General features: G+C 42.4%; 1 protein-coding gene across 1 annotated transcript; it reads right to left on the reverse strand.

Moving 5' to 3' along the window:
• Window positions 1–7,178: 7,178 nt before the first annotated feature.
• Window positions 7,179–51,466, reverse strand: STMN2 (stathmin 2). The gene is made up of 5 exons (XM_066378838.1): window positions 51,303–51,466; window positions 29,429–29,524; window positions 25,429–25,601; window positions 11,495–11,686; window positions 7,179–8,559 (listed from the first exon to the last, which is right to left on the reverse strand). The coding sequence occupies exons 1-5, from the start codon at window positions 51,319–51,321 to the stop codon at window positions 8,500–8,502; spliced, it is 540 nt and encodes a 179-aa protein (XP_066234935.1). The 5' UTR covers window positions 51,322–51,466; the 3' UTR covers window positions 7,179–8,499.
• Window positions 51,467–72,089: the final 20,623 nt, after the last annotated feature.

Here is a 72,089-nt window from a genome sequence, read left to right on the forward strand (position 1 = left end):
GCTCAGCGAGCCAACAGGAGGATAGGGGAGGAGATATTAGAAGTTCGAGGAGGTTTAAGAGAGTCTAAGAAGGAAACTAGAGAAATAAAGCATGGTTTCCGGGAAATGGGAAGGGTTCACTTGAAGTTCAGGTTCATGAATTTAAAGGAAGACCATCAGAATAGCTGAGTGATGTCTACAGCTGATTTCGTCTGTCTGGGAACAGGCATGGACTACATGGAGAACTACTGCAGTTTGGGTTATGGGTTTGGCTAACTGAGAACAACAGACTAAGGGAGAGAGTTATAAGGACACAGAAGAGAGAGAAGGCAGTGATATTCATGCAAAATAAACTAGTGAGGAGGGAAATGACAATTGTGGGGCAATGACAATAAAAAGGGAGTCCCAGTGTGGTTGAAAGATATGTATCCAAGTACTGAAGTTGTTTGGCTAGAAAGACAGGAGGTGAAATGGGGGTCAAAGAGGTGGGGTTCATGGCATGGAGATGGCAGGGGTATTGTGATTATTGATGATGATAAGGTCTAGGGCAGGGGTTGGGAACCTATGGCTTGCGAGCCAGATGTGGCTCTTTTGATGGCTGCATCTGGCTCACAGACAAATCTTTAATAAAAAATAATGTTAAAAATATAAAACATTCTCATGTATTATAATCCATTCATTTCCTACTGTTCATGTTCATGGTTGCCGGTGGCTGGAGCCAATCACAGCTGTCCTCCGGGACAACACCAAATTTTTATTGGATAATGCGTAATGTACATGGGTTGGGTCGTTGTATGGCTCTCACAGAATTACATTTTAAAATATGTGACGTTCACGGCTCTCTCAGCCAAAAAGGTTCCTGACCCCTGGTCTAGGGGATCACCATGAGGTAGAGTGACTTAGAGAAAGCAGAGGAACAAGATCACTGGAGGAGGGAGGTGAAGGAACCCAGAGCAGAACGGGACCACCAGCAGTGTGGATACTGAAATGGCTGTCATTAGGACAAGAATGGAGCTGAAGAGAGTAGCAGTGTGGGGCACTAAGGTCACAGGGAAGAGAGGGGACATGCCCTGAGGGCTGCTTGTGAACACCAACAATGAAGAGAAGAGGTTGAATAGTCTGCCTACCTGAGATCCAGAAAGAGGAGGTAGAATGATCTGTAAATGGCCGCCCAGAGCAAGGCGGAGACTTAGGCTACCTCCCTTTGAAGCCTGCAGGGGAAGAGCTGTCCTCAGGGATTTCCGCTGGGAAAGACATTGTTCAAGGCAGGAATTGAAGGCTTAAAGCAGATGATATACACATGGTGTTTAGGACAGAAAGGCCAGGGATTTCTTTGTCACCACCCTAGGAACTGTGCTGGTGCCATACTGTCCCATTTTTAAAGGTAGTTCAGGAGGCTTTGCGACTTGGGTCCAGCAGTGTTTGATAGTGTGCTGCCAAAAGTGTGGTCTTACACTTCTTTCTCATGAGCGAGTTGCCCCCAAGTGACTCGATTCTGTTTTTCTTTATGGTTAGATGTGAGCAAGTTTTCCAATTTCTGATCACCTAAAATGGTTATAAAGGTGAATTTCAAGCTCTAGTAATATAAAGCCAAAAGACACTATCAGACTGCAAGAAGAAAAAAATATGATAGAAACTAATATTTATTAAGTGCCTACATATGCCAAGCATTGCACTACATATTTTTCTTGTTTGAACTCATTAATTCATTTTGCTCATTTATTCAAGTGTATGTGTGTGTGTGTGTGTGTGTGTGTATTGAACACTTGCTGAATACTAGGTATTCAACAATAAAGTACAGACTGCTGTAGAAGAGGTAATGGTTCAAGGAGAGAAACAGCCGGGGGGACAGAAATAATTGTATCTAGTGAAATATGTTAATCATGAATAATTATTGACTTTTTCCTGTGTGCCAGGTGCCTTGTGGAGATATTTTTTATCAGCTGCTCTTGTCTCAGCAGTCTTCTCCGATGTTACTGACATTAATCATCTCATCACGATGCTGGGTCTACGCCCTTCTAAGCCTTGGTGGCTCAGGACAGCAAATATTTACTTTTTCTGCAGGCGTCCTTCTCTGTGTCAGGCCGTCAGTCAGCCGCGCGTGGCTCCAGGCTTTTGGGTGGGCTCAGGTCACTCGCATGCCTCTGCATTCGCCTGTTCCAGCATGACACGTCCTAGTGACACGTCCTCATGACAGAATAAGAGTGGCAGCTGGCACACCTCTGCACATTGACAGTCTTTACTTATGTCAAATCTATTGTTGTCCCAAGGGTCAAAGTATAGCGTGTAGCCAAACCCAGCATCAACTAGCTCTTCTCTTGGGAGGTACTATAGGGTCACATGGCAAAGGACAAGGGGATAAGGAGAGAGTGAGAGCTGAGAACAATGAGTCCATCAACCACCCCTAACTTACAGGTGAGGAAATTTAAGGAGGATAAACAAGGTGCCCAGGGTCTTAGAGCCAGGACCCTTAACCCCTGAGCCCAAGCCCTTGACCACTACAGTATTTGGGCAGGGTGCTTTGTGAGCACATCAGAGAGGTGGGTGGCTCACCAGCTTAGTGGAGCGGGGAGGGTTCAAGGAGGGCTGTTGGGGCAGGTGGGACATGGAGCTGACCTGAGTAGCATTGCCAGACTAAGGGTTTCTTATTTAGCGTGGCAGCCAAGAGGCCGTTGCTGGTAGGAGTAGTTTCAATGGAGATGGACAGCAGAAGATGGACAGTGGCAGGTGAAGGGGTGCATGGGAGGGGAAGGAAGAGAAACAGCTTCCAGAAGCTTGACTGAGATGGGTAGGAAGAATGTGGCAGTAGGGTTAGAATAGGATAGAGCAGGGGTCCCCAAACTTTTTACACAGGGGGCCAGTTCACTGTCCCTCAGACTGCTGGAGAGCTGGACTATAAAAAAACTATGAACAAATCCCTATGCACACTGCACATATCTTATTTTAAAATAAAAAAAAACAAAATGGGAACATACAATATTAAAAATAAAGAACAAGTAAATTTAAATAAAAAAACTGACCAGTATTTCAATGGGAACTATGGGCCTGCTTTTGGCTAATAAGACGGTCAATGTCCAGTTCCATATTTGCCAGTGCTAGCCGTAACAAGTGATATGGCGTGCTTCCGGAGCAGTGACGCATGCATCCCACGTCACCAGAAGTAGTACTGTACGTGAGCAATGCCGGGCTTTGCGCAGATACGTCCTGTGCTCCTCTCACTGACCACCAATGAAAGAGATGTCCCTTCCAGAAGTGCGGCAGGGGCTGGATAAATGGCCTCAGGGGGCCGCATGCGGCCTACGGGCCGTAGTTTGGGGACCCCTGGGATAGAGCATCGCATTTATTTTTCTCTAAAGATCTGAGTGCTTTCTGCTAACCTGGAAGTCAGTAGAGACCCCTGTAGTTGGATTTAGAGGTAGTGTCTAAAATACCCATCACATCCTTGTCCCTTGGTACAGGATGGACCCCATTGGATTATGGGAATGAGGGATAAGGAAGAGTTGCTTATGACTCAAAAAGAGGGAGAGGGGATCATTTCAGAGACTGTGTGTACCCTCGCCCACTGAGGTGGTCTGGCTTCCTACCACACAGCTCATCGAACTGAATTGATACATTTATTTAATTGGTATGTAGGATGTGAGGTACCAAATTTGTTGCAACTAGATTTGAAGAAACTTTTGGGAGGGGGGTCCCCATGGATTTAGATGAAATGTTAGTAAACCCTGCTCCTACCTTTAATTCACAAAAGGGTCTGTTGAAGCCTCCGCCACAGCGCTTGGTGTGTTAGGAATTGTTACATTCAGAGGTGGTTGACAGAGTATGCATGAGAAGCATTTGTATGCTAGTTTTGTATTTTAGCTTCTTGTTCTCTTACCCTCTAAAATAATGCCTGTGACAATAGCTACCACCAAAGTAAGCAAAATGAAGAAACGCATTTTGCCTTTTAGTATCTGAGATAAGTAGTTCTGTTGGTAAGATCAGGCCTCCCTCCCAATATTATGGCTTTAACTGGTTTCTTTGGCATTTGGGGCTTAAATGGATTGGAAATATGTAACTACCTGAAAGCTTAAAACATTCAATTTCAGGCTGGGGATGAGGTGACTGGCAGAGAGACCTGTGTGATGGTGAAAAGAGTTTCTATTCATTAATGTTTATTAAGGAATAACAAACAACTCCTAAATTCAGGGGCTTATCTGCAAAGAGCACGTCTTACGCAGGCTACCTGTCGCTCACAGATGGGGGCTGTGCTCTATTTTATCTTTATTCCAGGTCCCAGAAGGAACACAGCCTGGTGAACAGCGAATTTACTCTTAAACGACTACTGAAGTGGCGCATGTTACATCGGCTCACAGGTCCCTAACCAAAGCCTGGGGCTGTGTCCATGGTGACTCATGCTGGACATGTGGAGCAGGAGCTGGAAACGGACCTCGTGGTTTTCTTACACTGAGATTTTGTGGGTTTCCTCACTGCCTGATTGCTGCCATGGTGAGGACCATCCTAGAGAGAGGCCAGCATGTGCAGGGCAGGGGGCAGACATTTCATGTCCAAGAGAGGAGCCTGTTGTCCAAGGAGAGTGATGTGTTTGAAAGAAGACAGGGATGGTGGGGCATGTTGAAGCCATGGGGAAGAGTGAGATTTTATCCTGTTCATAAAGACAAGGGGAGACATGGTCACAGTGTAGAGGAGGCTGCAGATGGCGACAAAGGAAACTTGTTGGTTGTTGTAAGAGTCGAATAGGACCCAGATGAGGACAGTGTTTATGGGAGTAGAAAAGCAGCAAAGAATGAGGGACAGGAGGGGGGACAAAGTGATGCTACTTGATGAGCCACTGGGAATGGGTGATGGGGGTGGTGAGGACTCCCGGATGACTCTGGTCATATTTGGGGAGGAACTTGGGAATCTTGGTTTTGCTCTGGGCTCTGTGTTTGCCTTAGCAATTTTTTAGTGAATTACTTGTCTAGAAAGAAGTCAAGGCTTGTCTGGTCTAGGGCTGGGAATGCAATGAGTGGTTGAGGATGTGGTTGCCAAAGCCAGGGGTGCCACATCTGTCCCTTCTCAGTGTCTCCCTCCGTGGGAGGGGTGGATGTGGTGGCTCCCAGTACATTTTTACCTTCATTTTCTCCTCTGAAGTGTTGTCAAGGCGGGGCCTGCCTCCAGGGAAGAGAACACTGTTGACACACGACTGTGCTATACATTTTCTCTAGTGTGAAAGTGATGGGAGGGGTGGGCGGATCTTCAAACCGATGGGATTATGTGAATTTTCTTCACAGAAGATTGAGAAGCCGTAGACACAATTTTAACATGGTTTTGCAGAAAGCAGTGGCGAGGTCACAGAATGGCATCATGTCTGAAGACAGCTCTCAGCTCATCTTTTAAAGGATCAGGATCATCTTCAGATGACTTCAGCCCTACTGAAAGAATACGTTTCCCGAGAGAAGCGATGTCATTGGGTCCCTGTCCTCCCCGATCTCAGCCCCGGTGCTTTCTGTTATCCTGCCAGGCGCACTGGTAATTCTTTTCTCTTGGATTCCTCTGCATTCCACTCTCACTTTTTTGAAAAAGATTGCATCAGTTTCTTTTCACGTCCCACCACCAATGCAGCATATTATGAGCATCATAGAGACCCTCGGGAGGCTGTCACCAAGGACCCCCATACCTGTGTTGATTTCATGGCTTGTACTGAGCCTTCCTCAGTGAGTCTGCTGACAAGATGTACACATTCTCAGGCTTCCACGCCGGCCTCAGGAATCAGACACATCAGTGCTGGTGGGGCTCAGCGACCTGTTTATAATGAGTCCTCAAATGGCTGAGACACGCTGACATTGGAGGACCTCAGGTCAAGGAAAGCTTCTTAGGCATAACTCATCCCCATCAGATTGGTGAGATTAGGGGATGGTATCTCTGATGAGCTACTAACAAGGACAGAAATGGTGAAAAGTGGGTGTTGTGACCTGCAGCAAAGTCTTGTGTCCCTCTCTGGACCTCAGTGTCTTCACCTTCAAGATAGAAAGTTGTACTGGTCAGCAGTTCTGACTTAGGGACCCACCCACAAAGTCGTATGAGAAATACTACCCATAACATGGTGAGAAATAGTTGTTAGCTATTTCCAGTATTTGAGAAAGCTGCCTGGAAACTATATGTTTCCCTTCAATATGCTGTAAGGACTGGCCATAAGATCCTGTTTGCTAGTCTGAGCCAGAGTAAGCAACTAGACTGTGAGCTTCTCATAGTCATCTATTTAACTGTTTCCAGGGCTTAATCACAGGGTATGGCCCAGTGGAAGCCCTTTGAGTAAAGTGTTTTGAATTAAGTTCTATAAAAACCAGTGTGCAAATACAGCTTATTTTTATTTTATGCCAATCATAAGCTCTGATTGACTTTCCAAAAAAAAAAAAGTTATGGCGCTCATATTTTAAAGCATGTGTGTGTATCCATTATTGCATGTTCGAGTCCCACAAAGGATATTCAAGATGGAGACCAGGTGGCCTCAACCCTCAGCTTGGCTTGGTAGCACCACTGTGGACCAGAGCCCAGATTACTTATTCATAAATCCATGTGGCTTCAATTATTTATGGCTTCCTGCTAGAGCTGGACGTGGTTCCTTTGGTCCTATAGGACCATCTGGGTCGCAGACAGGACCCTGCTGTGCCCATGTGTGCACTGTGTTGATTGGCAGTATGAAATTTAGCAGGATGGCAGGAAGTTCTCACTTTAACAGGCTGGGGGAGGTGGTCTGCAGCCACAGGGGAGACCGCGAGGTGGTGCTGGGAACCTTCCAAGTGCTTTGAAAGGGGCTCTCTTCCTCCAAATGATAGTCTGAACCTGTGGTGGTGTCTCCGACCCCCCTGAAGGTTTTTAAGGGGAACAGATTGAAGACACCTCCCACCGTGTTGGCCTGACAGAGGGACAGAGCTAAAGAAAAGGCCGCCTGCTGCTCCAGAGGGAAGTGGACCAGCTGGATGCTGGTTTCCTCCAAGCTCTGAGTACTGTCTCTTTGCTTGTTTATCTGTTGGCTTGCTTATTTTAGATATTTTTTTGTGTGTGTGTGAGCTTGTTTGAGCGAAACTGACAATCTACACCACGGGGCAAGATCTCAAATGCTCCAGTGTCTCTTTGCTTATGAGATGGCTAATACCCTGGCCATTGAAACCTGAGCTCCGGGGTCAGACCCGTGATGGGGCCAGAGAACAGACCAAACCTTTGTTAGTTCACAGAACTCCAATTCTTTATTAATCACAGCTTGCTCACAATGACATACAGGAAAATAGCACTAATGAAGAGTAAATATGCAGGCAGCAACCTTCAGGAGTTGGGAGTTGGGGGGAGAAACAACTTCAAAACTGTGACAGGTACGGTGGGTATCTGATGGTTTTCTTAGTTGGCACAATGCCCCGCCTACCCCCTCCACTGCATCAGCCCTCACAGGTGGAGTAATTTTGTTTGTTTAAATGGGCAGGATTGCCTCACACTAGGGAAGAAAGACCAGCTTGAGTGGAAGTCCGCAGTGTTTCTGACTCTGTGTGTGTGTGTGTGTGTGTGTGTGTGTGTGTGTGTTTCAATGCAACAACCAGCTCACAGTTTCCAAGTGGAAAATATTCAGTAGCATCATGTACTTGTACTATAGGCAAGAGCCTAACACGAACATCCTCAATCATTGCATCCACAAATAAGCCACCCGACACATTAATTCATTCCATCAAAAGAACTTAAGCTAGAGAATCAAGCTCATTTCATGAAGAGCGATTTCATGGCTGCTTGGAACCATGGAAAACATAGCACTTTAAAGGTTTGGTCTTCTTTTTTTTCTTTTTTTGCTTCTACCCAGATTGATCTCAGGTGTCTGTCTTCTCATCCACCCCTTTCTAAAACCAGAGCATGTTGGCAGCATATAATCCAGTAGAAGCCAATGTCAATGCTATGGTTGGTGGCTATTCTTAGCCTGGTTTTATCATTTCTAGGCAGTAAGTAGGTTATGAGCAAACACGTGGAGAGTCTGGTGTGGAGTCATAACCCGTATGGTCTAGGGATGGCCTTAGTCAAGTTCAGAGATGACAGCTGTCTAGGTCATTAGGCAATGGTGGATTTCTAGCACCATAGACTGTCTATTGACCTCATTTTTCTGTTAGAATGAAAAGGGCAGGGAAGGTAGTCAGATGTGGGGAGCTTCGAAAAGAACAGACCTAGCAAATTCATTTGAGTGGAAAGACACAACATCAAAAGCCTGTTACAGGACATGTAAGATTATGAAATAACTTGCATAATGCAATACTTGTATTTTTTAACAAAAATGTAAGTATTTACAAAATAAGATCCAAGGTAATTTTTTTTTTAAACATCAAGCAAAACATTCTGCAAAGAGACCGCATTGATTTTTTTATTTTGATTCTGTTTTTTGTTTTTCTTTTTATAGTGAGTTCATTTTAAACCATTTCAAACATTTCCCATACTGATACCGCATGACCCATTGTGATAGAGGCAGGGGGCGTTCCAAGCGGCGGGGCGTGCCAGACCGCTGCTGCCTCAGCCAGACAGCTCCACCTGCAGCTCTTTGTTCCTGCGCACCTCCGCGGCGTGCCTCTCCTAAACAACAAGGGAAGAGCAATGTCACCAAGCCTGCTGACTGCCCCACACAGGACCAGGAGGACCCGCCCACTCTTTTGTATGTTTTGTGCTGGACTGGAAGTAACCCAGTGTGACATCTACCTTTAGGACATTTTCCTCGTTTCCCAAGAAAGGAAAACCTAGGACCTAAGACATGTCACATGGCAGAAGATCTGACAAGACTTAACAGCATCTTTACCAAAAACAACCCCTGTCTTCAGTCGAAACATTGACCAAAAGATACTTTTTAATATTATGGCCACTGTAACAATCCAGAGAATATCAGTAAGACATCATATTGTTTCCCCTTGTTTTTAATGTTTCCCTAATGTTTTTTTTTTAAATTTATTTATTTATTCATTTTTTAGAGAGGAGAGGGAGATACAGAGGGAGAGAGAGAGAGGAGAGACAGAGAGAGAGAAGGGGGGGGGAGGAGCTGGAAGCATCAACTCCCATATGTGCCTTGACCAGGCAAGCCCAGAGTTTCGAACCGGCGACCTCAGCATTTCCAGGTTGACGCTTTATCCACTGCACTACCACAGGTCAGGCCTCCCTAATGTTTTAAGGGCTTTATAATTGCCAGTGGACACTTTGCTAGAATTAGATACAAAAAGGTCCTGGCCTACATCAAAAGATAGTAAGTGAATGAACATTTAACTATTTAACCTTAAAGTTATATGTTTAATGAATGTATGCATTAGTGTTCAAATGATTATACCTGCTTTAACTAATTTTTTCAAAGTGAACCATTCATTACAGTACCCAGTTAGGTCTGAAAAGAGAGAGGCTACTGCTCAGGGTTCCTAATGTGTCAGGTGGGGAAATTCTGCAGCCACATAGAGAATCCTGCTGCAGTGAGATCAGCCTCCCCCATTCCTAGCAACACCATGTAATTTGTCTCCTAGGGCTTAGGATGTGAGATAAAGGGGGAGTCACAAATTGTCCTGAATAGAACACAGTGGTTCTCTACTCTCCATGGTACCAGCCCCTGTCCACTGGCATCTCCTTAGTCATGTGGGGAAGTGGGAGCTGAGGGCAAATGGAGTACGACTGACTGGTTCAGGGTCAAGGGTGTAAATTGTAGCCAGTGGAACTTTGCCCTCCTGCATCTCAGCCAAGTGCTTGCTGTGGTCCCGCCATATGTAACCTGCAGCAGGCTGATTTCTGGTGCCTCCACCAAATCCTGACCTGACCCATCCAGGTGAAGCCTAGCCATATAGTCTGAGAGTATAAAAGGACTAGCTTATATAAATAAATTACGTCTCAACTTAAGGTTTTGACTAAGGCATCTAGTGGCCATTCTGGCTCCTGCCTGTGTTGCCCTGAACTTCACACACCCTGAGAGCCTCACGCATCCTTCCCTGGCAAAGCTTTCAAAAATTCCCTCAGAGTACCTGGGGCCCAGGAAAATCTCCATGACATTAAATATATAAATTTTTAAGTTTTATGTCTGATTACCTTTGGTTCTGGCCTGACATTTGTAGTCAGAGAATAGGGGTGACAACAAAGAGTCAGTAGACTGTCGGGATCAAGCTGCCTGATTCTTAGATGGGATGGGCCAACTCAAAGAGATGACACGAGGCTTCCCAAGAAATACTCAGAAAGCAGGAGGCTACCTTGTCTAAACTCTCAGCACTCCGATGACAGGGCAGTCCCACGTCTCTCTGTGTCTCTAGTGCCTAACATGTTATAGCACCCAGCATGGGCAGGGAGGGTGATGGCTCAAAAGGGATCCAGGCAGCCTTTCTCCAAGATTCTCTTTCTCAATGTTCAGTCCAGCTTTTGGAAATGGACAGAACTAGATTCCACACAGCTACACTATCCATTTTCTTTTCTTTTTTTTTTTTTGTATTTTTCTGCAGCTAGAAACGGGGAGAGACAGTCAGACAGACTCCTGCATGCGCCTGACCGGGATCCACCCGGCACGCGCCCTTCCGGGGCGTTGCTCTGCCGCGACCAGAGCCACTCTAGCGCCTGGGGCAGAGGCCAAGGAGCCATCCCCAGCGCCCAGGCCATCTTTGCTCCAATGGAGCCTTGGCTGCGGGAGGGGAAGAAAGAGACAGAGAGGAAGGAGGGGGGGGGTGGAGAAGCAAATGGGCGCTTCTCCTATGTGCCCTGGCTGGGAATCGAACCCGGGTCCCCCGCACGCCAGGCCGATGCTCTACCGCTGAGCCAACCGGCCAGGGCCTACACTATCCATTTTCAAAAGCAGTTTTATTTTTGGGGAGGGGGCTGGAAAGACAGCAAAGAGGCCTACAGAAGGGCAAGAACGTTTTCTGGAAGACCCGCAGCCCTGCCCATCCTGACCAGTGGGACTGAGGCCACGTTCAGTGGCGAGGAGAAAGGCACCAGGATATCCAAACACGAGGAAATGCACATCCCTCATTACCTGCCCTGTCCCTTTGGTTCCCTGCAATGTCATTCAGCTGAGTTCTCCATGCAGATGTTCCTGTGTGGAGAGGACGGGCTTCCCACCGCTAGTAAATACTCTGTCCTTTTCCGACAAATAGGTTTCTTCAACTTAATAGTGATATAGTTAATGCTACATATTATTAATTAAAGGTTAAACTAAAATGAAACATTATATATTATGTATGCATGACGTATTTAATAGTTCTAATTTAATATTCCCAGTAGATTGGCTCTGGGGGTTTGTATAGCGGTCTCTTATACATTTGGAAAGCATGACTCAGCCTCCCTAACTCCACTCCCTACTGGAAGGTTTGACAAAATCCCAGCTTCCCTATTGGATCCCCATACCTGGCTCACGTTGCAGCCCCACTAGGTCAGTCTACACTGGGAGACCCCGCACAGACAGGTTTTCACCAAGTCTCTCATGCTCAGATTTGTGCGTTCGCCTGGCTGTGTGTCGCTTCTGAATGAACGCACCCTCTCAGGACTCTGTAGTGGTTACCTTTTCCTGCAGACGTTCAATAATAGCAGCTAGATTCGCCTCACGGTTTTCCTTGATCTGTTCCATTTTCAGGATGAGCTTTTCCTCCGCCATTTTGCTGAAGTTGTTGTTCTCCTCCAGCGCCTTCTGCAGGACTTCCCGCTCATGCTCTCGCTTCTCCGCCAGCTGTCTGAGCACCTGCGCCTCCTGAGTCTGGGGGAGAAAAACATGTGTGTCTGAATCATCCGCACGCAGGCCCAAGTGCCGGGCACCCAGCCGTGGGCACTGCTGGCCATTCTGTTCCTGTCCCCATGGAGCCTGGCACCTTCTACGGAGTGTGGTTAGCTGGATCTTCAGCTGTGAGCGTTTCGGATAGGCTGTCATAATAGAAGAAATATTTAACCCTGACTGTGGAGTTTTTGTTTCTGTTTTTTATAAGTTGCGGCTAAGCATCTGTGTGACAGGGGATGCTGTAGTTAATCACTGGGAGGTAAACGGTGGAAGCCTGAGGGCAGTAGGTGGGATTGGGGCACGTACCCATGTTTTCTGCCTCACTGTTTTCCATGGGCTGTTGGCTGGGTCCTGTACCCAACATGCTAGCTCTCGCCAATCTAATCACCAAATCTACTTTCCTGTTCTAGTCCAAACCCCCTCACCCTCCCCAAGCCATTTTTTTCCGGTGCCAAGTTATCTTTGGAGATATTGTGCAAGTTAATGTCCACGTGGCTTCTGACCACAGGAAGCCCTTGTTCTGACCTCTCTGTCCCTTTCTGTGGTCACCTGGGTCATCTTTGAAGCCCTGTGGTTGCTCAGTGGTCAGAACAGAAACATCAAAGGCAGACCCCCCTCTCCCCTGCATTTTCTTCCCACTCTGTGGGCTCTGCCTCTCCTGCTGCAGCGGCGGGAGGGATGAAGAAATGGTTCTGTATGGTGATGTTAACAATCACCAGGGAGCTTGACGAAAGGGCAGAGGCCTGGTGTCCAACTCCAGGGAGTCTGACTCTGTGGCTCTTTGGGGAGACCCAGGAATCTATATTTTTTGGTAAGCATCCCTCGTGGTTACAATGCAGGTGCTTCTCAGTCTACTTTTTTGAAAACCACACAGGCATGGGTGTTGGTATCAGGCCCGTGTTCCAGTTTTGACTGTGTTGGGTGATCCTGGATATGCTCAACTTCTTTCCACATTCATTTTCTCCTCCACGATGCATAGCTAATTAATACTGAACTATCCGGGTTTAAGACTAAATTATTACCCACTGATTGTTTTTCGGTAATTCCCTGGGGACAGCAGGCCCTCCTAGATGGCCTTCGCAGGATTAAATGTCTCTAAACAATCGTAGATCAGAAGTATATTTCATCAGTTGTGAAGTATTAATACCACCGAAAGCATTCATAGGAAACCATTTTAGTTGATAGTAGTGGTGTGGGCTCTTACTGGAGAAATATTGCTATATAAACAATATGCAGTGTGACAAGGGACAAACACTTATCTTCAGATAAGATTCTCCAGGCATGATACAATCAGAAAGCCTTAGTGTCCCTGTTCATGTGTTTATTTAGACATTTATCAGAAACATGCTGAGTGGCTCACTGGAGATTAGACAGAAAATCCTAGGAACTAGCCCCAGTTCAGCCTTTAGTCCTATCATGGCTTCCCTGACATCTTAATAGGCCTGCCACATTCTTGCTCTATTGTAGCTTGCTATAAAACCAAGGTCTTCAATGGGACACTTGAATCTATGTAAACACAATAAATTTAAATAAAAAAAAACCAACGTGAAAAACTAGAGAAAATGTTAATACTGTACAAAATAAGTTGCAAATCAAGTGCAGCCTCTCTCTGGAAGAAACATGAGAACTATTTCCTAGCTGGTTCATGCTCCTGCCTCTAGGTGGGACTGTTGGTAAAGCGTTGATCTTGTTTATTTTCTGCTCCCAGGACTCCTGAATTGTTTCGGAGAGAGAGACTGACTGTGTGTGTATCTGTGTTTGAAGTTTCTCTCAGAAAAGTCTTCATGCAACTATTGTTTTTTTTGGCATATGAATAAAGATATTGCCTATCTCATAGGATTGTTTATGAGTATCAAATGAGATAATGTTTGCAAGGTATGGACTCAACACAATGTCTAATAAAGAGTTAGTACCCAACAAGTGGTAGCCGTTATTACTGAAAGTGAAACTCCACACCCTGTGAGAGGGAGATGATGGCATTGAGACCTACTGGTACAGCTCTGCCTCAGGTGTGTGAGATCTTTTCTCAAACTTCCTTGGTTATTGACATTAGTGGATTCAGGAGTCCTTATGTCGATGATGGTCAACATTGTCTTGCCTCCCTCCTTGGCACCCTTACTCATCCACTGCCTGGACTGTCGGGGCAGAAAACTTCACAGTGAAGCGAGCACCGCAGAGAAAAGGGAGGAAACAACTTATCCTTCATCTCAGAAAATGCAGCTCTATCTATGTGACCTCCAGGCCAGAAAACTCTCTGGGGAGAGAGAAGTCTGGGTTATCACAAAACAAGAGTGCCATGTGTCCAAGAACGAGAGGTAAGATCGGAACCCAGGTTTCTCTTGGAATGGATAGGAACCCATGGGGCGGTTTTGGCAAAGAAAACCCAACAGATCAAAATCACGCAGGACAGAATGTAATTTCTCACAGTCCTCTGTGTCAAGCAGTGCTCCTGGGTGGCTTTCTCTCTGCTAAAGGCTGGTAGACACGTGGACTTTCCGGGCAGAGTGCTAGTCTGCTCTTCTCCCTTCTGCTCTTTGTCCTCAGTGCATCAACAAGGAGCTACCTGGCTTTTATGGCTACTTTTTATTTCTCCGTGGAGAGAATAACCATGGATAGTTATCAAGGGGCAACTGCATAATTTTTAATTTTCAGATGCTCAAGTTAACTTTGGCACTTTGTATTCTTACTTTTCTCTTGCAAAAGAGCCAATGATGACCCGGGAACTGTACGGAGAAAGGCCTGAGAAAGAAAACCCTTGGAATTAAAGGCTAAAAGAGCAACACATACTCTTTCGAGCTTCTGGCCTCAGTGGGAGACCCTTGGTCTGTGTGGACGAGCACCCCACAGGCCCCCATCAGTGAGGGAGAGCGGCCATGGCATTGGCCTTCGCTGGGGCTGTGCTAGCTCAGTTGAAATGCTCCAATTGGGGTGTTAGTGCTTTTGCAGCCACTGGGGCTCCATGAGGTTCTGCAGCCTAGGTATCAAGTGCATTTCATTAGCACAATTAACAGGGCGAAGAGAAACAGAAGGCGCAGAGTATTCTCAAGTGAGGCCACCCTACAGTGGCAGAGACCTGGTGCCCTGAGGCCTGCTTCCCCCTGGGTGCCTGTCCTCACACCTGGGAAGGCACTGTTACCGCCACTGCTGTCTCAGCCAATGCACTGGTAGGACCTAATCATTACCTATGTTTCTAATAGTCAAAGCTCCCCATGGGAAAATAACTGCAGGATGAGACATTGGTTATGAAATGAATTCCTCACTGAGAAAATGTGTGTGACTCCCTACCTCAGTCTTTCCTTCCTCTGTGTGATCAGCTCTTAAACCAAGTCTGCAAGGAGCTAACAGTCTTGAGGACCTCTCCTCGCTTCCTAGGCCTCCACCTCCCCCGCTGCAGAGGACCATGTTTCTGCTCCCCACACTCGGAGCCCAGCTCCCAGATCCCACTGCCTGTGCCTCCTGTCCCCTCCTTCCTGGGAGAAGTCGGTTCTCTCAAGCATCTTGCTGACTGTCCCAATCACAGCCTCAAGGAAGAAAACTGGCTCGGATCCCAATGCTTCTATCAATGAGCAAAGAGGCATTTAGTCCAGAAGGGTGGTGCATGGAAACATGGCAGGTAATGAGTATGAGGATGCAGAATAAAAACGTGACCTACTAAAACAGGGGAGCCTTTGCCTTCATTTTTTTAGAAGTCAAGTTCTCACTCCCTGGTCGAATAGGTCCCCTTACTATGTCCCTTGCTGGGAGTAGATTAGCAGAAAACAATCTTGATTGCACTGACTGACAGGGAGGCTGGTCAGGTGGGATTTGCTGAAAGCCGTTAAAAATAAATTGTTCAAGAGAGAAGGATCTGGTCATGAAGGGACATTTCTGAATAGCCTGTACCCAACATAGAAGGTCACTGAAATGCTGAAGTAGAAAATTAGGGCATGAGAAGATCAGCTGATATAATGCAAATGTCAAGGCAAAGTATTTATAGAACCGAGGCATCAGCATGACATTCTGGGAGACTAAATACCCTTCTCCATCCCACCATTGTGATTGCAGGGGCACAGCATTGTCAAATGCCTTCTCTTGGTGTAGACACCCTCATGCCGAACTCACCATCACTGGTGTAAGTATGTGAGAGGAATGGGGAGGGAAAAATAATGAGTCTGAGAGAAGAGTTATGGTACATTTAGGAACACTTTAACATTTTCCAAAGAGGTTCATTACCATTTCTTATATTGCTGAGTATAAGAGTTTAATTATGGTGCAAATGAAATGGAAGATAAATTTGAGTTAAGTGGTATATAAAACTCACTTTATGTTAGGTATACCTAAGAGATTTAAAACTTCATTTAGGTAGGGCTAGTTTTTCATTTACTTCAGAAGTAAACACATTTTTCTGTCTCATTATTGGATTGTCCCTTCTCACTGTTTGGATATATTACTTGCCATCTAGAGCCATTTATCAGACACTAGATGTCCTTATAATAGGTTAGATGATACCTCTGATTATTGATTTACTATTTACAATGAAAAAAAAACACATGAACTCAAAGTTACAAATAATGTCTTGTTAAAATATGACAACTGAATACAATTGTATGAAACAAAAGGGTGCAACCTTCACTTTGTGTCTGAGGATCAGAAGCATAATAAGAAATTTTAAAATGATTAAAATCTAAAGGCCTTTACAACAAGCATCTGCTAAAACCTGTAGTGCATTTACTGTGGTGAGCTCCTCAGCACAGAGCCACAGGGGGAGGGAGTGACCCACGGGAGGAGCGTGTGGCCAATGGGCACAATTTCTGAAGAGCAGAGTGCTTCCTAAATGTTGACTTGCGAGTAAGCCAGCACTGTAGTTCAGAATCCATTGCTATGCACGCCCCCCTGTCTTTTTCTGGGTTCAACTTTAATTGCCATCTACAATGTGAGGTGCCAACCAATGGAAAAGATAAGTCTACCAAAGTTGCTGACTAATGATCCCCTTTATGCCATTTTATTAAAAAATAAGCAACATGTCAGGCCCTGGTCAGTTAGCTCAGCAGTAGAGCGTCGGCCTGCCATGTGGAAGTCCTGAGTTCGATTTTGATTCCCGGTCGGGCACACAGGAGAAGCACCCATCTGCTTCTCCACCCTTCCCTCCTTCCTCTCTGTCTGTCTCTTCCCCTCCCGCAGCCAAGGCTCCATTGGAGCAGAGTTGGCCCGGGCACTGAGGATGGCTCCATGGCCTCTGCTTCAGGCACTAGAATGGCTCCAGCCACAACGGAGCAACACCCCAGATGGGCAGAGTATCGCTCTTTGGTGGGCATGCCGAGTGGATCCCGGTCGGTTGTATGTGGGAGTCTGTCTGACTGCCTTCCCGCTTCTAAATTCAGAAAAATACAAAAAAAAAAAAAAGCAACACATCTTTCTTTCAGAGGTTTAGTGACTGAACTGAGGTGATTGTGCCAATATCATCATTATGGCAATTATATGTCACTGGACTTATCTGAATGGCACTCTTTTTTTTTATCTTTATTTTCTGACAGAGACAGACAGAGACAGAGAGAGGGATAGACAGGGACAGACAGACAGAAAGGGAATGAGATGAGAAGCATTAATTCTTCATTGCAGTACCTTAGTAGTTCATTAATTGCCTTTTCATATATGCCTTGACTGGGTGGCTATAGCAGAGCGAGTGACCCTTTGCTCAAGCCAGCGACCTTGGGCTTCAAGCTAGTGACCTTTGGGCTCAAGCTAGCAACCATGGGGTCATGTCTATGATCCCACACTCAAGCCAGTGCCCTGAGCTCAAGCTGGTGACCTCGGAGTTTCGAACCTGGGTCCTCTCTGTCCCAGTCTGACACTCTATTCATGGCGCCACTACCTGGTCAGGCGTGAATAGCATTCTTTTTAATTTAATTTATTTTAGCAGGAGATTTTTATCCATGCCACTTAAATCTTTAAGTTTTCATTATTTTTTCAGAACATCAATTTTTTCAAGCCACTTATATATGTTATCTAGCAAACTGTCTTTCTTTACAATGTGAAAAGTATTCTCAATATTTCAAAGTATGTATGAAAGACATTGTACAGTAACACTTCAGCATCTACATTAATGAGAGACTTCTTTGTTAGACCATCATATCTGTGAGGTCAGGAACTGGACGTGTTTTTACACAATCACAGCTCACCGTGCTTCACAGTGCTTGTGATGTGTCTTTATGTAGAGTAAGTAATTCCTCTCATTCTCACAATGACTTCACAGTGTAGGTCCTATTGTTTGTCCCATTTTACAGATGGGTAAAATAAGACAGATGGAGTTTAGTGTCTTGCTCAAAGTCACACAGTGATCAAGTGATGGAAACTGACTTTAAGTCATAGGTATTCCCTTAACCACGTGATCTTAACCACTATACTTTAAAAAACACTTTTAAATACTGTGCTTGGCTCAGGGGTCTCAAACTCGGGCCCGCTGGCCGCATGTGGCCCGCAGGCCGCGAGTTTGAGACCCCTGGTTAGGGTATTCATATAATTTACTGTCCAAATGGGAACACTAATAAGATTGAAATAAATAATAATGATATCAAAACAGCAGGAATAAGCTGGAATTGTCTTGGGTTAGCTGGGATGTATGGTTTAGATTAGTTCTTTTGCCTCTCGCTAAATAAATGTTTGTTGAATGAATAAATGGATAGGTGGAAGGATGGATGAATAGATGGATTAATGGATGATTAAAGTGTTCCTATTATTTCACCCATGTGGGTCAGTTGTAGTATGAAACTTTGATTTCAAAATATGCGCTTCAAGCTAACCTCAGGAGATAAGGTGGTTTCATGGAAGTGAACACTGATTTCCAGAGATAATAAAAAATGGAGGGAAAGCAGAGAAAAGTCTGATTTTTTTTTTAAAAATAATAAACTCCCACGAACTCATCAATGGAACATTAATTCTGGTTTAAAGGAATGGTCCAATATTGACACCAGATGGTCAGAGCAGTAATGGGATCAGCAGGTGAAGTGAGGACCTGGGGAACCATCAAACACTTGACACAAAGTGGATTCAGGCCCATGTGGGCCATCTCTATGGAAACCTGGCAGTGGTAAATCTGGAAACCTCAGCACAGTGGTCGGCAAACCCCGGCTCGTGAGCCACATGTGGCTCTTTGGCCCCTTGAGTGCGGGTGCAAAGGCCAGCTTAGGAGTACCCTAATTAAGTTAATAACAATGCACCTACCTATTTAGTTTAAGTTTAAAAAATTTGGCTCTCAAAGGAAATTTCAATCGTTGTACTGTTGATAGTTGGCTCTGTTGACTAATGAGTTTGCCGACCACTGCCCCAGCAGCACAGCCTCGGCCACTGTTTCCCTGATGGGGCCCCTGAACGCTCAGAAGCAGGCTGTTCAGGGGTACTAATGGAGGGGGAGGAGGACTCATACGCTGTCTTATGTCTTAAAAGCATATCAAGAAATCATATTTCATATCTATGTCTAAGTCTATCTTTATTCTATTTTGAGTTAGAATCATATCAATTTAGTGGAAAGTGCTTATTATTTTATGAAAATTGTAGTTACTGACAGTTACTTATTCCTTTGATTATAACCATGACAAAAAGAATTTATAAGTATCCGTTTAATTGTAGTGTGTTTGGTAGGCAGAATATTTAAAAATTTATAGCATGTGGGGGAGGGGATGGGCCCAGGGCAATGAGTATGTAGTTGACCACTGGGCCGGGTTAGAGAGCTGTGTGTGTTTTTTTTGTTTGTTTGTTTTTTTCATTTTTCTGAGGCTGGAAACGGGGTGGCAGTCAGACAGACTCCAGCATGCGCCCGACCAGGATCCACCTGGCATGCCCACCAGGGGGCAATGCTCTGCCCCTCTGGGGCATCGTTCTGTTGCATCCAGAGCCATTCTAGCGCCTGAGGCAGAGGCCACAGAGCCATCCTCAATGCCCGGGCCATCTTTGCTCCAATGGAGCCTCGCTGCGGGAGGGGAAGAGAGAGACAGAGAAGAAGGAGAGGGGGAGGGGTGGAGAAGCAAATGGGCACCTCTCCTGTGTGCCCTGGCCGGGAATTGAACCCGGGACTCCTGCACGCCCGGCTAACACTCTACTGCTGAGCCAACCGGCCAGGGCTGAGAGCTGTGTGTTTTTGAAAGCTTTCAGTGACTCCTTGTTTGTCACGTGATAGAGTTTGAGCACCTAAATTGGCATTCAAGGCCCTCCACAATCTCACCTCTCTATTCCCCCACCTCCCACACCCATCTATCAGTTCAGAGAGCTGGTCTACCCACCGCCCTAAAAACACACTTCCTGTGTTTCCTTTTTGGGCATCTCAGTTCTGGAATCACTCCCTTAGTCTAGAGCACTGTCTCTATTTATCTAACTCTAATTAGTTTTCTAGGCACCTGGCTTTTTAAAGCAGGCATTTCGCTGAACAAAAGCTGCCATTCCCATCAAGTAAGGTAAGAGTTCTTTCGTATTTTGTTTGTTTGTTTGTTTTTTGTGATAGAGACAGAGAGAGGGACAGATAGGGACAGGGACAAACAGACTGGAAGGGAGAGAGATGAGAAGCATCCATTCTTCATTGCAGCACCTTAGTTGTTCATTGATTGCTTTCTTATATGTGCCTTGACTGGGAGGCTATAGTAGACAGAGTAACCCCTTGCTCAAGCCAGCGACTTTGGGCTCAAGCTGGTGAGCCCTGATCAAACCAGATGAGCCCTTGCTCAAGCTGGCGACCTCAGAGTTTCAAACCTGGGTCCTCTGCGTCCCAGTCTGACACTCTGTTCACTGTGCCACTCACTGCCTGGTCAGGAAAGAAAATGTTTTATATTCCTCAGTGATCAAAGGGGGATTAAGGTCAGTTGAAGCCCTGGGCACAGAAGAAAATATTGGGCCCCTTGAAAAAAAGAGGGAAAATAAAAATACATATTAACCATATTTTTAAATAAATAAAAAATATTATGTACTATTTTTTTTTTTTTTGTATTTTTCTGAAGCTGGAAACGGGGAGAGACAGTAAGACAGACTTCCGCATGCACCTGACCGGGATCCACCCGGCACGCCCACCAGGGGCGACGCTCTGCCCACCAAGGGGCGATGCTCTGCCCCTCCGGGGCGTCGCTCTGCCGCGACTAGAGCCACTCTAGCGCCTGGGGCAGAGGCCAAGGAGCCATCCCCAGCGCCCGGGCCATCTTTGCTCCAATGGAGCCTTGGCTGTGGGAGGGGAAGAGAGAGACAGAGAGGAAGGAGGGCGGGGGTTGGAGAAGCAAATGGATGCGTCTCCTATGTGCCCTGGCCGGGAATCGAACCCGGGTCCCCCTCACACCAGGCCGACGCTCTACCGCTGAGCCAACTGGCCAGGGCCTATTATGTACTATTAATGTTAAAATTGCACATATGAAACCAAACTTGGTGTCATTAGAAAAAACTGTGAAGTTGGGGTTTTGCGGGGCCCTTCTGAAGTCGGGGCCCAGGGTGCGTGCCCGGTGCACCCGTCATTAAATCTGCCTCTGTCAGTAACCTATGTTTGCTCAGTGGTTTCAAAACTTCCAGAACTCTATGAGAAGCATCAGAGCATAATTTTACTCTCACAACTGTGCCCTTGAATCTTCCCTGAATTGTGTAACTTGTGTTATTATTCAGGTATGGTTACAATGATTTTACTCAGAACAAATTATTAACCTATTTTAGGGACCTCATGCTTCTCTTCAAATGTTCCCCTTTTCAAGAGGCCTTTTCTGACCACCCCATACGAATAGAGTCTTTCACTCCAGTACTAACAGTTTCCTTTGTCCTCCTTCAGTTACTATGAAATGACATATATATATTTATATTTGCTATTTCTCCCCCATTGAAATGTAAGATCGATGAGAGTCTCCCTAATGCCTGGAACAGTGCCTATCAAATAAAAATGCTCAATAAATATGTGTTGATTGAGTGATTTTCCCCAGACAAAGAATTCTTTGGATTGTAGAGTTTATTTAATGCAATATCAGAAGATGTCATTTGGAAGCTTATTGACTATTATTTTGTTTTAGAATGAGAGAAGGAAATAAAAAGTCAAGACAAGTTACACATTGCCACATTAACATTTTGCTCTGCGAATGATCACCTAAAAATATTCACAGTACTAACTATGGCCAAGCACTATTAAGCAGAAGATATAATCCTTACCTTCATGGAGTTTATAATTTATAGGGGGGGTATAGGGTTAAATAAATATGCAGATAAACATGTTTATCAATTGTGCCAAGGGTGACAAAGGGAAAAGAGACCTGAGAACCATGAGAGAGAATGACAAGTAAAAACTAGGCTTGGAGAAGCCCCCTCCCCACAACAAGGAATTGACATGAAAACTGAGACCTCGTCAGGCAAGGAAGAAAGTGTGGGATTTAGAAGATCCTTTCACTTACAAAGGGTCCTCAACTCCACCCGGGTTGGTTCTGATAATGGTAAGATTGCAATCATCGCATGGAAGTTTCATTTCGACTTTATAAATTTATGTCAATGGAATTCTTAGAGAATATGCAAGAAAAAAGAACAAAGTTGAATCTGAATAATTACCTGGCACCAATTTGAAAAAGTTAGGCCTGACGTTCCCCATGGCTCACTACAAGTGCTCTGGTCTAATCTTGTGCCATCCTGCTCGGTAGCCACGTGTGGCTAGTTTCAAGACTGCTAGAAAAATTTAGAATACATTTACTGCTCACAGTATATTTCTGGTGGACAGTGCTGGTCTAGATACCCACATCGATCACTTTTTTTGTTCTTATTATATCAAAATAGCCACATGGGCTGTCAGCGGGCCTAAAGAAGAGAATTACAAATTGAATAGTGCATGAGCTAAAAAATTATTCTAATGGTCATCTAAATGTTTGATTAAAAACTGGGTGCTTGCAATTTTTCTTGTCTAAGATCCATTTCCCTTTCTTCAGGTAAGAACACCTCAGTTTCCTTTTGGGGTATCACTCCTCCTCACTTCTAACCTCAGAAATCTTAACTTCTCTGTGGGTCATTGGTGATCCTGTGATCCAGGGTAGCCAAATGAAGTGCTGCCTCCCCTTGGCCACAGGGATTGCTAAACTCTCTTGCTGTTGAAACCAACTAGAACAAGATAGAAGAAAGTTTCTTGACAATATTGCTTGATCTCCTGAAGCTGCAACCTGTCCTAGACTTTTTTTAGTCATAGACCTTGTTCTTGTTTTAGCTAGTTGAGCTGGGTTTTGGTTATATGCATGTCCTCATTTTGATAATTGCTGAGTTATGTTCACTTGCTGAAGGCTTTTCGAGAGAATGAGCAGTTCTTCAAATGAGTGATAAGTCAGTACGACCCAATGGAATAAAATCAACGAATGATATTTTTAGGTTGGTACTTGCTGTTAATTAGTTGTATTTTCTTCTAACTAAAGACCTACTATGAAGACATAATCTATATAATGATTTTTTGCTTTGAAAAATTTAAAAACAAGCTATACCAAAGATGCGATGGAATACTGATTTCAAAGGGTTCAAAGAACATTTTCCTGGGAGTAAATACTGGATGATCACATGTGCAGATGTCTTTTAGCCATGCGGCCAATTTCTTGTTCAATTCAAGTGCATTAATGTATAATTGTTGATAAACTATTGTTGTTAGGGGGCAGGAATTTTACTAGAATCAGTGAGTAGCTGATTAGTAAAGCTCTGAGTTAATATTTTTTATCCTTATTGTTTTTCTTTTTCCTTGAATAATTTTCTTCAAATTAAATGCATAACCTAGAATCACCAGCAATATCCTGAACCATGATGTTGAATTTTAATCTCTAAGCTCCCATTTTAGCTCAGTCACTCAGTTTGGATTCTATTCAAGTCATAGCACTGCACATGTCAGCCCATGACTGATACGTGTGACCTCTAAGATGCCAAGGCTCGGGCGAGGGCTTACACTGCCCAGAGTGCAGCATGCTCCCTACCGTCATAGTTATTTGTTTAAAGTCTTGATGGACTGGCACTCAACAAGTTAACTCAGCTTTACTATGATAGGAAAGCTATAAATAACAACCAAAAAAAGCTAATAAATATTTATATTTTTAAAGCAACTTTCTGGACCTATACTTGATTAGTAACTAGTTTTCTCCTTTTAAAATTCTTCTCTATAACAACAGTAATTGGGGAAATACAATGAACATATATGTAAAGAAATAAATACTCAACAGACATTTGGAGACTCACTCTTTAGTGAAAACTGAAATCATGATTGGTGTGTTGCATGATACAGGAAGATTTTTTTCAACTACAAAAGTTAAAACAAAAAAGTATTTTCTAGTTCAGAAAATTTAACCTGAGAATTTCTAATTTTTGATCCTTGTTATTTGAGACTACATAGGTGTGTATTTATCTGTATGTATGTATGTGTGTGTGTGTATATGCACGCACACACATGCATTTGGGGTTTTCCTGTACTCCCTGTTAGAAAATTCAGTCTTTAGAAGAAAAACTATCTTCATTCTTGTTGTAACTATCCCATAGAGGTGTTTACTAGGTTGGCTTTTAGAGATAATATCTTAGTAAAATTAAAATTTTTATAAATGCAAAATTTCCATTCAAATCATGAGACTATGCTTGGAGGATATTCTTAGTGACTAAACAGTTCTAAAAATACATGATGATAAAGCCAGTGTAAAAGATAACATAGTCAACCTGGTCCCTACCGCCCACTAGTGGGCGTTCCAGCTTTCATGGTGGGCGGTAGCAGAGCAACCAAAGGATAAATAAAAAGATAGATTTAACTATAGTAAGTTGTTTTATAAAGATTTATTCTGCCACACTTAGTGAAAATCCAACATAAAGTACTTGGTAAATAATTATTATTATATGCTTTAACTTGCTGTAACTCTGCTTTATAAATTTTACAAAGTAAAGTTACTTCCCTACTTTATAAATCACCATTACTGTGGAACCGTTGGGCGGTTAGAAAATTTTACTACTAAGAGAGATACAAAAGTGGGCGGTAGGTATAAAAAGGCTGACTACCCCTAAACAAATTCCATTTGGGCTGATTAAAGGTGTCCCGATGGGATGGCCTCTCACAATCATGTGTTGGTACAGGTGTATTCAGACATAACTTCTGTGTATAAAGTCCTCAGGGCTTCTGAGTGCCCTCCATTTTTAACACCCTTGGCTTTTCTTAGTCGCCAGATTGTCGAAAATTAAAATTTGGCAAAAAGAAAAAAAAATTATATAATATAAACAGGGACCAATGGAAAAAAAGAAAAAAAGAACCATCAAGGCTTAGAAGTGAGTACAGGAAGACACGCATAGATCCCAGAGAGGGTCTTGATCGTGGGAGGAGCAACTTTAAGGGCAGGTAGCAAAGCCTTGAGGAGGGCAGGCAAGCTCCTGGTGCCCATCCTGGGGGACAGCAACTTCTATAACAAGGGACTCAAATGGGGGAGGGTCACCAGGGCACTGAAGCTCTGTTAGTTTCTGAGCTGGCTTTCGCTGGTCTAAAAGCAGCAAACTTTACTTGACGTCTGCTGATTCTAGGTCTATTGAAGACCTGCATGTACTCAGGTGTCACTGTCCTCTGGAACCTCTCCTAGGTGTGTGTGTGTGTGTGTGTGTGTGTGTGTGTGTGTGTGAGAGAGAGAGAGAGAGAGAGAGAGAGAGAGAGAGAGGTATATAAGTGTCTACTCACTATGTTATACACCTGAAACTATTCCAATGTATGTCAACTATAATAAAAAATAAAATTTAAAAAAAATGCACGGAAAAGTTACCTTCCTTCTTTCCTCAGCAGCCTCCAGTTTTTTCTGGATCTCCTCCAGGGACAGGTCTTTCTTTTTTGGGGAAGCTAAGGTTCGAGGGGCTTCGGAGATGGGAGATGGTGGCTTCAAGATCAGCTCAAAAGCCTGGCCGGAGGCACGTTTGTTGATTTGCTTCACTTCCATGTCTGAGAAATGAATATTTGAGAGTGTTAAACACACAGAGCATGAAACATGGTCTTATTTTAATAACCTGAATCCTGGAATTGAAAATGGCATTGCTGTTCTGTTAAACAGGAATAAAACGCTTCACAGGACCATTTGCTCTACCTTGTTTTGAAAATATAAGACTTCTTTCTTCAGGATAATTACAGATATATTTTAGGAGGCCAATGCCTTATCCATTAGGCTACTGTACGGATATATTTTAAAAGAATAAATATTTACGGTGTTGGGGAATTCAACGATGTCCATAGGAAGTTGAGTCATGGCAGGCATACTTAGGAAAAAAATAGCCTGAATTTATTTTAATCTAAAGTTTATTTTCCTTTTGAATAAAATATGAGTGTCACATGAAAATCAAGTAAATATTCTTGTGTGTGGAAATGACCATGGCTGCAGGCATTTTCAGGCTAAAGGATGAAGAGAGCAACAAAGTTCTCCAGTTCCCATATGTAGTCCTGTGGCTGGGAATCACAGGAGCCACTAGGACGAACGTAGCTCCCTGAGAGGTCGGAAATACCGGGCCTGGCAGTGCTCATGTGCAAAGCATCCTGTCATTTCCTGGTGTATACCCTTCAGTGTGTTTGTCAACCAGAGTCATCATCAAGCATGTTTAGCATCCACAGTGGGGAGGACTCGGTGATGGGGTCCCTGTCTTCAAGGCGCTTACAGTCTAATAGGGACAAGAAGACGAGATCCCACTGCAGTATCATTGCTCCTAGGTTGTTGCTTCTTAGAGCATCTTCCTTCAGGATGTCTCAGCTATAGACAGGAGCCTAGAGAAAGTCATCCTGTTGGAGGAGGGAGGGGCCACATCTGCCTAGCTGAGTCACACACTGTGTACATTTAAGAAATGTCTAGGAACTGAAGAAGGCTAGCCGTTTTCTTCACCAGCAGTTTAGGTGTGAGAGATAAGCAGATTAACAGACTCTCAGGTTTGAATGCTGCGTAATTGATTTACAACATAATCTCATTTATACATAAATAGAATGATGGCACCTGCCAGGGTGTTTTTGATTATACAACTTAGCACTTAGGAAAAGATAATTTCTTAAAAGCTCACCAGACAACTCTCACTTTTGGGTGAGTCATTTTACTTTGAGCCCAGACGATCCCTCTCATTTCAGGCCCGGGGGCCTTACTCTCCGAACCTGCCCGGAGCCGGGCTGTGTGCCGTTCGCTGCTGTGCCTCCCCTCTCAGGGGTTGGAAAACAGCGGTGATTTTGTTCATGTCAAGTTCTGTGCGCACGGGTTTAACCACCTTCAGTGGCCTAGAATGACATCTGGATCTTTACCTCACACTGCTTCCTAACACTCAGGTGCTCTCTAATTCTTAATGTCCTTTTAAAGTTGTGGCAACCAAGCTGGCCAGGTGTCCAGGTGAGTTCCGACTAGAGCGGAGCAGAGAAAAAGGGTTACTTCTCTTGACGCGAATACTATGCTTCCTTCAAGTTCTTTTGCCTGGTTAGCGCACTTGCAAGTTCTCAGGTGAGATCCGTGTGGAGAGGAGCTGCCAGCAGACCCTCTAAGGCCAACAGGAGATGTACACAGAACCAGTTCAGTATGTGCATTGGATAGGAGATAGGATTTTGTTTTATAACTGTAAAAATGTTTAAAATTTTCCTGAAGGCATCCAAGTTTGTACTTGTGTTATAAATAAAATTCAATAAAAATTATAGGACCTTATGAAAAAAGGTTTCAGGCAAAAGAACACAGGCAAATAAAAATGGCTTGTTTGATAAGGTGATGGGATTCTAAATGGCTTAGGTTAGAGGCTCGGGAATCAGAACTGCGCTGTTTGCACCCCAGTGGTGAACACGGCTTCCTGGCTGTGTGACACGGAGCTGGGCAGCTTCTTTCAGCTTTACTTCCTCACCTAAAAGATGGAGCTCCAGAGAGCCCTTTCGTTATAAGATTGTTGTAAACATTAAAAAATAAGACTTACCAGTCCAAATTAATTATATTCATTAAGTTTGTGCAGTGTTTTCTATGTCAATTATAGCTCAACAAAGAAAGCTCTTTTAAACAATTAAATTGTCAAGATGTTGAAAAAAAGAAAAGATAAAAGATACTAAATGTAAAGCCCAGGCCACAACACTTATTGTGTATAAATGTAAACTATAATAATAATAATAATGATGATAAATGTTACATAATTGTTATCATAATCATCACCATCATAATAATAATTAGATACCATTATTATTATTATTATGTAATAATAATTATTAGATACCATGTCTGCAATAAATACTTCAAGTTATGCAAGGCAAGGCTGAAGACTGAACATTTGAAGTTCTCTACCAATGCTTTTAGGAAGCAGACCATGAGATGTTGTGCTGTTTGTTCAAATTCTAAGACTGAGTTTAACATAACCTCTGACTCTTCTTGCCCCTTAATCCCTGAGTCAGCTGAAATCGCTGGGTCGTCTCTGTTCGGCGGCACACCTTGCACATCCTCTGTCTCAATGCAGGGCCATACTCGCTCTCTTCACTGACCTGTTTAGTGTGACATTCTTCTAGGCCCTGAGTTCCTGGGGGGGCGGGTGCTGCTTGAGCTGGGTCCACCTCAGAGCCTTAATGACAACACATAGTGAGATAACAGAATCTCAGGAGACACAAAGGGATTACGAGTCACAGCTGAATCTAGCGAATCAAGGATCTGTGTCGTTTATTTGTTGACTGGATGAACTTGCACAATGTGGGCACTGGGCCTGCATTCTAATGAGAATGGCCAAAACTGAAACCTGTTCACACAGGGGACATTTCCTTATGAAACAGTGGATTAGCCTTTATGATGCTGTGTCATGGTAGAAACATTCTCACAAGAAAACACCTTGGAGTTCTTGCTTTAGAGGCACAGAGGGGTTAACTAAGCAGGATCCGTCACCTGACCTTGAATGCCTTTCTTCACCCATGCAGAAAAGAAAAATAATTGTGAGCCAGACAGCCAGCAGAATAGGCTTCAGCGACATGTTCCTGTGCCAGACATTTGGAGTATATCGACTGAATTGAGGATGAGGATGGTATTTTTGGTAATAGCTACAATTTCAGGATACTTATAAGAGGCCAGGCTTGGTGCTAAGTGTTTAACTTGTATGAAGCCTTTTATACCCCACAACACCCTTGGGAGGAAGGTACTCCCATTAAACGAGGCTGCAGAACCTGTATGACTTGCCAGAGGTCACGTGGCTAGTGGCAGAGCCAGGAAGAAGCAGAATGAACCAGGATAAGTTGGACTGAATGGATCACACTGTGGAAAAGGTTCATAGCCAGACAGCTCTGGAGGCCTTTCCTTTTCAATTCTCTTTATCTGGGGCCTCTGTTGTAAGTCGCTTTTGTTATTGGAAGCTAGGAGGTTGTTGACATGCATATATCACCTATTGGGGACTTTATAAAGATTATACTAAGGCAATCACTGTGATGGCTGTCAATCCTCTCTCCTGAGTTTTCTAAGTAGAAAGCATTTTTTCCCCCTCGCTTAGCATATGACATTATTTGCAAAAGAAAGCCTCGGACATATTGTGGATGTTGATACGTTAGAGATGGCTGCAGTAACAACTCAGCTGTGTTTCTTCAGAGATGTCAGTATGCTGTGATTAGCACCAAATTCAAACCGTTTCAGCAACAGGCCACCAATGAGGCATAATAGCTAGGCAGAGCAAGTCAACAGTGAGGTCCACCAAACACTGATTGAAGTACAGTATATCGGGAGTTGTGAGGGAGAAACAAATGGGTTCAGGCTTTCCCAAATGATCGAGCTGCCAGAGAGGCATGTTGATTGTAAAACTCACCATCGTAAGTGTAGATGTTGATGTTGCGAGGTTCCGGGTAGAAGCAGGAGCAGATCAAGGAGAGCATGGACAGCTCCTTCATTTTTTCCTTGTAGGCTGAAACAAAGGGCTCATGGTTAGAATCTTTTCTTTTTCTCAATTTCCTCTTAATGCTTTGGTTAAGTTGAATAGCAACCACCTTCTCCCAAATGCGTATGACCACAGATCCCACTTTGCTCTCTTTCATAGACTATAAATGGATGAAAGATTAAAACAGAACCCCAAAGTGCATATTCCTCATTACAGAGGGCATAAAGCACATTAAAGCAGGTTAGGCAAGAAGCAGGGGAAAAGGAGTGAGAGAACAGGATGTGAGAGGGATTGGGATCCAGCAGGACAGGAGGGAGAGAAAGGAAAGGTCTGGAGGAGCAGAGGCAGAAAATTAGCAGAGAGACAGGCCCATTCCAGTTCATGTGCAGGTCTGTCATATGCAAGTGAGATTCAGGAGGTGTCCTTGCTGGTTCAGCCTGAATGGCCACATTTCATTTGGAGATAGCCAGAGAACTCATCAGGGTAGCTAGAAAGCAGACCTATCCCCCACCCCAGGGACCTATGTTGCTGCTTTTTCTTCATCCCTAGTTTACTTTCTTTAGTCTTATTTATTTATTTATTTTTGTGACAGAGACAGAGAGAGACACAAAGAGAGGGACATATAGGGACAGACAGACAAGAAGAAAGAGATGAGAAGCATCAATTCTTTGTCACAGCTCCTTAGTTGTTCACTGATTGCTTTCTCATGTGCCTCAATCAGAGGGCTGCCTCAGAACGAGTGACCTCTTGCTCAAGCCAGTGACCTTGGGCTTCAAGCCAGAGACCTTTGGGCTCAAGCCAGTGACCTTTGGGCTCAAGCCAGCGACCTTTGGGCTTGAGCCAGCGACCATGGGGTCATGTCTATGATCCCACACTCAATCCAGTAACCCCGCACTCAAACTGGATGAGCCCATGCTCAAGTTGGTGACCCAGGGGTTTTGAACGTGGGTCCACTCTGTCCCAGTCCAAGGGTCCTATCCACTGCACCACCACCTGATCAGGCCCTAGTTCACTTTCTTAGGTCTCCCTCTTTCAATGTCTCTCTCTTTCAACCTGGTCTGAGACCTAGAAGGAGCTCCTTTGCTCTCTGCATAGCCTAGTTTGAGTGCCCACTTGCCCGGCAGCTGCAGCTCTGATGGGCATCGCCTTCCTTCTTATCTCTTCCTCCCCATTTCAGCTCCCCCTTTCTCTTTAAAGAGGTGTCCTTCCCAGGTGACTTTGGAGGGCATTTTATCACTGTTGTTGTCACCAGGACAAGTGAGGACCAGATAGGGATAAGAAGGTGAGACCCTCTCTCAACTCTTGTTAATTCTTTAATTAGTGAAATGAATAAATTTAAAAAATGGGAGGAAAATGATAGGTATATTGTGCCCTAACTTGTGAACAAGTATAAACAGATGGTGATGGAATAACATATTGAATCTCACAGGCGACATCTGCCCCTTGGCAGGGTCTTCTGATTATCTGTGACCCAGGGGAGATTGAGCACCTTGGGGAGATGGAAACTCAGAAGGCTAGTTTGGGCACTAGTGACAGGGACATCTTTTGTAGGCCAGCAGAAACAGACTCAACACCTGGATGCTTTAGAGCCGCAGAATATTAGACTGGGAAGGTCTCAAGAGAACATTTAATCAACTGTCCACCCACCTGACCAGCAATTTTACAAATGAAACTGGCCACAGAGGGCAAAGTCACATGTGTCCAATGACAGAACTGGGTCTCTGGTTAAAATGCAGTAAATTAATCTCAAGGTTGCCAACAATCCTCCTTCTATTTTGCCTTTCAGGTGAGGTTCAATGTGCCAAGAGGGCTGGACATGCCTGGTTAGATAAGGGTGGGGAAGGTGGTCAGGAATGGCTTCCCACTCAAGGTTGCTAGAGTCAGCAAATAGATATATATAGGACTCTAGTTAAATTTAATCCAAATATTGCATGGGACATGCTAAAACTCATTCTTAGCTTTTCTGAAATTCAAATTTAACTGGGTGTCTTGTATTTTAGCTGGCAACAAGTGCAAACAGACCTGGATTGTGAAGACTGAGTAGAGTTGAGGAAAGCAAAGGAGAGAGAAAGTATACTTATTGTTGATATTAACTTGGAGATCTAAAGAGTCCATATGGAAGATTTTATGGACTCTGAGTTCACAGAGGATTGATAACTCCAGAAAATATCATTTGCTTCCTGGTTTTTGTGAATGGCCATCCCTGAACTCCCAAAGACAGCATTGTCCTAGACTATTCTACGCTGGGTTGTCATAGACCATGCTACAATGATAGCAGGTCTTTCTGGGGCTCAATTCTGCTCCAAGATTTTGGGTAAGATATTTGGAAATTTTGCTCATGAAAAAGGATTGTGACTTAAAACATTATACAGTAGTTACATGAAAATAAGCATGGGTATATTTTATCCAAGAATGTTAGAATATCATGAATTTTTAATGTGAACTTAAAAGAAATTTAAGCTTGGTAGTTTAGTTGTGGGTCAACCCTCAGGAATATTGTTGTGAAAGAGTTTGAGAAGTACAGAGGTGGCGATGGGCTGGTGAGATCTAAGTCCTGGTTTGCTGGCACAGTTCTGGTGTAAGCCCATCAATAATATCATTTTTGCTGTCAGTCTGGCCATTACATGCATTTTAGGAATAGGGAGCTACTGAACATTTCCACATTTCCAAGGATGGTGTTACTTGACAAAAGATTCTTCTTACATTTATTTGGCCACTTTATGCAAGAAAGACCTGTCACTAGGAGACACACTTAAACAACTGAGTAAAACCTGACCAGGTGGTAGTGCATTGGATAGAGCATCAGACTGGGACTCAGAGGATCTAGGTTCAAAACCCCAAGGTCACTGGCTTGAGTGTGGGCTCACTAGCTTGAGTGCAGGGTCACGGGCTTGATCATGGGATCATAGACATGACCCCATTGTTGCTGGCTTGAGCCCAAAGGTTGCTGGCTTGAAGCCCAAGGTCGCTGGCTTGAGCCCAAGCTCGCTGGCTTGGGCAAGGAGTCACTTGCTCTGCTGTAGCCCTCTGCTCAAAGCACATATGAGAAAGCAATCAGTGAACAACTAAGGTGCCACAATGAAGAATTGATGCTTCTCATCTCTCCCCTTTCCTGTCTGTCTATCCCTATCTGTACCTCTCTCTGTCTCTGTCAAAAAAACAACAAAAAAAACTGAGTAAAGTTTAGTGGATAATGTGGTATGGCTTTGGAAAATGGTAGTGCAAAGGAGAAAGAAAGGGAAATGCAAGAGACTGTATGAAAGACACATCAATAGGAAATAATCTCTGAGTGTGGGGCCTGGGCAGGTGGGGGGATGGTCATGGGACGCTCTCCAGAAAGAGTCACTACTACTGGGTCCAGTAGGTGAGAAAAAAGGGCATGGGGTGAGGTGCTGAAATATATATAATTTGTATAAATGTTGTTTTTTTTATATTACAGAGACAGAGAGATGGACAGATAGGGACAGACAGACGGGAAGGGAGAGAGATGAAAAGCATCAATTATTTGTTGCGACACCTTAGTTGTTCATTGATTACTTTCTCATATGTGCCTTGACCGGGGGTGGAGGATGAGGGGTGAGGGGGGCTGCAGCAGACTGAATGACCCCTTGCTCAAGCCAATGACCTTGGGCTCAAGCTGGTGAGCCTTGCTCAAAGCAGAGGAGTCTGCACTCAAGCTGGAGACCTCAAGGTTTTGAACCTGGGTCCTCTGTACCCCAGTCTGACACTCTATCCACTGTGCCACTGCCTGGTCAGGCTAAACTTTTGTATTAATAAGAACAGCAAGAAATCCCAAGCAAATGCAAAGGCTATTAGAAACATGCTAATAATATCTTACTATTGATATTTCATACTTTGAATTGGCAATCATTTTTAAATTGGTTTTTGGAAACAGCCTATATTAATCTTTTCACAACACCCCAGCACCAAGCAGAGTAGTATGCATGTTTGCAAGGATGTGGGAGGTGAGAGGTAATTCCATATAATCTTTTTCATAGTTGGTTGCATTTGCTGCTAACTATAATGAAAGCAGAATGTGTATTTCTATGGTGAATTCATTTAAAATTCAACCCACATGATGTACAATGATTCTATAGCAATATCCACTCAACCTAATGATGTATGAATGGTAATAGAGTTTCCACTCTTCCGAATGGCTACAATGAACTCTGAAGTATGGTAACAGCTGCTATTTGTTGAGCACAAACAATATAGCAGGCATGGTGCTAAGCTTTTTACATGTGTTTTCTCATTTAACCATCTCAACAATGCCGAGAGAGAGGTACTATAGTTAGTCCAGACTGACAGATGAAATAAATACTCAGAGATGTGGATTAACTTGCCCAACGTGCCATAGAAGTGGACTTTCGTTTGAGCATAACTGTTCACTTCCTCCAATGATTTCCTCAGATTTGTTACACACCGCCACTGTCTGCATATTGTTTCTCACAAGAAAATAATAAGATTACTGTACATTTTCTTCACTAGTATATTAGGATTACTGATTTTTAAAATAAAGAGTCCAAAACTTTTTGCTCTTCCCATTTTTCTTTGGCATTTGTTGTTTAATGTGCAGATGTGAGTTACTGACTTCATGGCTATAAATATAGAGGTTTATAGAAAGAAAAGAACTTTTTTGGGGGGACTTGTGGATTTATGTGGTACAGATAGCTAGACATCAGAAAGAGTTTCTCAACAGGAACTCTGAGTATATATATTCTTATTATTTGAGTACGTAAGATAGAGAAAAATAGTTATTATCTAGGTATTTTAGGAAAAACGCTTTTACATCAGTTATTTGGATATTTTAAGAATCATATATTTTGGCAGGTGGTTACCTAAAATTTTTCTTTCTTTATTTCTATTTTTCCTCTGTGTGTGTGTGTGTGTGTGTGTGTGTGTGTGTGTGTGTGTGTGTAAATCTGGGGAGTGTTTTTTTTTTTCTTTGAGGAACAAAGAGTGGTGAAGGATAACAATCTAATTGTGAATATTTTATAATCAGATTAGATGTTGGGACAGATTAAAACAAGAGGTATTTTGCTTACTTGGTAAAATATGAATTAGACACACATATTTATAATTGTTTCCCCATTCTTCTAAACATATATCATAAAATCTAGGCCCTTTATCCAGCTTTCAAATATATCTTAATTTTATACATGTTATATTTCAACAATAATATAATTCATGACCATAAACCCCATTATTTTTGAACGGCCAAATAAGTTTTAAAAATTCAATTTTCTACTTCATTTGGCTTGTGTGAGAATGATCACCCAAATGAGCACTCCTACTTACCATTTTGTTGTTAATTTGATTTGAAATCAATAGAATTGTAAAATGCCTTCTGGACAAAATTTTATTTGATTTCCTCAGTTTTGGCTAATGCTGAGTGTAAAGTAACATGTTAGATTTCCTGTTAACATGGGAAAGATAGAAATGCTTTGGAAATGTTATTAATGGGCTACTTTGGGAGAATACCTCATACTCTCAGAATGGACCACACTCGTCTGTACATGACGGTGAGTACAGTCGCTTGGAGGATTGGACGGGATAGTGGACCTGTGCTGTGGATGGCTCCGCTGAAGGCACCCAAGGTCTGATGGCAGGTTCATTCTCTCTCCTTTCCTTTCCCATGTTTTCATGTTAGTCTAGTGGAAGATGGGGAGTTCTTGGCTTTAATACTCAATTTGGATTCAACCTGAACTTCTCCCTGTGAAAGCTTCCGGGCAGAGAGTACAGGAGGGAATCAGAGGGCATGTGGAGTGTGGGCTATCCATGGCCTGTGCTGGGTTTTACAGCAGGCAGACTTGCGTCGGTTTTTGAGGGATTTCAGTAAAAACGATTTCTTTATTTGAAGCATACCAATTTTCATCAACATTGGCTAGCGGCACCTCTTTTCTTAGGGAAAAAAGTCTGTCACTTCCAGGGAGAGATGTCTTTAGGACCTTGCTGGCAGTGTTCCCCAACTGCACAGTGGACAGCTGGAGAGACAGGGCTCTCTGTTAATTGCTTCTGAAGACCTGAGGCTTCTCTAGCTGAGGGTACTAAACCCTGAACCCATGCTTTACCCCTGCTTGTTCTTGTACCCTCCGCTCTCTTTGCTCCCATTGTCTGAGTCTTAACATCAATGGGAATCAGTGACGTCTTAGCTCTTTTGTGGAGCCTTCATTTTCTATCTTAAAAATTAAACTCCTGATGCTCATTTTTAACTTGTTTTTGATCATATGGTGTACATGTGCATGTGATATGTTTGGTAGTTTGACTCCTATGGGGTCCTAGAGTCTGAGATCAGATTATTTTCTAAAAGTCCAATCTGTCATCTCGTTTAGTAATACATTGGGGACCTCCTGCACTGTGATTTTCTTCTTGAAAGATGACATAGACTCAAATGATTTTATGTAAAGCACTTGCATACTAGATTGGCTTGAACTTGGGACTTAAAAAAAAGTTGGGTTGATGAATATGTAATTGAGGATTTAACATTTAAATAAAAAATAAATCCCAGATTTTAAAAAATCTATTTTAACATTTCAGCAGATCACTGATATGAGGTAATGCTCTAGCTATTTCCGCTACGATGATGTCATGCTAATTGGGTTAGTATAAATAGGGACCCCGTTTGCATTCTTCTAGTTACTTCTCCCCAAGAGAATTATGGTCTCCTAAGCTATAATGACCAAGGAGGCCTGGGAAGATTGATATTTGATTTGAAGCAGCATACTTTTTCTGCAGGGTACCAAATCAAATAAAGTGATTCTCAAGAAGGTCAAAGCTATACAGCCCATCAATGAGTTTTATAGAAACATATGAGGCTCTTAAATTTCAATAAGATTGATTTTTGGCAAAGCACTTGTGGTAAGAAAGAGAAATTGGATGACATGAATCAGTCCTTCTGATCAGAATTATAATAAGGATGGCAAATTGTGGAAACCTGGAATCTCACCTTACTTTTGGTGCCAGTTAAGCTTCTGCTGAGTTTAATGAGAATGCTACCACATTGTGCTGGGTCTTGTCCATTGTGATGAAATAAATTCTTATACTTCTCTGTGGAGATCTGATTACCCAGTGATTTACAGGCGTCATAGAATACTTTATTCTGTCTAGGTTTTAAGATTTGATCACTAAGCCTGATTCTGGAGACTGAGGGATAATTTTTTTTCTTACGTCGCCAATACTACCAGGTCATGGTAGCAAGTCTCAGATGATAGCCAATTTGGTTGGGACTTAAGTGAGACAAAGCCACAGTGAAAAAATAGTCTGTCCACCTGCATAAGTGGAGCTGTCATGAAAGAATGACTCTCCCCTTCCCTTCCCTGTCATCTTCTGAGCTGGATGTACCTGCCCTTTGAGATGGCCATGACATTCTCTGAATTGTATCTCCAAAATGGCTGAATGTGGCTCCTAAGTGATTCAAATCTTTCCCCATTACTTTTTTTTTCTTTGTTTCCAAATGAGGGGAGATAGAGACAGACTCCCGCATGCGCCTTGATCAAGATCCACTCGGCAACCCAGTCTTAGGGCTGATGCTCTGCCCATCTGGGGCCATGACCTCAACAGAGCTATTTTTAGCACCTAAGGTGGAGGCTCCGCAGAGCCATCCTCAGCTTCTGGGGACAATGCATGTGAACCAATTGAGCCATAGCTGTGGGAAGAGAAAAGAGAGGGAGAGAGAAGAAGGAAGGGGAAGGATGAAGAAGCAGATGGTCACTTTTTCTGTGTGCCCTGACTGGGAATCAAACCTGGGACATCTACACGCCGGGCCAACACTCCACCACTGAGCCAACTGGCCAGGGCCTCCCCATACCTTTTAATGTTTTGGCTGAAGAGCAGAAAAATACTTTGCATCTATTCTTAATTCAGCAGAACTCATACTTCCTATGCAGCCTAATCATTGGCACTAATGTTTACTCAATAGAGCCCTAAAAATGAAATTTTCAAATCACATTCATTAGAGGTCTATTTTAGTCATCCATTCAACAATGGTGCAATCAATGCTTATGTAACTGGTGCAGTGGGAAAAATTGAACAGTCAGGTAATAATTTTTTTTTCCCCCCGAATGAAAACAAGCTTCAGGTCTTTGCCAGTCCTATTTAAGTAACATGTCCTACAGTCACTTTGGGTCAAGGAGAATAGAATGAACAAATATATATTTTAAAAATAAAGCCTTGACAATAATAAATATTGTCAAGGCTTAGAACTACTCAATATTAAAAATATGATTGCAGTGATATTATTTCTGAGTACCTCTGGGACCATGTGAGAGTGACAGAGACTTTGAGATGTCAAGTGTTGTAGTGTTACAGTCCCGTGGGTCATTATCCTCAGCATCCATTTTCAAGACAATCAATAGCATGAGAGTGATTCTTCAAGTTAGTCTAGACATGCCATGAAACTTGCTTTTTTGTTTTGAAAATCAAGGGTGACTTCCTTAAGCTTTAGTATGTAAAGACTCATTGACTAAAATAGGACTCATCAGATCATATACTGAAATCTTTTAATTTGTATAATATTCTGTGAGGAACAAAAAGCAATATACAAAGCGTTTGCTTTGCTACTTTTATGAAACCTGGTTGACTTGGATTGGTAAGCACTATTTAGAAGAATAATTGTTGGTGATTAACTATTTATCAGAGTTACTTCAACTTCATCAAGATAGATGTTTAGCTTATTTTAATAAGTTTTTGGTTACTTGTTATTTGTTGAGAATGTCATCTTCCTTTCAATTAGCTTAGGTGATTAGTTTATTCTTTTTAGCCAGGCAAGCAGGACAAGAAATCTGGTGTTCTCTCCCAGGTTACATTTCCCTGCTCCCCTTGTCTTTGGTAGGTTGTACTATAGCTTGCCACAATGCATGATGGATATAGGCTGTGACTGTTCTTTTCAAATTTTATTAAAATTTTTTTCAACTAAAGGAATCCAATTCTTTCTAAGCTGCATAATTCAATATTTCTTCAACGTGTCTTACACTGAAAAAAAAATGTTCATCCTCAAGGCTGAATTTCAGATACTTTTTTTTTTTTTTTTTTTTTGTATTTTTCTGAAGCTAGAAACGGGGAGAGACAGTCAGACAGACTCCCGCATGCGCCCAACTGGGATCCACCGGGCACGCCCATCAGGGGGCGATGCTCTGCTGCGACCAGAGCCACTCTAGTGTCTGGGGCAGAGGCCGAGGAGCCATCCCCAGCTCCCGGGCCATCTTTGCTCCAATGGAGCCTCGGCTGCGGGAGGGGAAGAGAGAGACGAAGAGAAAGGAGAAGGGGAGGGGTGGAGAAGGAGATGGGCGCTTCTCCTGTGTGCCCTGGCCGGGAATCAAACCCGGGACTTCTGCATGCCAGGCCGATGCTCTACCACTGAGCCAACCGGCCAGGGCCTTGAATTTCAGATACTTTTATTTGCTCTACTACTTAACTTTTTTTTTTTAACCAAGTTTTTTGATTGATAGATGTTGTTGTTTTTCCCTCTCTTCCTTTGTGTGTTGCCGAGGCATTTCTGATCCTTGTTAGGTTTTTTTTTTTTTTTAAATGAGGAAATGTCTCCATTTTCTTTAAAGTGGCTGTGCATCTTATCTGTATTTTATGGCTAAGATGTGAAATAATATAGAGTATTTTTATATGTAGATTGTTATAATTAACAGTTTATAATTTGAGAAAGGGCTCTACTTTAAGCACACATTTCTATTAATATGTCTGCATTTATGTCATAAATATAATTCCTAGTTTATATACCACACATGTATATGAATTAATATTTTGAAGGAAAAGCAAAATAGTTAAAATGCTATTTTATATTGGTCAGTCAGGTGCCAGATGAATGAATGCTAATTTGATTTCTCAAGTTATCTTTCTTATTCTAATAATTAGATTCATCTAACACAGGGGTAATCAACCTTTATATACCTACCACCCACTTTTGTATCTCTGTTAGTAGTAAAATTTTATAACCGCCCACAGGTTCTACAGTAATGGTGATTTATAAAGTAGGGAAGTAACTTTACTTTATAAAATTTATAAAGCAGAATTACAGCAAGTTAAAGCATATAATAATAATTACTTACCAAGTACTTTATGTCGGATTTCACTGTTTGGCAGAATAAATCTTTATAAAACAATTTGCTATAGTTAAATCTATCTTTTAATTTATATTTTGGTTGCTCTGCAACCACCCACCATGAAAGCTGGAACGCCCACTAGTAGGCAGTAGGGACCAGGTTGATTACCACTGATCTAACTAACGTCTTATAGATTTTTTTGATTGGTACCAGAAATACTATTGACTGAAAAGGTGTCACTTTCCTGAAAGACTGAGAAGATACCACTAAACTCTAAGGGCCCACATCCTTTCCCCATGACAGTCATCTCAGGGACATTCTGCTGTAGTGTTTGGTTCTAGCATTGTCCTTGTACTTGACTACTAATGGGTGGAGGGGAGGAAGGCTAAACAGATCTAGGCAAGAAAATACCCGGAGGCCTGACCTGTGGTGTGCTGAGGGGCCGGTTCAAAACCCCAGACTTGTCTGGTCATGGCACATATGGAAGTTGATGCTTCCTGCTTCTCCCCCTTCTCTTTCTCTCTCTCTCTCTCTCCTCTCTAAAAAAATGAATAAATAAAATCTTAAAAAAAAAAAAGAAAAGAAAATACCCAGAGTTACCTTTACCTGAGAAGGAAAGATAGAGCTGAAGGAAGGATGTTGAAATGGAAGTAGGAGGCAGGAGAGAGCCAGGCAGATAGGAGGATGGAGAAGCAGGAATGAGAGATTGGTAACAGCCAAGGGGTATGAGGTTTGAATGAAACAGATGTTTTAATATGATTTTAAGAAAGAGAGACGTGTGCGTGTTTAGGGGTGCAGATGATATAATTCCCCCTTTCCTGCTGCTATTCATGAGACCTCATCAGACTTCTACATTATAATGCTTTTGGAATCAGTTTTTATTTCTATTGAATGTGATATTAAATAACATCCCCCCCACTGATTTGAGGTGGGGGGGAGGAGAAAGAGAAAGAGAAAGAGAGAGAGAGAGAGAGAGAGAGAGAGAGAGAGAGAAGGAGAGGGAGGGAGACATTAACTCGTTGCTCTACCTAGTTGTTCCATTTAATTGTACACTCATTGATTGATTCTCGTTTGTGGCCCCCATTAGGGTTTGAACCTGTGACCACATGTGCTGGGATGATGCTCTATCTTCTGAGCCACCCAGCCAGGGCCCTGAATGTGACATTTCATGTTGATGAGCCTTACTGGATAGGCAAAAGGGTTAGTTTTATTGAAGCTGTCATTTTTATTTATATATACAGTTGAAGTGGGATGAGATATAAAATATGACAGAGAAACGTAAGATGAAAATAAAGGCAAGATAAATATACTTTTAATTCTGGCATTACCCCAAATGGATTTGTCTTGGAGATACACTGGATTGGCAGCTGCGTTGTAAATATAATGTCAATTCTCCTTCTACTACAAAGAGTTATTAACTAGTGATCATCTCCTAAATTCTAAGTAATTTCTAATAGATTTGTTATTACATGTGGGAATTCACAAAGTACAAGAATTTACTAAAACATATACCAATATCAAATCATCATTCTTAAAAATAATGTTATATGTCAATGATATCTCAAAATATTGAGATTTTTACTCTAAATTAATGTTTTCATCCTTCATCCAGGGGGTTTGGAAAGGGGATTAATATATATATATAATATATTTTTATTACAAAGTGCTTAACATTCATACTTAATCCTCTGAACAACTGTGTGATTTAGGTGGCATTATTTTCCCCCTTTCATAACTGAGGAATTCATGATCTGGAACTGATGATTTGCTCAGGGATTATCAGAGTTGTTCTCTTTTATACAGAACACTAAGTAATGTTTCCTGACTGCACCATTTTTTTGCGGAACTGAATAGTACTGCTTTTAATTCTTGTAGGATTTTTCATCCTTTTGAGCTCTATGACAAGTCGCTTTTTCTTGTCACACAGAGCTTTTCCTTTTTGTAAAAGTTTTAACTTCTGGAGGCAGCTATAAACCAAACTTTCAGCACATTTGGCCACCTGGTCCTGGATTGCTTTGTGAGGTGAGCTTATTTATAACAGTTGCTGGGGGCGGGGGGGGGGGACTCAGAAGGCAGGGAATGTCAAGGTGATGTGGGTGAGGGGCAAACAGGGAACCAGGAGAAAACTCTGTACTGAGTTGTACCTCTGCCTTGTCAACCTTCTCCTGTTTTCTGTGTCTGTTTACCGGGGCAGCCTGCTTTGCCCAGCAAGCCTCTCTGGCCGCTGCTATCTTGGGCCACCTTCCCTTAAAGAAGGTTGGGCTGAGGGTAAGGTGGTGGGGACCGACTCTAACACAACTTTGGAGGAGTTAATTGCTTCTTCTCAGTCAATGTGTATTTAAGAAAAAGAAGAATTTAAAAAATGAATCTTAAGTTGGACCTAAGTACAAGCCCTTCAGAAAATCAGACACTCTTGTTTGAGCAAGTCACTGAATATCTATTTCAATTTTTATTATTTAGAAAATATTTTTCAAAAAGGAAACAGTCAGACTCAGTTCCTGACTATGCTGCTTGCTCCCTACTACTCCCTCTGAATGTGCATTGGTGTTTTCCTAAATAAAATATCCAGTCATTCCATCAATTAAAAATGCAGCTGCTTGCATTTATTTTTCTGGTTCTTGACAGATACGAATCACTTTCACAGTGATTTCAGTTAAAGACAGAGTAAGGTGTATACTCTGCCCCTGTCCTAGACATTATATGGAGATTTAAAAAGGATGGACCAGGGGATTATTTTCTAAGGAGTACAGAGTCGAATATAGGTAGGTCATGCTACCTAATTGTTCCTTTTGAACATTTCCCAGTCTTCTGTTTGCCTGCTCTCTCTCTCTCTCTCTCTCTTTTAGTTATAAGAGGAAAAGTAGTTTGAAGTTGAATGAAAAGATGATTTTTAAAGTGACAGGAATCTTGACTCATATAATCTGTACATCAGAAGACTAGAATGGACTCTGGTAATTTTGTGTTTGAACAATGATAGTGAGGAGGACGCTCACTGGCGCTTCTCAGATAAAGCTATATGACTAAAAAAAAAAAACAGCAATAAATATCAGTGTTGGGAATAAAAAGCACTAGGCAGTAGTAAAGACAATTATGGCCTGAAGGAGGGTTCCCAGGGAGATGACAGTCATTCCCTCAGTTCCATAGCCTGAGATGGGAGGGATGTCCCTCCTGTTAGCATCAGGATGTGGTAACAGTGGCATCCTCATAAGATTCTCTGGTCTCTGCTCTGCACCAGCCAGTGTACTCTAAGCCAATCTTTACAACGGAAGTTTGGAATTTATCTTCTACGAAGCCCACATTGGAAGATTATTATTTAGGTTTACTCTGAGCAGTTTTGCTGAGTGAAATTAAACTGTGTGGCTGCAGTTTATAGGGGAAGAATCTTCCTAAAGAGGGAATAGTGAGCTAAAATTTAAACTTAAAAATGCCCTCTTGTGCCCTGGCCGGTTGGCTCAGCGGTAGAGCGTCGGCCTAGCGTGCGGAGGACCCGGGTTCGATTCCCGGCCAGGGCACACAGGAGAAGCGCCCATTTGCTTCTCCACCCCTCCGCCGCGCTTTCCTCTCTGTCTCTCTCTTCCCCTCCCGCAGCCAAGGCTCCATTGGAGCAAAAGATGGCCCGGGCGCTGAGGATGGCTCTGTGGCCTCTGCCTCAGGTGCTAGAGTGGCTCTGGTCGCAACATGGCGACACCCAGGATGGGCAGAGCATTGCCCCCTGGTGGGCAGAGCATCGCCCCCTGGTGGGCGTGCCGGGTGGATCCCGGTCGGGCGCATGCGGGAGTCTGTCTGACTGTATCTCCCTGTTTCCAGCTTCAGAAAAATGAAAAAAAAAAAAAAAGAAAAAAGAAAAAAGAAAAAAAAATGCCCCCTTGTACAAGTATTTGTGGGACTAAATTTAGATAAGTTTCCTCCATTTCTTTTAGTCCAGATACAAGGATGCACAGCTAGGAGACGAACAGGTTCCCACTACTGGTGGTGCATCGCTAAACTGAGTACTTGCAGCATCGGGGGCCGTGCAGACTCTGACATGAAGGCCACAACAGCTCCATAGTAAGCACCAAACAAGTCTCTTACACGTACTGTTTTTGCAATGATTTTACTTAAAAAAAAAAAATCGCTCCCAGGTAGCATTCTTCTTCATGTACTGTATGAGAACTGCAATGATTTATTCTGATCACAGAACAACTTTTTGGAATCTTGTGATTTTTCAAAGTACTATTTCAACCTGGAGGTCAACAAAATTACTAATGAGAAAGAATTTAAAGTTTCAGTTAATGGTTTTATAGTATCACATGTAACTTCTTCTCTTAGTACAATTCCTGGAGAAGCTATGCTCCCAGATGACAAGCAAAATGATGGCTGAGATGGCATTAATTAACCTTTACATTCACATAAAAGTGTTTTGTGAGAACCAATGTACACAGAATGTTACCTTTAATCATGGCTAATAAAAATGGGTTATATAAACACAGGTTTCACTGCTGCAAATGTCTCCTTGACAAATGACAGGCCTTGACGCCTATATTAAAAGATAATTAAAAATGTTTTGCAAGGGTGGTGAAGCCTTCCCACGGAGCTCTCCTGCCTGCCTGCTTTTTAGGCAACAAGGTGAGGATGAGATTGATTACATTAAGTGTGGACGCCTGGGCTGTATATTTCTTTCAGTCCTAGATTTAGTTCATAGGACACGGTATTAGAATTGACTACACAGAGTCCGTGAAAGGAGTTAAGGATCCATTTTGAAATGTGTTAACCATGATGATAACGATTAGATTAAATCGAGATTTATTTTTCCTCCTGAACCTGGTCATCGTATGGTGTCCACGTCGGAAACCCCTGATCTTAACCACGTGCTCCATGCATTACCACCCCCAGGATCTCTTAGCTCTCTTTCCCCAGAAGCCCAAGTCATGGCAATTATTTTAATAAATCCTAGGTTAGCTATTAAAACTGGTCATCAGTGTGAAGGTATTTCCTCTTTAATATGAATCTGTGCTCAGAAAAGGTAAGATCACCTCAGGGCTTTCACTAAAGGGTGGCATCACAGATTTGCCCTCCATGGTGGCAACACCCTGACGGGGAACAAATACCACAGTCCCTGGTACTGGTTAAAGGTGTAGCTTCTGGAGCTAGATGGCCTAGGCCCAAATTCTAGGTCTGATAAACTATGTGATCTTGGACAAGTCACTTCACCTCTCTGTGCCTCAGTTTCCGCCACCCGTGACAGTACCTATCTTTTAGGATTACTGGATGGTTAGCATAGTTAATATGGGTAAAGTGCCTACCAGGTTATGTAAGGGTTAAATCAATCAATAAAAGTTACTTCTTACATTTTGAAAACTTTGTGCCAGAAAAATGATTCTTGAAAGAAAGCAATGTCACAATAAAATTGTTGATTAAAGGGCCAGTCAAAAAAATTTTTTTGGCTCATTCCTAAAGGCCCTCAAGATTGGATTTTTGTAATCTCCAAGTGAGGCACACATACAGCCACCGAAGACTGCTAGGCTTGAATGTCTAAAAACACATATTACTTTTGTAATGCTGTCTTAGCGGTTGTCTTCTTTTTTTTAAAAATTGACCAGGAGTTGCAAAATTGAAAGTTCCTAGCTTTTGAGAGACCCTGAAATGAACAGTTAACAACAACAGCAAAAGAATGGATAATGAGTTTTATTTTAATCCAGCTTCATGTTGAATAAGAGTTATCCTACCAACTCTGTGGCCAGTTTTATTTGGGATGGTATTTTTAGTACTCTATTTGGGAAACACTGTATTTCTAATTTGAGATATTTTATGTGCAGTGTCATTTTTGCGGGATAGCATTTTCAGGAATGAGGTAATGTTTGCGTGGCCAGTCACCCACTGCACAGGGGGACTGACATGTGGTGTCTTTGCTGAAAGTTCTCCAAGAGCCATTTTCCCCGTTGGGGTTGACATTTTTAGAAAGTATCAAAAAAAAAAAAAAAAAAAAGGAAGTCCTTTACTGACTTAGGAAAGCAAAAACACACAGATAATCTTTTTTCAGATCTACAGCCATACTCAGTTATTGATTTTCTCATGTATTGTCCAGGAAAATATTCTGTTAAAAAATATGGTCAGTAGTGGGTATGGGACATATTGAAAGGAAGTTGTAGAGCAGTTCACTCTGTTTTCATTGCTTTAGTATGTGGAGGATTTGTAGTGAATTAGCTGTGCAGCAAATGGAGTTACAGACTTCTGCATATTACTCTATGACTAAAAATTCTGAGTTGAACTTACTGTTTTATAAATAACAGTAAGTTAGTGATATTTGATATTGGTTTATTAATCCTTCTCAACTGTGGCATAAGCCACATTCATTTTTTTCTTAGACACACACACACACACACACACACACACACACACACACACACAGAGCCAAATTCTCATTTTTGACATTTCTCTTGAAGGTCTTCTGCTCACTCCTATATTCTGCAATAAGAACATATAGTTTTAAATCCAATTAAGAGAGAGTGATGGCACAAAGCATATAACTTCAGAGGAGTGAAGTTCCTGAATGTATGAGTTTGGAAGTGAAGTATTTTATAAAGTTTGCCACAGATTTGAAAATGTTAAGGCATGATACTAGAGCTGATTATGAAAGAAATGTGTTTATCACAAACTTTATATTTCTAAAACTGATGTGTCTGGTGGTTAGAATCAGCAGACAGTTAGAATCCTCTTGTTAAGAATGCAGACTGTTTAGTCTCAAACAGACCAAAATTCATATTTTAACAAAAATCACAGGTGATTCATGTACACATTGAACTTTGAGGATTATAGTCATATGAAACTATTAAATACTTTACAAATGGATTATAGTTAATGCAATATAAGAGAAAAAAATGCCTTACCAATGCAAACGTTAAAAAACCTACTTTTGATGATCTTATAAATGAGTTATGTTAGTTTTTGGTATCTCCCCTCAGTGTCACGTTGCACCTGTTACCTACTCCCCCACAAACTCCTGAAGGTGGCCCTGACACTCAAGTATGTCCCCAACATCAAGCACATTTTAAATAAAGGAATAGGTAAATGATACCTTTGATTACTTATTCATTTATTTAAACATTAATATATTCTGTTTCTAAGTAATTTTACTATTACTATGGACCATTTTCTATTTATTCATCCACTACCTTCCCAAATTAACATAAATATTACACTAACAATGTAATGAAACTAGAAAGTAAAACCAGGTTCATATCCCTTTTTATCCACTAAGGTTAAGCATTGCATTAACTTATCAAAGAAGCAACTGAATAAACCAATAAAAAAAATTTCATGATAAACCAGTACAGTACAGGTATTTGAAAGTGGGTTTAAATTAATCTACCTCTTTAGAGAACTGAATTGCCCTCTAGTGGGGGAAAAAGTTAATGCAGTCTCTAAGGTTTCCAATTGAGAGAACCAGCAGAAGGAACCACCCTCCACCCTGGAAACATCTGGGTCACTGGCTGATTTGGTTTTGTCTCCTTGTCTGGCAAATTTCTTGTATTTTTCATATAAAGTCATACAACCTGTGACCACAGACTAACGTGTGTTTTTCCAAAACCAAAAAGGGAATTGGTGTGAGCTGGAGTTAGCTAGCGGCAGCTCGGTGTGGCCACGCCCAGAGCAGGCAGCCACCTGCTGGGAAGGCAGCTGTACCCAGCAGAGTGGAGGAACCGGCTACCCAGTCGGAGTGGGGACATAGTCAGTCCTGTTCCACTGGAGTGAAAAACAGGGATGATTGATAAATCATGAATTTTCTTTCCTGAAGATGGTCTGGATTTATCAATGAGAAATATCCTCAATTAAATATGTAATTGATTCATCTTCCATTTAATTTTTGATTGTACAGATTTAACTTAAAATTACGATTGATAGCAACTACTAAACATGCACGGACTCAAATAAATATTTTGATCCAAATAGTAGAGGGTGGAAAAGTGTTTAATTGTGCGACTCGGCTTGCTGGCTCTCTGAGAGGACATTTCCTGAATCTGAGTGAAATACCGCCTGCTACCTGTTCATCACTGCGGGAGAAAACATATCGGGCCAAGTGATCAAAGGCTGATTCCACAAGCTATCTATTAATAATGGGGAAAAAAACCCCAAAGTAAGTAAATGTGTCTCTAATGCAGCAAATAAAACCCTGCTTAGAAAATGTCAGTGACTAAAGGCAGAAGCAATTTCTCTAACAATAAAATTCTCCCCTCCCCCTTAGACTAGAATAAGTCACTACAGACTTGTACATCACATCACAAACCCTTGTGAATTTCAGCTAAACAAAATTCTAGATTTCAGTATTGCAAACCACCCAATCTTAACTTATTATTTTAAAATATACTGTACTTTCCAAAGAATTCTAACACGCACAGACAAATACCACCTGTGCATTAATTTATATCATCACACGACTGAACTGCATGGGGCTACATGGAATCATATAATGCTGGCTGCAGGCTCAACTTATTCACCTGGTATAACATTATATACATATGTATTAAACTACTGCTATTTCTTTCACTTTTATCCTGAAATGCTGACCAAACCCTGATCTTCTCACTTCTATTATTTATATATCTATTCAGGAGGTGCCCACTTCATTAGAGGAGGTATGGGGAATATTCAGTTATCCAATGCACTTAGTGCAACCATGCTGAATACAATAATTGTTTAATGAATCAGGGAAAAAACACCCGCCCTGGTGATTAATTGATTATGCTTTGCAACTGGAATGATTTCGAAATCCGTTATTTTAACATTGTAGAGGTTGCGCTTCCCTTCGCGATTTGCAAGCGCAGCTTACTCATGGCAGAAAGGACCCTTGCATCCGTCGGATTTGGGGTGGGGTTTTTATTAATGGCACAGTGGCTGCCATTTCACGAACCATGTTTCTAAGTAGAATTGAGACCATATCAAGAATCAGCAACGGGAAGAACAGTTTTTTTTGGGGGGGGGGAAGTTAAAATTTTGTGCATAGCCTATATTTATGGATTTATGGATATAACTTTATGGAACGCATGCTGGAAATCCTAGTATCTCAGTTATATGTGCATATTTTCATTCATCTGCAGCCACGATTCTCTGCGGAGAATTTTTCAGTAATCTTTACTTAGCACGTCAAGCCCTGCCCTTAGCAAGCACCTGCACGTATATCCGACTCATAAACACATATATAAACTCGACAAAACCTGAAAGTACGTTTGCTTTATAACGTGACATTAGCAACCAGAGACAGAATTCCTTTTTTGGGGGGAACAGTGGGGGATGGAGGGAGGAGTAGGAGAAAGAAGAGTGAGCTCAACAAGGGTTAATTCTTAACCAATGCTATAATTCCAACCTTTTGAACAAATAAGGCTCCTGAGTCACTGAATAATAATAATGATGGGTTGAGACAATAACAACACTGAGAGTGATGAGTTTTTAGCCGCATCCCCCCCAGCCCCCTACAGCGAGCGGAAACCTCTCGGCGCTGAAGCAGAGTGCAGAGCCTGATCACTCCCATCCCCCATTCTCATAACTATCCTGGATTTAGGAGTGGACCTTGGATTGTGAGAAACGGGGGTAGCTCGGGACACTGCGCAGAAACTAGTTTCCCTGGCTGCACCCGCGGGGGCGAGCAGAGCACCCAGCTGCAGGGCAGGGAGCGCCCGGCTCGGTGGTGGCTCCAGAGTGGAGCGCGGGCGCCTCGAGGGGCTGGCGACTCCAGGCGCCCGCTCTCCCCGTGCGCCCCTATCGGCCACGGCTGTCAGTCCAGCCCTACTTAAGGCTGGGTGGGGCCGAGCCACACCCGTTTCTAAGAGCGAGGGTCCCTCCAACGGAGACTGCCCAAGGGGTCCCCATTCCGGGAAATCTGGGATAACAGAGCGTGAGCTGTGGGAAAATAGTCCCCACCTCGGCGGGCTGAGGGGGCCAAGGAGAGAAAACCCTCCCGCATCCCTGGGTAAGGGTCACCTCTGTGGTATCCCACCGTTTGGGGTGGGGCTGCTGCGCCTTTGTGTGGCCGGGCGGGGCTCCAGCCAGCCTTTCTGCAGAGCTAAGCGGGGTAGCTGAGCACATTGGGGGGTTTCCAGGCTGCGAGGCTGAAAAAAGGGGTTCTGGGACTGCGGAGCTTCAACCGTCTCCCCCTACCGCCACACAGCCCCCACCTTTGCAGTCCAGACTCTGAGCCCAAGGTCTTCCCAGCTCCCGGCGGAGGGTGGGGCAAGGGCGGAGCTGGCCGGGGCACAACCCGCGGCTTCTCCCAGCTCCTTACCGTACTAAGTCCCTGGGGAGGTAGCTCCCAGCCACGGACCTTGGGCCCCTTGCTGCTTGTCCACCCGAGAGCCACTAAGCCCTGGAACCAGAGGGCATTCCAAGTACAGGGCAGGTTGGAGATGGAGGCCTTGGATACAGGCTCCTTCGGGCTCCGTCTCCACTGTCTGCCTCCCTGATCTGGTTTGAGCCCGTGAAAATTACCAATATTTGGCCCCATCTGACCTACAAAACGGATTGTTTCACGTAGCTCAATTTAAGACCTTGACCTCTTTTGTATCTGTATTATATATATACACACACATCTCTAGGTTCCAGAAGCTTTTCCTCAAATGATCAAAGGAGTTTAAAAGAATCCTTTATCTGCGTCTATGCTTAATCACCCTATGCAACGTGGTTTTGAAAAGAAATACGTTAACCCACTTTGCCCTCTCTCTGTAAAAACAGAACAATGAGGCCAGGGCGGGGAAGGGGGCGGACAATGGTCAGGTCGCACTCCCCAACCAAGGCTGAGAGTCGGGAGTCTCCGTTTCGAGCACGGGGCTGGGTCCCCCCGGGCTGGAATTCTGTGCGCGGTGCTGGCGCTGCCCACCAGGCCCCCTTTGGGCTGAAGACATTGCACCGGGTTTGGTGGGTGGGGCGCCGCCCAGGGTGGGGCCGTCCGCATTGTGCGCCCGGCCCAGTGAGGCAGGTGCCTCCCTCAGGGACCCTGCGTCCTCACACAAAGAAACTCCACCCCAGCTCCCGGGAAACCACTGTCCCTGCACCCCTCCCCACTGTGCGTCCCCGCCCCTGCAGCTGCCCACTCACCCCTCCGTGCCCTCAGCGACTTCCTCCCTCCTTCCCCTCCCGTCCCCTAAAACAAAGGAGCTTGCTCCCCCCCCCCCTGCCCTTCCCATCCCGCTCCGAGCCCCAGGACTAGAGCCCCCGGACTAGTGGTTTCTCCAACCCCTGAGACAATACCATAAAAGCTGCCCATTCTCCACCCCTCCACCCCGTCTCCACCCATCTTTCAAACAGCCTAGATGGGACCGTTTTGACTTTGCATTTTTCTTTTCTCCCTCGCCCCCTTTCTCTTCCTCATTTTCTTTTCTTTCTTTCTTTTTCTTTTCTTTTTTTAAAACTAGATAAGAAATCAAGGTCGTTAGAAAGCACTCTCCAAAATTTTCCTTAACCCCACTTAAGGCAAATAGTAAAGGGAGCCCCCTCCCCCCATGAATGAGCCTTAATTTAAATACAACAACATAACAATCCCTACTCAAGGGAAGGCAACTTACCTGCTTCTACTTTTAAAAAGAAATTCTTAGCTTTAGATTGCCAAGGACCCTCCCTTTCTCTTGGCCCTCCCCAAATCCCCAGAGCCGCACCGACCTTCCTGGTGCTGTTACCCTTAGTGTCTTTTTTCTCTATAAAATATCTTCGGGTGCCTTCAAAGCGCTCAGAGGGAAGGTGAGGGTGGGCGTCAGGGCAGGCTAAGGGAGAGCGAGGCGCTACCTTACCCATTGCTGTTTTAGCCATTGTAGGGATGTGCAGATGCTGAGCGGTGGCGAAGGCGAGGGGTCCAGCTACAGCAGCGCGAGCAAGAGAGAAGACTGAATAAGGCACTGAGTCTGCAGAGTGGGACCGTGCGAGAGAAAGAGCAAGAGGCAGGAGCCCATGAATAATTATCACCCAGAAGCTCAAGCAGATTGGCTCCCAAGGTCCCCTGACATGACTCGCACAGAGTCAGAATCTCTGAGCATTAAATATTGATTGGCCAGTGGTGCTGGAGTACAAAGTACCAGAATGCAGTTTGAAATGGAAATCAGTCCTTCCCCTGCGGCTCCCCCTGTTTTGAGGGCCTGGTAGTACAGTCCAAGTAGAGGGGAGCCTTAGCCCAGAAGGCTCTTAGGAGCTAAGAACTGGGCTGTGCCTACCTGGGAGCCGGAGGCTCGACTGAATTCACAAATGTTTCATTGCACAAATAGTCATACACAAGGGGAAAGGATTCAGAGACCTGAGAAGTTTTCACAACATTCTGGCTGTTGGAAACATCTGTTTCCACACTGTTTTACTTGTTCATCTTTTCTTTTTCCTCTGCCCACGTTTTCGTAGATTCTTGTCTCCCAGGGTGACCCCATGTCCTCTGTGTGGAGACTCAGAGCAGAACTGCAACTTTGTCATTTGTCTGTAGCACAGCTGGACTCAGATGTCTGGACTCTTGAGGATAACCTCAGCAGAGCAGGGTCTGATGTTTTCTGTTCTTGGTACAGAAGGAAGGGGTTGCCTGGGAATAGGGATAGGTAGTTATGGTTCACCTGGGCAACTCATGGAAGAGGATGAGAGTTAGCCTCCTGAGCCTGTGTTCTGTCCATCTGGCAACAGGGTAGAAACTGGTGGTCTGGTCTACCCCCCCCCCCCCCCATATTATGGCAGAGCCACAGGTGGGCAATGCCATGCTTGCCTGAAAATGAGGTTGCTGAAACGTGAGGTTGCTTTCCGGGTCTCAGAGGTGAACCTTTCCCATTGAAAGCTCAGTACAAATAAAGGCCTGGTCTGGAGCAGGATTTTTTTTTGATATGCAGAGACTCTATTGATCTAGGCCAAGGATAGATGTGTTCAAGTTTCTGGTTGAGCAGTATGGTATGTGAGGGTCTCTGAGATCAATTGCAAAAAAGTTACTTCTCATGTCATATGAGGCATTCATTAATTCATTCATCAAATGACACTTGTCATTTGATAATTCACTCATTTTCACCTGGCTCACATAAATATTCACTGAGTACTTACTATGTACCCAGAGCTAAGGATACAACAGTGAGAAAGATGTTAGGCTTACTCTCATGGAGCTTTTAATCACTGTTAGTTTAACACTCCTGTGGCTTTGCTGAAACTCCCTCCAGTCTAGATTCATCCTGAAACTGTGGTTTTGACATCTGACAAGGGGCAAAGGTTTGCTAGTTCCATTGCATTTGAAGTTAAAACTACAGCGTAACACATTTTCGAAATCTTGAGAGTATACAAGAACCCGGCAACTTAATTTTTTTTGCAGAAATGATTAGAGTTTTTCTCATGAGTAAAATAATTTCTTAGCAGCTTCTGCTAAACCATGTTTCAAAAATTTCTTCTAGCCTCATGATTATAATTTGCAGTTTTAAATGCCTAAAACTGTTTGAAAATTATAGGGCACTCTCCTTGGTGCTGAAATAAATTTCTTCACCTCCTATTAACTTGTAAGACATTTTTAATCCCACGGACTTTTTGCAGCTGAGGCTGTTCTGGCCTGCTGAGTCACAGGAAAAACAAAAGATAAAGTGGAGATCAATACAATTATTTCTTGAACAGGAAGATTAGAAGTAATTTTTTTCTGTCATTGTATAGTTCTGTGACTATGACACAGCAAGAGAACAGTATGAAAGTTGGCAGGGTCTGGGAATAATCATTTTCTGCATCTCTGTGGTCATTCCCTACTTTAAATGTGAACTGACTCCCTCTAGTGAGAACAGTGACCAGTCAGGCCATGAGGGATCTTCAGCTGGTCTGGGTGACTAATGTCTTCAAAGTACCTATTCTTCTTCTCCCCGCCACACCCTTTACTCTCAGGCTATGTGTCATCTCTACACATTTTGTAGCTTCTTCAGGGGAAAAAAGTCCCTAAGTCATGGCACTAATGTCTTTAAACAACTATCATTGGCGGTTGAACAAGATGTATTCCACATTTGATTGCCACGAGTAGAACAAAACAAAAGAAAACATGCATTCCACTCTCCAGTCTCTCGTTCTCCTGTGAACGTTACTTACTGACGGATAGAACTGTGAGAGGGAGATTGATACAGGCAGAGGCAGTGTCTGCTGTGGGACTCTTCTGTTTTTGACTTTCTGGGTTCTAGATACCTGAACTCAGATCTGTGTGATCTTCAAATAATGTCAAGCAGGAGAGAAGGTAGGTTAGTATTATTTACTATAGACTATAAAGGCAGTATGTCAAGTTTAATGGGCTAAGAAAAACTAAATAAACTCAAAGATATGAGTTTTAATCAATTATTAGTTTTTTTTTCTTTTCATTGTCCATCATGTATTTCAGCCTAAGAGAGCAGAGGCAGAACACGAAGAAAGAAATGATCTCATATTTAAGTATTTATTTATTAATCATATAGTTGTTCATGTAATTCACTCATTGAGCAAATACTTATTTAATAAAACTTTAGACTTTAGTATGAAATCAATGATCTTTTCCTGAATGTCTAAAAAATATAACATAAAGGAAAATAGAAGGCATATTTCCTTAAGAAAATTTTTATTACTTTTGGGATGAATGTTATCTCTTGTTTGTCAGTTAGAGTCCTTTTGTTTGCAAAGGATAGGAAAAAAAGTAAACCACCCAAACTGACTTCTTTAACTCCAGAGGCATTAATTATCAGAGTGAATCCCAGAGATCTGGATATGAGAGCCATCTTTCCCCAAAGCAAATGGTCTTCATGGGGACAGGCAGATCCCAAATAAAAGGAAAGGTACTAGGCCTATACATTGTAAAATAAGGATAATGATACCTGGCTTGCAGGATTCCAGTACACCGAAGGGTTAGGTGACCATATATAAACTACCTAAGGTACCAGAGATATTTAATAAATGGTGACTATTCTGTTTATGGCTTTCAGTATATTTGAACTTTGTAAGGGTAGGGACTGGGTAGTGTTTATATTTACATTCTTTTTAGTGCTTGGCTTCCTGATTCACATGGTAGATGAATACTTGTGAAACAACAACAAAGCATCATTGAAAATAATTCAAGACAACTGTACCTAGTGAAGTCACAGAAATGCTCCAACCACCTTTCTCTGCTTCAAGCATGTTGGGAGTGGGCACTAGGTTATTTAATGTTATTTATTTATTTATATTCTGCCCCATTCACAAAAGCACATAGGTGGATGGATAGAGCTGATGTCCATAGAAGATCCCTGTGAATTTTTTATTTTATTTATTTTTTAAATTTTTATTTATTCATTTTTAGAGAGGGGGGAGAGGGAGAGAGGGAGACATTGATTTGTTGTTGTTCCACTTATTTCTTCATTCACTGGTTGATTCTTATCTGTGCCCTGACCAGGGATTCAACCTGCAACCTTGTAATGTCAGGACAACACTCTAACCCTTGCAGATTTTTGAAAACTTTAACAGCAGTAAGAGGAGGTTGTGGAATCAGACACATGCTTAACAGGTTTTAATTCCCGTGGGTTATAGCGCATTGTGTATTCTCTCTGGGTGGAGGCCTGAGGTGTTGGTTTCTGTACAAATTGGAGAGGAGCAGTTGCTTTGGAGGGTTAGCTGATGTCATTGAATGTGGTCATCTGATTTTTGGCTAATAGTAATCAAATATCTGGATTCCTTGATTATTCAAGAATCCTAAAGTAACTATTAAAAGTTAGTAAGATATAAAAACTACTGTTAGAGTTGAATGAATTATTTCAATCTGATCTCAGCTGATTACAAAGGAAGTTTGTGAAAAATAAAACACTATAGACATTTCTTTAGGTGGTTGGAAAGGCAGTGATAGTTAAAGCTATCTGGAGTTCCAGCTGAAGTAACACACGTGAAAGATAGTTAATTCACTGACAGTTTGATTATTTTGCCATATTTAAACCCCTATAGATTAATGAAAAATAAAAAGGGCTAGCCAGCCTTGGCCGGTTGGCTCAGTGGTAGAGCGTCGGCCTGACGTGCAGGAGTCCTGGGTTCGATTCCCGGCCAGGGCACACAGGAGAAGCGCCCATCTGCTTCTCCACCCCTCCCCCTCTCCTTCTTCTCTGTCTCTCTCTTCCCCTCCCACAGCCAAGGTTCCATTGGAGCAAAGTTGGCCCGGGCGCTGGGGATGGTTCCATGTCCTCTGCCTCAGGCGCTAGAATGGCCCTGGCTGCAACAGAGCGATGCCCCAGATGGGCAGAGCATCGCCCCCTGGTGGGCATGCCAGATGGATCCCGGTCGGGTGCATGCGGGAATCTGTCTGTCTGCCTCCCCATTTCCAACTTCAGAAAAATACAAAAAAAAAAAAAAAAAAAAAAGGCTAGCCATCCCTTAATAGAATCACCCAATATGGTTTATTTAAAAGGAAGGTCATTCCAAGAAGAGGAGTTAGTGTCCTTATTAACAATGAAACCCATGTGGTGCAGAGGCTTCCTAATGTGTTCAAGTTGTTTCTGCAATAAGTGAAGATATCTTATGATTTTCCTTTTGATCAGTTATTTAAAAATGAAGAATGCCTAATTAATTATTACATCCTTCTTTTTTCTTTTACCTAGGGTTTTCTTTATGGCCAAATGGAACTTGGACATATTCATAATTAGTATAATTTACCCTGATGCAAAATGGCTTATTTGAAGTGAGTAAGTCTTATTGATGGTTTCATAACTGAACGTCTATGAAAATGAACTTGCTCTAATCATAAGCAGGACTTGATAGAAATTTGGTAAGTTGAATGTTTACATTAAATGACTAATGTTGAATAAGTATTTTCTTTCTTGACAGCAACGCTTTCCTTCTCCCCATGAGTTGATTCACAGTTGAGTTCCAGGAGAACATTAGTTGGACACCAGTGGGGCCGGAAGGTTGCTTTCCCTCAGGATCTCATTGAGCATTTCAGTTCACAAAGCTCAAGTGAGAAAATGCTAAAGGAATCTAGGAGAAGTATGACTCATATTTTATATTTTAAACAGAAGCCCCTCTATGACACTGCCATTAACATTAGTTGCCTTAGAACATTGTTTATTTTAAATCACTGCTGGAAGGAAGGGGAATTAGGGAAGAGAGAAGCCAAAGCATTTTTATTATACTGCTTTCCCAGGACATATTCCTATTAATCATGTATTCATTCATTCTCTGACCCCTTGAACTTCCCCCACCCCCATCCCACTTTATTATCAAATAGAATTGAATTAATACATCATGTAAGTAGTATTTCTAAAAAGCTATTTCATCAAAAATTCAATTTGATGGTAACATTAGCCTTGAGTTCAACTATAGACAATAGAATCTCATTCTACTTTTTCTCCTCTTGATAAACTCTTCCTTTTGTTTTTTTTAAAAAAATAAATTGCTTCCTGAATCACAGGGTAATTACACCTAACTTTTCAGGAATTTATTTTAGCAACAGCAACAAAGGAGCAATGTGCAGATTAGGTAGGAAATGCTGCCTATTGTGGCAGAAGAGAAATTGCCCACAGATCTGCTATTTGAGTTTATTTAGAATGTGCGCCTGACCTGTGGTGGTGCAGTGGATAACGCATCGACTTGGAAATGCTGAGGTCGCCGGTTCGAAACCCTGGGCTTGCCTGGTCAAGGCACATATGGGAGTTAATGCTTCCAGCTCCTCCCCCCTTCTCTCTCTCTGTCTGTCTCTCTCTCCCTCTCTCTCTCCTCTCTAAAAATGAATAAAGAAAAAAAGAAAAAAAAGATTCAGAATGTGCAGGAAATGTTCTCTTTTGGAAAGAGGATTCCAAAAACAAATCCATACTTATACATTAAATATTTACATCCAAATAAAAGAAAATTATATAGGGAAATCTTTGTGATGAACTTTTTCCAGTGGACACAAAAGAAGAGAGAGCAAATAGTGAACTTGTAAATTTATCAAGATTTTCTTCTATTTTCTTCTTTTTCTCCATCTTTGCTGAATTCTTTAAGAAGAAATCTCAGACATCATTTAAATCCTCTCTTACTTATGCATCTTTAAAAATATGAACCTTTCCCAACATAAGTACAATTATATTATTACACTTAAGTTTAATAATAATTTATTAGGATTATCTAATACCTGGTCCATAATTATATTTTTATGCTTAAAACTGCCTTTTTACAGTTTCTTTGTTTGCAGTAGAACCCAAATATGGTCCACACATTCTGTTCAGTTTAATGTCTCTCAAATAAATCTTTTTTGATCTGGATTAGACCTCTCTCTTTTTTTTTAAACTCCTGCCACTCAGTTACTGCAGAAACTGTGTCTTGTATTCTGACGTTATTGCTTCTATGTGGTCATTTGTTTCTGTGTTCCCTGTAAATGGAGGTCAAGTTCTTTGATTAGATTCAGGATCATCGCCTCAAAGAATAATCCAGATGTATATTCAATTCAGTGAAGAAAGCACAGCTGATATTTACTCATGTGGTACAGATCAGTTCAGAAACCTAGGGAAAGGAGAATTTATAAAAGCAGCAGCAATCAATGGGCAAGCTGATTAGTTAAAACTTATCGGGGGACACTTTCCTTGAAGCAAACAAGCATTTATCAAGGAGGGACTGGCTATTTTCAGGCGAGGCAACCTTACTTATTTACAGGTTTTCTGAGAAATACTGTGCCTAAAAGTGCTGTGTTTTATTCTGAGTGTAGCTACTGCTGAACTCTCAGCTGGTTTGTAAGATGGCACCATTTTTCTGTTATGGTAACTTTGCCCTCCTTTAGGTCAAAGTCAGCTGAGTGGTCCATGATGGCTTCCATTGCTTTGATGCTGAAGCATCCATGGGGGGGTCAGCCTAGCATAATGGAAGTGTGGGTTTTTTTAAGCATATCATTTATTAGAAAAGGCAAGAGGTCTGAGGACAATCATAAATACTAAAAGAAGTATTTATAATCCCACTTGGCCTTTGGTTTTAAAAAATTTTTCCAGTGACGTGTGTGTGTGTGTGTGTGTGTGTGTGAGAGAGAGAGAGAGAGAGAGAGAGAGAGAGAGAGAGAGAGAGAGAGAAAGAAAGAGAGAGAGAGAAAGAGAGAGAGAGAGAGAAAGGGTAGAAAGAGAGAGAGAGAAGAGTAAAGAGAGATAAAAGCACCAACTTAGTTATTCCATTTAGTTGTGCACTCATTGACTGCTTCTCATAAGTGCCCTGACCAGGGATCAAACCTGTAACCTCAGCATGTTGGGACGATGATCTAACCAACTGAGTCACCCAGCCAGGGCCTGCCCTTAGTTTTTCATTGGTCTAAAACCAACAGGAATATAAGTCCCATGGATCAGTTTGGCCAGCCTTAAAAACTATGTGCTCCCACCCCCAATTAACAAGTCCCCCTGTCCTGAAGTGTTTACACAGGTGTTAGTGATTGTATTGACTCAGTCTTTGGTTGGCCTGTAAATAGCCAGGAACAATTTTATTAGCTGGGACTATTGTAGGAAACAAATTTTTGTGGGTTGAGTGGACTTCGAAAGCTTACGCTCTTTTATCTTTCATTGGGTTACAGTCAGTTATAAATTGTGGATAGCGCATCTCAGTCAGAGGAAGAAGTCCTGTGATATCTGGTGTTGAGATGCGGAAGGACTTGTTTTAAAGTACTCAGAAAGGCAGTATTATCTTGTTAAAGTGTAGGTCATATTTTGAAATCATTAGCATGACATTAGTCCCTCTAATTATATAGGAAAAAAGCCATCCTTTCAGGACATATTGACAGGACATAAAGCTCATGGGTTGTTGCCTGTTGCTGCCTGACTGTAATTGGTCTAGTTGAGAAAAAAAAATACGCTTGGTAGATTTAACAAATCATGTAGTGGTTCTCAATTGATTTATGACAAAATAGTTGAATCACAACTTTCATTATTAGTCACCTGTCCTTTTCTGTTCTTGACATGCCATGGAGGACCTTGAGGCCCTGGATATATATATATATATATATAACCGACATCAGTGATTGTGGGAGCCCAAGAGTTCAGTTGAGGCATGTGTGTTAGTTAATTCTTTTTAGAAGGGTCTGGGCCAGATAAGAAATCCCACAACTAACACTGTGGATAGCTGTGGCTGTTGTTCGTTGCAATTGTTTACATATTTCTATAAATTTCATGCTTCTGGAGGCTTTTAGGGGGCCTGGGATTAAATAACCAATGAGAATAGATATTCAGAATATAAGATCCTTAGTACATTTGCATTGGGAAGTATAAACCCATATTGTGGAGTTGAAGAGCAGAATTAGTGGTTAGAAATACTTGAAATGGTCTTTTTCAATATAATTCTGAGACTAACCTTCACTGGTGTCTTTACATACCGGTGTGTGTTGTATAGGGGTACATTCCCTGGCCTCTCTTTAGGAAATGTACTTTCTTGGGCATGAGTCAACATATGACACTAAACTTTGCAAACACCTAACAAGATCAAAATTCCTCTGTAAATATTAACTGTATTAATTTTAAATACCATTAGTACATAACTTCTAAACACAATGCTTTGATTATATAACCTCAGTTTAAAGACAATAAAACTTCAAAAAAAAAAAAAAAAAACCAAACAAACAAAACAAAACCCAAAATCTTCAGAAAACAAAACCTTGAGCCTTGAGCACTTCTCAGTTCCTTCCTATTTGTAGAGTATGGGTGTGGCATTTCTGGGACCATGTTGTATATATACAGTAAGATCGAGAAACTGAGTCAATATAAAATCTTACTGTTGGGAGCTAAGCTTGTCTCAGTGGGAGAAGAAAGATACAAATAGGTATTAGAGAAGGTAAGAAAGATTGATCAGTTGATATAAGAATTCATACTATAAAAGTATACACACATTCCAAATTCATGATTTACCATATGCCATATTTATAATAAAAGTCTGTATTTCTTAGCTCTATCCACTGAATAGAAGTGATTACACCCTAATACAGTAAGGTCAGCTAGCACCCAGATTTGGGTTTTCAAATACCATTTTCCATCAAATCCTAGAGCATAATAATCTTGTCAAAGTACAGGTCATGTTTTTTAAAATTTCTTTTTTCAATTTTTTAATTGTTTTAGTGACAGAGAGACAAAGACAGAGAGAGATAGGCAAGGACAGACAGACAGGAAGAGAGAGATGAGAAGCATCAATTCTTTGTTGTGGCACATTAGTTGTTCTTTGATTGCTTCCTCATATGTGCTTTGACTGGGGGACTTCAGCAGAGCCAGTGACCTCTTGCTCAAACCAGTGACCTTGGGCTTTAAGCCAGTGACCTTTCAGCTAAAGCTAGTGACCATGGGATCATGTCTATGACCCCACACTCAAGCCGGTGAACCTGCACTCAAGCTGATGAGTCTGCACTCAAGCCAATGACCTCAGAATTTTGAACCTGGGTTCTTAGCATCTCAGGTCAACGCTCCCACCATCTTGTCAGGCACAGGTCATACATATATTCATTCTATATATCTAATGCATGCATTCTATATATCTAATGCATGTATTCTATATATCTAATTATATAGAAAATAATTTCCCTAAGATTTTATATTGTGGGGACAAAAATTTATTGATATTAGAGAACAAACACTCTGGATGGTTTTAAGAAAACCATGCTATGGTGTCTGAATAGCTTACAGATGTGGTTGACTCTAAGGCTGGGACAGGGAGAAGTCAAGACGAATCTGAAGAACTTCATTATGTCAAAAACTAAAGACGTTCTGAAACACAAAGGACATCGTAAAAAGGACACAGTAGCCAGCTTGAAGGGACCCAATGGCCAAATCTGGGACATTCTAACCATCAATACACATACAGAACTCATTAAATAAAAGTAAGAATCCATGGGTCTCTAGTGATGCTATATAAATAAGTGGGAGAAAAAGAAAAACTCTTCGTTTGTTTTTTTTTTTTTTTTAGAGAGACACAGAGAGAGAGAGAGAGAGAGAGAGAGAGAGAGAGAGAGAGAAGAGCAGAAAGCATCAACTCCCATATATGCCTTGGCCAGGCAAGCCCAGGGTTTTGAACCTGCGACCTCAGCTTTCCCAGGTCGACACTTTATCCACTGCGCCACCACAGGTCAGGCTGAAAAACTCTTCTTTCTCACAAAATATTGTATAATAAATGTAGAAAGAGAGAGAAGGTTGGAAAAAAATTACTATTCTGCAACTACCATAGTGATAATTGACTTAGGTGAGAATCATTAATAAATGTTAAAACTATTAGGTGAAAGTTTGATGGGAAGCAGATAATTAACTGTCTCAGAGTTTTCCCCCATAGATCACTTATTAATTATAAAGGCAATGTTAATGATTTTACATGGAGAAGCCTGGTAGAAGCCATCTGAGCAAATGATTGAAGTTAAAGTCACCAGAAATGAGATAAACTAACCTCAGATGTCACTGAGGAGGACACAGTGACCTACAGCAGTAACTTGGTATTTCTGCCAAACTTTCAATAACTGATTGTGACAAAACATCAAAAAGCCCAAATGGATGAAGAGTCCATAAAGCAACTAGCTGGTATTCTTATGAAATATCAATGTGGTAAAGGCAGATGAGAAACTTCTCCAGATAAACTAAAAGACACGACAACTAATTATAATAAGTAATCTTGGATTGAATTCTGAAACAAAAAAAAAATTATATATGTAATGTCTGCTTAAGAGAGGAAAAGGATTTTTCTGATTCTAGATCCCAGGAGAGAGTCTCTGGTTCATTTGTTTTAGCTAGCTTTCATGGTGATTGAAATAATTAAATATGAAGAATAACATATTTTAATTATATTCAACATTTATCCTTTATAGGTAAAGCATTGAGTCCCATTTGAGGAACACCAAGTATTATTTGAGTGAAAAAAGTATCAAGAATTTTGTTATTGTGAATTTGGGGTATATCCTTGGGAAAGAGGATATCAAAAAGATTTGTTAGAGGAAACTGGTCATTCTATCAGTATGTTTTAGCATGTCGGAATGCCTAAAGTTAGGACATTATTACTTGGTATAGAAAGGCAAAATATTTAAAATAAACAGTAGCAAGTACTAATAGAAACAAAGTACTTTAAAAATGATTCAAATTATATGTATTTTATTACAATTGAAAATAGAAATAAAAATTTTAAAATTATTTCAGAGCATAACAAAGCACAAAAATGATACTCAAAGATCAACCTTTTTATAAACTATAATTTATAAGCTTTCTTTGTTTACTAAGAAAATAGCTTTATGTGTATGCATTTAAGCATACACAAATACACATAAAATTACTTAGGTGTTTAGCATTTTAAAATATTAGCCTATCAGCATGACTAGGTCAATTGATAGGCTCACTGGACTTGGCCACTCTAGTAAAATTGCATCAGTTCCCTCGATAAACAGATAAAACACATTCATGGTATAACAATATCTCTTTGCGACTACCATATCATCTCTATTAGCTTCAAGTTCAGAAGAAAGCAACTCTGATCATTCACAGTTACAGAGAGAACTGGGACGTGGGTGACTGAGGGCTGTCACACCCCAGGACCCCAGCAGGATTCACTTTGTTTAGGAATATTATCTAAACTTATGAAATTTTTCTGTGTTTACATGATTAATATCAAAAGCTCTTCAAATTTTATTTCAAAGAACTCCACTTAAAAAAATACAAACTAGCTCTGGCCAGATATCTTGGTTGGTTGTCCAGAAAGCACAGAGGTTGCCAGTTCAATTCCTGGTCAGGGCACATACAGAAACAGATGGATGTTCCTGTCTTTCTCGCTCCCTTCCTCTCTTTCTAATATTGATAATTAAAAAAAAAAAAAGACAAACTATTTGCTAGCCTGATATAAAATGACATTTATTTGCTTTTCTTCTTGTAACTTAGCAACCAAATCTGTTAATATGATTCATAGTTAAACTTATTCTCCTTTTTTAATTTTTTAAAATTAAATTTATTGGGTGACATTGGTTAATAAAATTATGTAGGTTTCAAGTGTACAATTCTATGATATATTATCTGTGTATTGCATTATGTGCCCACCATCCAAAGTCAAATAAACTTTTTCTTTTTCTTTCTTTCCTTATAAATTCAGCTTTTTCAAGTTCTTAAAGGGCAAGCATTTTAAAAGCTCTTTTACTTTCCTTTTTTGGAGTTTTTTCTCCCTGGGCTAGTGTAAATAAAAACTTATTAGTCTTTACAAACCAATCAAACTTGGGGCTCCCCTCAACTTGAGAAAGTTTATAATCTAATTTGTTAATATTCTCTGACAAAGACATAGATACACCAATATGTTTGTTTAGAACATAGTTCATACCCCATGGAAAATATTGGGATTTCTCTCTTTTCTATTATGCGCTGTTTCTGGTGGTGCTTTTCCAGCAGCACTGGCGTGAGAGTCGGCGTCTGCGTCCTTGCTGGGGAGAGTACGTTGGAAAGTGCAAAGACTCAGTCTTATGTTTCCTTTCCTTCTCTAACTATCACGATTTTATTCTGCCCTATAACATGTGTTAACACAGTTCCCTGTCCCAGGCTTTGAGGAAGCAAACCCAGAAATTCCGGGAATGCAAATACGGTCTCAACCTGGGAGGTTGTGTGAACAATCCACACTCCAAAGAGAGTAGAAAGTGATCTTTTTTTTAAAACGAAATGTCTAAACCCACATGACCAAACCTGGGGTCAAAGTGCTGCATGATGTGTCAGATCGCCCAGATCGCCACACCCAATACATCGTTTCCTTGTAGGACGTGGACATGAGAGTGATTGAGGAAGGACGTTCCATTTGTCACGTGAGGCCATGAGCTGAGTTGCCTCTTCCTGTTCCTTTCCTTCTGTCTCTGTCCCCAGGGCAGTGCTCCCGTGCACAGTGCTGGTGTGGGGCTGACGTTGTTCTGAAGGGAAGATGCATTTGCTACAGCCATTCCGAAACCACTTCCCTGAGGAGGAAGGACTCTGAGCCTTTGTCCCAGGGATCATCCTCGATCTCATCTCTGGAGCATTCCACAGGTGGGAGAACCTTCTTCCAACCATGAGACAGCCGGCAGGAAGGAATAAATTCATCTTTAATTACCTTCTTAGTAGAAAATTAGACCTACCCTTTTCTCCATTAATAAAAGTCCTCCTGGACTTTTAACTTCTTTGAGTCTTGGTTTCCTTCAGTTACAATGCAGAAATATGTATGCTACCCATGGAGCCAGAGGCCATGTGTCTGAAGGACCCACGCCACGGGAGTAGATCTCACACAGTGATACTTCTCACTCTAGATCTTTTTTTGTTTGTGTGAGTGTTGGCATCTTTTAAAAGGAAATGTTTCACATATTTATGTCAAAACATTAGAGTTGATAAGTCACCTGACTCACCCGGGTTGTGAGGCCCGGTGCTGGAGTGAATGAGGAGGGACTGAAATGAACACGGACAGGACAGGCGCTGGGCAGGCCGTGCGCCAGGGCTGGGGGCTGGCGACGAGAGTAAAAATGCAAACTGACTTTTGCATGTGAGTGTGTGTGCACGCGTGTGCATGTGTGCGTGTGCATGAGAGAGAGAATGATTTTTTGACAATCTGTTCAGAATTACAAAGCCAAGCCTTCCATTGATGATCACGCATCATCTCAGGTTTTCTATATCTGACTTTTAATATAAATTAAGCAGTCCACTTTCAACTATTCACTGCTGAGATCATGAAAAATGAATTTGTGTATGAATTTATTTTCTCTGATGTTTGTGGCGGAGCCCTTTGCAGTGTTGTTCCCCGGGTCCTCAGTCTCCGGTTCAAAACTGCCTACGTAGCGTCTGCAGTTACTCTCCTCAGCTAACGATCGTAGGTACACCAGACTTCCTCACTGTGAGGTGTGTGGCCTCAGTTTTTATTGCTTGGCCAATTTCCCTTTTAACTCTTTAAAAATGCCTCATTATTTAGCCAATTTTATAACCCATCCCATCTATTAGCAAAGTGGGAGTTTTAATACTTCTCAAACTTGTATTTCTGAAATTTAGGGAATTTAGATGCAGAAATAGAAGAAGGTGACCATGAAATTATGCTTCCCAGTGAAATTATGGTGACACAGGGAAATAGCATGAGAAAATCCCTGTTGTGGGGATTGGCACATGGAAAGCACATTGTGTGCATGTGTGTGTGTGTGTGTGTGTGTGTGTGTGTGTGTGTGTGTTTGTGCATGCGTGTGTATCTGTGTGGATATTTACTGACACAGTGAGAAGCAGGATGGCCTAGTGGTTCCGGTGTTACCTGGTTCAGATCTGGACACCAGCACGTACTGTGTGACTTCGAGCAACCTTCCTAAACCCCTTGTGTCTCTGCTCATCTATACAATCGGGATAATAGCACTTGTCTCAGGGGTGTTGTGAGGAAGAAATGGGATTGTTTAGAGAAGTACCAAGGCAGTAGTGCTTGACATGTTCTAATCACTGGTAGATATTTAGTTATTATTATCATTTAGCTGGTACTTCCCTCTCTATCCGTCACAATAGAACATAGGAGGGGGTGGAATGGCTAGTTGTTTTTTCCATGATATATACCCGCTCCCTCCCCCATCTGAGTCTTCCCCTCAGGCCCTGGAGTACGAGTCTAGATAGCTTTGTATTCTGGTCACCTTCAGTGGGAAGGAGCTCTTGGTGATGAATTTCCCAGCTGGAAGGACCTCAGAATGACTAGATGTGTGAAGGGAGAAAAACAAGAGTTTTAGCCTATGTTCAGGTGTCCTTGAAGATCTATTTTAATTAAAATGTCCAGCTTATAAAAGAGGCAGCTAACCGACCATTTGTAAAAAGGACCCAGTGTTGTCAGGACCCACTGTGTCCAGACTCCAGAGATAACCTCCACTCGCCCAGCTGCTCTGAGGACAAAGGCAGTCTATCTCATTGCCATGCTTTCTTCCTATGTTTTATTTATTTAATTATTGAGTTTTATTGGGGTGACACTGGTTAACATAATTATGCAGGCTTCAGGTGCCCAATTCCACCTCTCTGTACACTCTACTGTGTGTTTACCTCCCAAAGGCAATCTTCGTCCGTCCTACATTTATCACCCTATACCTTCATTCTTTACCCTTTTTCTCTTTTAACGTAGGTAACTTCTTGTACCAATCTGCATTTGACCTTTTTCTGTAAGTCTGGGTCTCCCTGAAATATTTTTATGATAATAAAGAGGTCCCCATATGAAAAATATTAAAAAGCCTAGCAAGAAGATTGTAAAAGACTATGCTATAGCATAGTCCAATGTGCTCTCCCAAATTCATGTTAAATCCTGCCCCCCCCCCCCAAAGATGATGATATTAGGAGGTGGATCTTTGGCAGGTGATTATGTCATGAGGCACAGCCTTTATGAATGGGATCAGTGCTCTCATGAAAGAAGCTCTGGAGAAATCCCTTGCCTCTGTCACCCTGGGAGGACATGGCGGCAAAGGCTCAATGTCTGAACCAGAAAGAGCTCTCACTCTAACAACATGATAATGGAACCTTGATCTTGGACGTCTGATATTTCCAGTACCCACCTGGCTCCATACATAGTTATGACAATATCATTGACTCTATTCTTTATGCAGTATTGTACATCTCATGGCTGTTCTGTAAGTGCCAATCTGTACTTCTCAGTCCCTTCACCCTTTTCCACCAGGGTCCCCAAGCCCCCTCCTCCTCTGGCTGCCAGTCTGTTCTCGATGTCTATGAGTCTTTCTGTTTGTTTGTTTATTTTGTGGGAGTTTGTACAGATTATTTGACTCAAATAGTTACCATATGGTCACAGAAGAGTCACTTAGCTTTGGAATACATATCTCAGGTGGAAATATTTACAAATAGTTACCATAAAATATCTGACAGCTTTGGCAATGCATATAGGTCCTGGCTCAGATGCAAATTAACTTCTAGTTTGTAATTACTCCCTTGAGAAGGAATGTCTTTAAAGAAAACGGAGTACGTGACACTCAAAACATCCTGTTTTAAAATCTTATCCTCTGGAAAAATCATGCCTTTCTCTGCAAAAGAGGGTTGTTCCAAATTTTTTGATCATATAAGTGCCATTTGTGCCTTTCATCACAGGAAGTATAACCTCTAGGCGTAGCTGTGGTGTCAGTGAGGAAGATGACCCTTGTCGTGCCTAAAAAACGATGAGAGTAGGACAGGAGCAAAGAAAGGCTGCTGCCTTCTGCAGGGTTTGAGGGAGTGCTCACAGAATTAGAAGGAGATGGAATGGGACCTTTGAAGAAATTCACTCCCGGATAAAAATACGAGTCAGAGGACTCAGTATGTCACGGGTGCCCCTCAATCCGAGAGAGCACTTATCCAGGTGCATACCTTAGTTAGGATTGCCTCACATTTTTATTTATTTATTTATATTTATCTATTATTCATTTATTTATTTTTTGTTATTTTTGTTTGATTGTTTTATGCCTCACATTTTTTAAACAAGTTTGTCACTTACAGAAAAGACTGGGAGTCCAGTGTCCAGGAAAAAGGATAGCAGTTGCTCCCGAATACAATTATTGGGCAAGGGAACTTGCGAGATACCTGTCTAGTCCTGCTCAGAAAAAAAATATCATCGGTAGTGATGGGGATGGTGCACTGGGAGACTCTTGCCATTGTGGTTTGGGGTCTAAGTTGGTGGTGTGACCTCTCTTTATGACTACACAAGTGTTGTGAGCATCTTAGAACACTCGCCTTGGGAAAGTGGGCGGCTGCTTTGTCCCTCACAGCTGTCCGGTTCCCGCAGGTGCAGTGATGGCCCCGGAGGACTCAGGCTCAGTGTGCCTCAGCTCCTGGGGCATTTCTGTTTCCGGTAGGCTGATGGGGCCTTTGGGAAGTTCTCCGCCTGATGCCCAACCTCATTCTGACCTTCTTGATGGTCAGGCCTGGTCTGCTTCCAGGATCCCAGCTCTTGCTCACTTCCTGGGCAGGTCACTGTTCTCTTCAGGAGTGGAACCCCGGCCACAGCCCCGCCTGTCCTAGTTTCTGCCTAATACATCCAGTCTTGCCTTGTCCCCGGGCACTATTCTCAAGGACCGAGTGCGGGCCTTGAATCACAGCCACTATGGCCTTGAACTCGCTTTCTACCAGTCTGCTTGCTGACAGTGTCTTCCTCACACCTGCTGCACTGGGCTAGGGCCACTTCTCTTGTCCTCAGTGTCCTGGACAGTGAGACCTCAAGGACAGGCACTGTTTCAGTCTTGGTACGTGACACATACTATGTATTTAATAGGTTGTTTGTTTGTTTACTGCTCATATCTGGTCCAGTTGTCTTACCCTAACTAATGCATCTTACCTGGTTCTAGTCGTCTGAGCTCTGACCCTTCTCCACTAACGGAGCTCCAACACTGATTATATAATTTAGTTGGCGTCCTACACTAATTGCTATTCATAAGGACACAGAGCATTTGTTACCATCAAAATGTCTTCCAATTTTAGTTAATTAACCAACCATAGATTTGTGTGTAAGGTGACTACAAAATCTGATGTACGACAATAAATCATTGCAAAGTAGCGGGACAGTTTAAGTAAGAAAAGATAAATGCGAGAATCCCTTCAGATGTAGGATGGTGAGGTAGTCAGCCTCAGGAGCGGGTGGTGTCCCCCACAGTCCCTCGGACTGGCTCTGACCAGTGAGTAGGGGATACCTGGGTTCACGCTTGAACCCACCAATGACTGCCTGAGGATCACTGGCAGTTTTATTTACCTGTCATCTCCGTTTCCTTGTATGTGAAGTGGGAGGCATGATTGCACCTACATCAGAAGACTAAATAACGTGTAGAACACCCAATACTGTGCTTGGCACATGTAAGTGCTCAGTATGTAACTAATGACTATGCAACCCCTTGATGCCGCAGCTCAGGTCAGAGATGTAGATTTCTTGAAATTGGGAAGCAAAGGAAACTTACTCTTTGGTGCAGCATGGGCTGGAAAGGCCTTTGTGAGATCCAGAAGACTCAGCTTCTCCCAGTTAGATGGGTGGACAAGGGCAAGTTACTTCACATGGCCAGGTGGCACATTCCTGGGGGCTCAGGTCCCGTGGGGTGCAATAGAAGTGGAGCAACTCAATTCCCTAGTCTATAAAACTTGTATATTAGTGCTTACTTTTCAGGGCTGTGAGGACTAATTGAGGTTATGTTTATAAAAATAGGTACTTGATAAGTAGTTATTATTTTGGGAAAATAGAAATGTATTTAGTGCTTGCTATCATGTATAGAGTTAGATCTAAAGCCCATTTAGTTCATGAATATTGAGATATATTGTACCTGACTTGGTTTTGAACTAAAACTGTCATGTTTAGAGCTATGAAGTCCTGGAGTAAATTTCCACTTTATTTAAAAAATAAAAAAATATCTGCAGAAAAAGGACGTTGTTTCCCCGGTCTCATTCATTTTTTATTTTTCTTCTCTGAACCTTTAGAACTCCACTTCAAACAAACCTCCTGTTCTAGGATGTGTAGGTCAGCTTTCTTCATCCTGTTTCAGGTCTTTGGTGAAAATCCATTACTCCACAACTTGATTTCTTCTCTTTACAACCGTGTGTCTGTGACACCACTGTTCCCACCTTCCATATGGGGACTTCCTCTTTGCTCTCTCCCTCTCTGTGTTCCTTCTCTGTACAACCTTCTCTCCTCACTCAGCTTTGCCACTGAAATGTGCCTCGAGCCAGCCCAGGCTCAGGCAGACCAGCGCTGGATGGAGCCGGTACAGAGGCAAGCTGGGGAGGGAGCTGCATTGAAGTTCCAGGGTCTGTGGCCAGGCAGCAGGGCAGATGACACACGAGAGACCAATCTCCCTGCTACCCCGTTCTCAACCCCTGTCCAGACCTTCCTCCGAGGCCGCTACACCGACCATGCAGCCTGGCCATTGGACAAGGGCCCTGCCTGGCACTGAGCCACACGGAGAAAGTAGCCCCCTCTCCTGAGCCTGTAGTTTCTCCAGGGGAAAAAGGCCTAAAGGTGGACATGCAGCTCCCCAGCATTGGGAAACACTTCCCAGGAGGCCCACCTGAGTCTCTGTTCACTGGGATCACTGGGGAAACTTTCTGGGCTTGACACTGAGGTTCAGATTGACATGGAGAAGGGGCTGAGACTTACAGCAACTGTGGTTGTACCTGTGAGAATGGTTATTATAAAAAAAAGACAAGAGGTAACAGATGCTGGTGAGTATGTGGAGAAAGGAAACCTTTGGGCACTGTTGGGGAGATTTTAAATTGGTACAGCCACTATGGAAAGACATTATGGAGGTTCCTTAAAGTATTAAAAATAGATCTACCATAGGATCTTCCCATTCCACTTCTGGGCATTTATCCAGAGGAAGTAAAATCACCATCTTGAAGATACAACTGCACCCGCATGTTCACTGGTGCATCATTCACGATAGCCAACACATAAAAACAACCTACCCATTGTCGAGTGCATGAAGAAACGTAGCACATAGATACAATGGCGCATCATTCACTCACAAAAATGAAGGACATCCTGCCATTTGCAAGAATGTGGATGACCCTTGAGGGCTTATGGTAAGTGAAATAAGTCAGGCAGAGAAAGATCAGTACTGTATGATCTCACTTAATGCATGGACTCTAAAAAAAATAGCCGAATTCAGAAACAGAGAACAGACTGGTAGTTGCCAAGGGTGGGAGGTGAGGGGTGGGGAAATGGATGAAGGAGGCCAAAGGGTCCAAACTCCTGGGAGAAGATGAAGAAGGCCTGTGGATGTGATGGGCATCATGGTGACTGTAGTCAACAATACTGTGTTCTGTATTTGAAAGTCATCAAGAGAGGAGATTTTAAAGGTTTTTACCATACACAGAAAATGGTGACTATGTTCAGTGATGAGTGTGTTAACCAACTTTTTGTGGTCATCATTTTGCAATGTACTCATGTACAAAGTATTACATTTTAGACCTTAAACTTATACAGTGTTATATGCCAATTATATCTCCATAAAGCTGGAAAAAAAACCCATTTCCACAATAACGTTGAATGACCCAATGACATTATATAAAGCAATATGAGTGGTGGAGGAGGACCTCCGGATCGTGAGGCATGCCCTCCAAACCTCTGACTCTCCTCCCTGTCTGCTCGCATGCTGCTTTGAACAAAGCTCTGGTACAGTAGTGACTGTACTGTACTGGTCTTGTACGTCTGTTACGATGGGAGCGAGGGTGCCCAGGAGCGGGTCGGGCAGCAAGAGGAAGCCTGTGCTACAGCTGTCGGCATGGAAGGAGAGGGGCTCGGGCCAAGGCTGTGAACATCTGGACCCCCCACCAGGATGAGGGACCTAGGAAGTGTCAGACTACCGTCCCTCCCTGTCAGAGAGGCCCCTTCTCCTCCGATGGAGGAGGGAGAAATAGTAGAGGAGACAAGAAGTGTTCACTGGCACACTCCATGGGAAAGAAGGAGAGGGATGGGGATGGCTAGGGACATGTCTCCCCTCCCAAAGCCTTTTGACAACAAGCCCCACTCGTTTAAAATATTTGTTAATGTTTTGAAGCTCCATCCTTGGATGTTCAAATCTACAGCAATGCTCTGGACAGATAAGGAAGTCCATGCAAATGTAACTATTTAAAAATAAGAAGACCTTTAAGTTTTATAAATTAACCTAGTTTCTTCACCAGATTGTTGCCTCCTGCTAAGAATAGTCTGTTTTTTTTTTTAAATTAAATTCATTGGGGAGACATTGGTTA

This window comes from Saccopteryx leptura, chromosome 3 (genome assembly GCF_036850995.1).
Source record: "Saccopteryx leptura isolate mSacLep1 chromosome 3, mSacLep1_pri_phased_curated, whole genome shotgun sequence".
Taxonomy (NCBI): Eukaryota; Metazoa; Chordata; class Mammalia; order Chiroptera; family Emballonuridae; genus Saccopteryx; species Saccopteryx leptura.

Coding starts and splice junctions, on each gene's coding strand:
- STMN2 (XM_066378838.1), bottom strand. Junction 25,602..29,428: donor CAACATCTACACTTACGATG/GTGAGTTTTACA, acceptor TTCATTTCTCAG/ACATGGAAGTGAAGCAAATC. Junction 11,687..25,428: donor CTGCTGAGGAAAGAAGGAAG/GTAACTTTTCCG, acceptor TTTCTCCCCCAG/ACTCAGGAGGCGCAGGTGCT.